This window comes from Lissotriton vulgaris, chromosome 5 (assembly GCF_964263255.1).
Source record: "Lissotriton vulgaris chromosome 5, aLisVul1.2, whole genome shotgun sequence".
Taxonomy (NCBI): domain Eukaryota; kingdom Metazoa; phylum Chordata; class Amphibia; order Caudata; family Salamandridae; genus Lissotriton; species Lissotriton vulgaris.
The window spans coordinates 472,112,063-472,184,151 of record NC_141693.1 but is presented as its reverse complement, the minus strand read 5'-3'; positions in this window follow the sequence as shown (position 1 = coordinate 472,184,151).

Genomic DNA, 72,089 nt, shown 5'->3' with positions numbered 1-72,089 from the left:
TCCCCGAGCAATGATAACAACATAGGAGTGGTTCAGTGGATGGGAAAAATAAGCTTTCTTCTTGAATTGTTTACAAACATTTACATTTTGGTAAGATTGTTAAGGCTGCTGGAAGAAGGACATGCAGTGAGAGTAGGTGTATACATTTTGGGATAGTGTAGTAAGGGCTCACAGAAGGTTTTTGGTTTTGTTAGTGTACACACAGTCTTTATCTTCGGTAAAAATCACAGAAACAGTAGATTGCCAAGCACTCCCTTATCAAATCACACAATAGGTTTAGAAATGTATATCAAAGTGAAATTTGGAAGGGGTGGGTACAGCATCCCTATTAAAATGCATTTCAAAATGCTGTGTTACAATTGTCTGCAACCACAATTTTGGTTGCAAACCATTCTTAGGTTACCAACTCCTCAAAGGTGATTGTAAACCATTCACAATGGTGAAGGGGTCATCTTAAGGCACGTTCCTTGCTGTGAATGTAAGACAAAAGTTTGGAGTGGGATGTGGTCCGGTGGAACTGCAGCACTGTTTCTTTCAAGACAAAAGGGTTGCATTTAAAACAAAAACATATTGGAAACGAGATCACAGACATCGTAATCTGCTTACAGCAGGCCACCATTCCTCTAATGGTCATCTATTGGAGTAAGTCACAATTTGCTACCTAATTCATGAAGAGTAATACCAATTTTCATTATTATTGTTCTTCTTTTTGTCATTGGTTCGGAGAGATAGGGAAACTGTTCATTCCCCCCTTAGATCTTAACACAACATAAGAAAGAACATAAGCAGAGTACTTTACAATATTCACTGTTGTTCTTTGGGGGGGTCTCTCTTCCTGGAATACAATGACTATGTTTCCAGAAGCAGAAAACAAATAGGCCTGATGCAATGGCCTAATGTCTGCAGCTCAGTGAAGAGTTGGTCAGGACTACCAACGGATCCCAAAATTTGGGTCTGACTTCATTCAGTTGTGTCTTTTTAGCCAACACCTTTTTGGTATTCTGGGATTTGCTCTCATTTTTCCAAACAATGTACGAGTTGCAGATTTCAAACTGTTGTTGGCTATAAGGTGGTCTGGCTAAAGATGTCAGGAATACTCCCCATTCATTCCTATGGGCCTTTTGGCCCATGGGAATGAATGGGGAGTTATTCCTTATTTGCGATTAGCATTTTGCTAATCGCAAATAAGGAATTAGTAGGAATCGCATTTTTTTTGCATATTCCTACATGAATCCCGTTTTGCGAGTCCTTAATAGCGATTCGCTATGAATCGCTAATAGGGGCTCGCAAAACGGGAGTATGATGAATCAGGCTGATAGTGCTCAAATCTCTGTTTAACATTGTGAGGGTATGTAAATAGAGAATATTGTCCTCTAAATTGAGGGAGGTGCTTCACATACACTCTTTAGTGTCTGTAAGGTTTTGGTGTTTCCCTTTTTTGTACATGTACTTTTTGTGTCCCGTGTTATAGAGCATTCGTCGCCATTTTTTAAGGCCTCTATTTATTAAATACAACATACATTCTGCCTTGGAGGCTCGTACATTTTTTATGTTTCTGTAATAATGCAAGAAAGAGGGTAGGGAGAGATGATGGTGAATCAAAAAGGTAGTTTATTCTTTAGATTAAAATCGGCATCTTAGGTTACAGGAAAAGTAGGTTTAGGATAGTTGTAGCAGTATCAGTGCCACCGGGAGCAGCATCCCAGGCCACACACACCAACTGATATTTCACTCTCCCAGACACACAGGCACATTCCATGACATCACTCATACAATGGCTGAGCAGCAGGGCACAGAATACAAAGGAAGGACTAAACATCAAAAGGAGCAGGATACCACACACCTTCCTCCCTTAAGGAGACAATAACAAACAATGTAGCACACAGGATGGAAATCAGAACAAATAAGTAAAGAGAGAGGAACTACAGAACGAAATAACACACACAAACACACACACACCACTCCTTTCACAAAAAGAAATACATGTGTTCCAAAGGATGCAACACATATTCCCAAGTAAAAGATGATCCAGAACTAAGGTGCCAAAGATGCACCTAATAAAAAGTAAACAAACTTCAAATACGGGGACAAATGCCCAACACCAGTACATGCAAAGAGGCAGAAACATAACCCCTGCAAATGAGTTTGAGCCCACAAAAATGAACCATCACCAAGAACAACAAGAAAGTATGGCGCAACAAGCTGCACATCACAAAATGCAATTTGGGAACCAAAGTGCTCCCTCAAAATGGTTTGAGCCCACAAAAGTAACTCATCACCAAAAACAAGTACAAATTGTGCAACAGACTTCACATCAACAAAAGACTCACTGTAACATTTGGGTGACAAAGTGCCCCCTCAATATTGTTTGAGCATTCAAGTAAAGTAAAGCCCACCACCATTCAGAAAAGATTTGAACTCAGCAAATATGTCCACCACCTGAAAACACATGCAGAGTTGAGTAGGCAATACACCCCATCATAAATGGTTGGAGCTCAAGCACATGCTCACTACCAGACACCTCAAGTAAAGCTTGGGATCACAACATGGTTTGAGCTAAGCAACCTGCTACCTGCTCTCCACCAGAAAGTTCAAATAGGACTTGGGGTCGAAATGCACCCCACCACTCATGGTTTAGGAACAATAACAACACAACCCACCACCATCAACACAGTAAGTTAGTAATGTATGGGAAATCACCAGAAAATAAAAATGCGCACAGAAATGTACATTATATATGAGTTTAAACAAAAGCCACAAGTAACAAATGCATAAGGCCAAAACTTCAGCATAAAGAAATCCCAAAATGGCCAAAATAAACAACCATGTAAATCATTAAAAACACCATTAAACCATTACATGCAGACTATTACCATGACATAAATGGCATCAAAAACTCGTGTGAACAGATTAAGAATACTAAAAACAGTTAAAGGTAGGCAGCAAATCTTGCACGAAACATACATAAATGCACCGCACGTTTAAAATTCAGATTGGCTTAAAAGTATTGGATACATTATTGCATTTCTCACCATCAAATTATTGTTATTCACAAATATAGAAAGAAATCATTAATGGCATGTTAACAAAACTGGGGAGAAATGACACCGGTACACAAACCTAGAACCCGAATATCCACTGTTAAGTAAAAATGTGTTACATATTAAGTACTTAACCGTTGCAGAATATGGCCGTTAGATGGCACTGTAACACCAATATAAGTGATGTTAACATTCATATCAGAAATATTCTCACTCCATACAGGTGAGAAGAAACGCTGAAGAAATACTCCTGGATGACTAAAACGATGCAGCTCAAGGGAGCCGTGAGGCCAAATTAAGGTTCACCAGTACCAATATGAATTCACAGCACATGATGATCGTCAGCGCAGTAGGAGAGTAGGATCTGCTTCTTATAGTGACCCCCCGCTTTTTGTTGGCATTTCACTGTTTTCGACTTAGTCTGGCTGGGATCCTGCTATTCAGGACCCCAGCCTAGCTGCTTTCTCTTATAAGCTGAATGCACCTACTTTAGGTACACTCCAGAGTGGATTCTGGGGTACCCATATAAGTCCCTAGTGTATGGTATACTATATACCCAGGGCATAGGTACCCCAGAGGCCTCCCAGGGGCTGCAGCATGTATTATGCCATTCCTTAGAGGCCACTCAAATTTACACAACAGGTCTGCGACTGCAGCCTGTGTAAGGTGGTGCATGCACCCCTTACTTAGATATAGGTTCACTCTATCTACCTTATCACTGCACATATATACCTATCAGTCAACCCTATGGCATGCCTTATCAATCCTAAAGGCAGGGTGCTTGGTTTTATGTGAGAGGGTGCCCATGCATGAGCAGGGCCCCTCTGCAGCCTTCGGAATCTATTCTCAGGGGTTGTTCTGTGATGCCGCCATACCATATAATCTTAAGTGCATTATAACCTTGCGGAAAATGCTAACTTTAAAACCACTGCACAGAAAACTGTTGTGTTTGGTGTCATACACCTTAGAATCATACCTCCACACCAGTAACTGGTATGGGAGGTATGACAAATATGACAGCACCGGTACACCCGGTACCAGCTTTCTCGATCCTGGCATCACAAGATGGATGCTGACAGCCACAGACGTGAGTCTGCCCTCCTGCTGCTGGACGAAACTCCGGCAGGGGATGGCTGGACAATAGGTTTCCTGTCACAGGGAGGTGTAACCACCTCCCAGACAGGCTTTAGTGTATTGGGGCTGGGTGGGTGCACTCCAAGAGTGCTTTGTTGTCTGCACTGGGGACACATTTCGTGTCCCTGCGCATAGTCCAACTCAAACCGGTTGCAGGGGCTATCAGCCCCTGTTCTGGCACGAAACTGGACAAAGGACATGGGTGTAGCCATCCCTCTGTCCTGACCCTCCCATAGGTGGGTCCCCAGAGTTTGTCCCACCCCTTCCTTGGGTATAATGTAGGAACCCCTGGCTACAGGACTTTAGATTTACCTGGACAAAACTCTGCTATAGAAACCAAGTACTTTGGCGATCTACACTGCGCTAGATGACTGAAGAATCTCCCTTGGAGTAAAGGAGTTACTCCCCTGCTAAGCAGGCACTAAAGATGCATCTGACCGGTTTGCAACTCTGAAGCTCCTGAGGACTCCGAAGACTTTTGCAACACAGGAGGTGGGTTTCCAAGCGTCCCCGAGGTTGACTAGTGTGCTCAGGAAACCTGAGACCCGTATCCCTTGTGGGGACCGTGCAACCCGAACCCCAGGGCACTGTGTCCACTTGCAGAAGCATCTGCTTTCTGGCAAACCTTGAAGCTGTGCTTTGGGCTACATGTCACAATTGCCAGTTCCGATTCCCCATTAAAGATGGCCGCCATTCACAGCGCATGTGCGAGGAGGTCAGGCAACCTTAAAAAACTATAACTCTTCAGGGCTCAATGGCTGGATCCTTATCTGTAAGGGCCCTAGTCCGGTGATAATTCCAACCCGGCAAGGTAACCTATTAGTAGGAGAATGACGGCGTAGTGGCTCAGATAAAGTAGTTCAATTCAATCTGTAATGAGGTGACGCCAAACTTCAATAAGTATGTCATAAAAACCAATCCATGGTCCAAGTCGTGAAGTAAAGGAAATTATTCACAGTGCAACACACGGGTACGTGTGATGTCCAGGTTCTGGGTAGAATCACCCTCGATACTGTTCGCGTCCCCGACCCGGAAGTAGCCTCTTCCGGGTATCGATTCTACCCCGATTCTACCCAGAACCTGGACATCACACGTACCACGAGGAGCATAGAGATAAGGCCTAGGGCCTGTAGAACCGCTGGGGCAACCAGGGATCAACCAAGGTAGGGACGCAGGAGACCCACGTGGGATGCGTGCAGTGTCTAAACACAGCCGCGAATCACCATTGATTTCTATGTAGAAAGTTGTGGTTAGATTTTTAAGGATTAAGGACACTTAGGAGTGGACTAGGAACAAACCCCTTCAGTACTGGACAGTTCGAGAGTCAAGACCCACGGGAGCAATGAAGTACTCGTGTTACCTCACCCAGGGAAGCCGGGTGCGTAGGTGTCTTTTCGTGTCGGGTTTGGTCGTCGTTTCCCAGGGAGAGCTGCAAAGAAGTGCTGCAGGCGACCAGAGGAAGAGTGTCCGGATGGATCCAAGGGTGGATCGAAGATCTGAAGAACCTGAAAGCAGAGGGGACAGAGTCTGGGTCACTTGCCAGTGACCAGGGAGGCAACAAGAAGATGCCAGCTGATGTCGGGTGATTTCAGGTGATGTGGGTGAAGCTTGACTCTTCACCCACGAGGACAGGAGGAGTCGACGACAACCAGAAACTGGATTCAAGCTGTCCCAAGTCGGATATCGAGTGCTGCAGTGTCGGTAACTGAATTGAACCCAACAAGCCTTGGCAACAGCAACCCACGCAGAATGGAAAGATTGGCTTTGGTGAAGACCAGCAAGGTCTGAGGGACTCACCCTTTAGAGGGGAGTCAGGGCACGTCTGGAGCAACCAGAAAAGCCCAAGAAACAAAGGATATTCCTTCGTGGGAACCCACTAGTCGACGGACCAGGGATCGCGAAGGGGCCTCAAGCAGAAATGCAGGAAGCGGGCCCACGGAACACTTGTGGAGTGTAGGCCCACAAGCTTTGGTGCAAAAGGTGCTCAGGGCTTGGTCTACACAAGTAGCCCAATGCACAACTTCGGGAAAGCTCGGGAAGTTGATGCACTAGCAAATGTGCTGGATGTCCAGGAGTTCCGGTCCCACGTCTCTCGTGATGACTACTGGTCTCAGCTTTGCTGGGAACTTGTGTTGGCCTCGGAGATGTCTTGATGTCCATGTCCTGTGTCACAGATTCTTCAGGATCCTGTGGGAGCCTTGAAATTGCAGACTGTCAAGATTCTTCTTTGACGCCTGTTTGAACAGTGGAGTCACACCTTGACCCAAGGGAGATTTCTTCAGTCTTCAAGTCGAAATGGAATGTCGAAGGTCCAAGATATATGTTGCAGAGTTTTGTCCAGGGTAATTTAAAGTCCTAGGGACTGGGAGGCATATTACCAAGCAATAGCGATAATTATCGCTATTGCTTGGTTAGAGACAATAAATTACCACTGAGCTGCGGCGATTTTTATTGCAGATAAACCTTGGTATTAAAAATCAACCGCAATGCATGAATATCACTGAAAAGTCAGCGATATTCATGCATTACCGAGCTAATGCTCTTAGCCATGTTATCTACCTCCCATTGGATAACATGGCTAAGAACTGCTCAGGGCAGGTGTTAGCTTTTGGAGATATTCGCGCCTGTCTGGGGAGGGGGTTACACCTCCCTGGACAGGAAACCTACTGTCCAGGCCTCCCCTGCTGGGGTTTCGTCCAGCAGCAGGAGGTCAGACTTGTGTCTGTGGCAGCAGCATCCATTTTGTGATGCTGGGGTTCTGTTTAACTTTTACCAGTTAGACCAGTGTGTACATGTCTTCTCCCTCTAGAAGAGTGGAATGCTACCCCCGCCGCCAGGACTGACAAGGGGTGGTAGTGTTCCAAAGTGTTTGTTTTGATGCAGCCATTCCAAAGTTGGCATTAACCGCGAGGTTATAATGCACTTAAGAGTATATGGTATGGCTGTATCACAGAACAGCTATAAGGAAGGGATCCCGAAAGCTGCAGAGGGGTTCAGCTCACGCTAGGGCACCATCTCACACAAAACCAAGCACTCTGCCTCCAGGATTGTCAAGGCCTGCCATAGGAGTGACTTATAGGATTATATGTGTCTGTTTTAAAAGGTAGATATAGGTATACTATATCTAAGTGAGGGGTGCAAGCACCACCTTGCCCAGGCTGTAGTAGCAGACCTGTGGTGTCATTTTGGAAGGCTTCATAGGGGTGGCATAATACATGCTTCAGCCCCTGGTAGGTCTTTGGGGTACCTATGCCCTTATACTAGGGACTCACAAAGGTAACCCAGTAACCAATTTGGAGTATACCTAATATACATGCAATCAGTTTAGAGAGGTAAAACCATCAAAACACCAGGAAAAAAGTGGGTGTAATCATGTAGTCAGATTCCACCTTCCTACACAACCCCCTCCCCCCCCCCAACGGGAGGAGATAAGGCTAACCTTGCTCAGGTGAGCCTATATTGAGTAAGTGGCCACATAAGGAAGTACCTGCACTAGCATGGTTACCCCCTGTCCTATGGTCCACTAAGCAATCCCTCACCCTAAGGTTATCAGAGGGTCTCCACCATGGGGAATCACTACCTGTGGGGTGTTTTGGTAAAGTAAAAGACTGGTGTTGGGACTGAGTTGCACTGTGCTCTCAGGGTCAACCCTTGGCTGCCTGCAGCTGGGGGTTCGATCCCTTTGGGGGGGAACACTGGAGGGACAGGGCAGGTTTGGAACCACTGGGTCCCAGGTTTGCCTTTGCCCAACAGAGTCCATCTGGGGGAGGTCCCTACACAAGGGTAAGGGTGATCCCTCAGAGGTTTGAGGAATTTTCACCTGGCTAGGGCTACTAGACTGGGTGCCCCTAATCTGCTTATGGGGGGTTTCCTCTGGACAGTGAGCCCTGTGAGTTCTACTGACCTCTGCAGCCCTGTGCTGACTGAGGAGGGATAGAGAGGGGCAGGTTACCTGCTCCAGACTGGGTACCACATTGGAAGGGTCTACTGTCATCAGGGATTCTTCAGGCCAGGCCTGACTACCTCTGGGGCAGTTCCTTCACAAGGGGTAGGGTCAGTTCCCTGAGGAGGCTGACCCTCACCTATAGTCTGGTGGGAGGGAGACTTTTCTTCCTCCCCAATGCGCTCTGTCTGAGTGGAGTGATCCATAGTTTCAGGCTTCATCACACTAAAATGTGTCTGTGTTTGGGTTGTGGTCCTCACAGCCCCCTTAACCTTTTCAGGAAGGCCTAAAATTTTGGAATGGGCCTCTTTTTCTAACTCAGCCCAGGCTGACATTTCTAGATTATTGCCTAGTAAACAATCTACAGTCAAGTTTGGGGACACTACCACTCTCTTTGGACCAGTGACTCCTCCCCAGCCGAGATTTATTACAGCCATGGCATTCTCTGTCCTTACTCCATCAATATTGGTCACCTGGTATGTGAACCCAGGTGAAAACTGTTCTAAGGGTACTAGTCTCTCTGTCACCATGGTGACACTAGCCCCTGTGTCCCTATAGGCCACAGCTGTCTGACCGTTGATGTGGGGCTCTTGTCTCTTGTCTGTACTTACCCAAGGTATTGGGACAAGCAGTAAAATTGGCAAACCCCATGCCACCATCACAGACTAGAGTTGCTGCAGTAGGGGATCTGGTTAGGCCAGAGTCCACCTTAGTTCCCCAAGAAAACCCAACCAAATTTTTAGGGGCACCCCCATCACCTGGGGGGTTACTACTAGTAGTAACAGGAGGTGTTGGATACTTGGAGGAATATATTTCTTATTGCTGGCTTTTGGGCAACTGCTGTCAGTTTTCTAGTGGTCAGGTTTCTTACACACACGGTAATAAGGTTTCTTGGTAGGGCAGGAAGGCGTTTGGAACCCACCCCCTTCATAGGATATTTGGGGCCCTGTTGTGGAATTATCTTTAGATTTATCCCCACCTTTCTCCTGGGACTTGGTAGAATCTTTCTTCTGGTCACCACCCTGATTCTTAGGCCTTACCCTGGTTCTGACCCATTTGTCTGCCTTCTTTCCCAATTCTTGGGGAGAGGTCAGATCAGAGTCCATCAGGTACTGGTGTAAAAGCTGGTTTTGACAATTATTAAGGCTCTGCTCCCTCATAATCTAATTGTACAATCCTGTAAAGTCATGCACTTTGCTGCCCAGTAACCAACCTTCCAGAGCCTTAGTAGCACAATCAACAAAATCAACCCAGTCTTGAGTCTGAGCCTTTTGGGTGTCTCTGAACTTCAACCTATACTGTTCAGTGGTTAGGCCAAAACCATCGATCAGAGCACTCTTCAAGACCTTGTAATTGTCAGCATCCTCTTCTCTTACAGTGAGGAGCTTGTGCTTGTTTCTACCTTTGTCTGCAAAGGAGAGCCACAAGATTGCTGCCCACTGCTCCCAGGGGACCCTCTGAACTTTGCAGGCCCTTTCCAGTGCAGGTATCCATTTGGGGATGTCATCCCCACTCTGATAGGGAGGGACAAAGTTGTTAAGGTTTCTATGGTCATAAGACGTTTCCCTACCACTAGGGAAGCTGCTGCCACCGTGGGGCTCTAGCCCCATCTTTTTTCTTGCTCTTTCAAGCTCTAGGGTCTCCTTTTCTAAGGCTACTTGCTGTCTCCTTATCCTCAGCTGAGCTTCTTTCATTATCACCTGATGATCTCTGTGCTCCTGGCAGGTACCCCTCCTATGAGCAGAGGCAGAGGATCCTATAGAAGTACCAGAATGATCTGATTCCACGGAAGGTGATCTGGGTCTTCTGGGCCCCCCACCAACTCTTCCTGGGGGGACAAAGAGAGGGCCACTTTGGTCTTTCCCATCTCCAGGGGGAGCTGGGTTCACCAGGTCTTGGTCATTGTCACCTGCCTGGTCAGCATCAGAGTCTGAGTCCTGGTGGGGTTCCTCCTCCTCTGCTGTACCCACCCCACTGCCTACCCTTACAGGCTCTGTAGCCTGCCTAAAGTCATCAAGCAGTAATGCCTCTATGAGGCGTTGGGTATTGGGATTCTGTCCTGTCTTTAATTTTCTCATGGCACACAGAGCCCTTAACTCTTGGAAAGGGAATGTGTCATATTTAGATGTCTGTAGTTGACTGACATCTGGCAGGGACCCACTAGGCCCTGCTCTAAAATACATAACTAGTGAGGTGTGGTGTATGCACTACCTACACTATTTTTTTACCTACTAAACCTCTCTTGAGTTGTAGAAAGGGTGTGCTAAGTCCTTGACACACAACTTCAGTAGAACTTACTGTATTTTAAGCTTGTATTATATGTACCTATGGTACCTTTAGTGGTTTTTCAAATGATCAACACTCAAGATTATCTGGTAAAACAATGCAAACTGGAATTCCACACGCTGCACACCAATCTGAGAAGTTGGCCTGGCATATGCTGTCCACCATTCTAGTGGGCACCTTGCACCAGTCCAAACAACCCTTATTGATGGTAGGTTAAAGACAACCTTTATAGAAAGCTATCCCAGTAGTAGCTGTGGAGAGCAGCCTTCAGGCTAAGTCTTGAAGGAATGTAAAGCAGCTTGTTTTACCAGTCTATAATCTCATGAGTGATCAAATGAAAGGAGAACCACACCAGGTATATATATAAAATATATGTATTTATTCTAAACACACCCCTCTAGTCTCTTTATGAGCCTAGAGGTAAAAGTACAATACAATTACTTAATTAGCACACAGTAGATTAGCACAGTATACGTTTTGCCCTAGGGGCCTCACAAACCATATACTAAGAAAGTGGTATAAGAACCACAAGGAGCATAGGGACAAGGCCTAGGGCCTGTAGAACCGCTGGGGCAACCAGGAACCACCTACGGTAGGGACGCAGGAGACCCACGGGGGACGCTTGCAGTATCTAAACACAGCCGCGAATCACCATTTACTTCTATGTAGAACGTTGCGGTTCGATTTTTAGGGATTAAGGGCACTTAGGAGTGGACTAGGAACAAACCCTTTCAGTACTGGACAGTTCGAGAGTCAAGACCAGGGGAGCACTGAAGTACTTGTGTTACCTCACCCAGGGAAGCCAGGTGCATAGGTGTCTTTTCGTGTGGGGTTTCATCGTCATTTCCTATGGAGAGCTGCAAAGAAGTGCTGCATGCGACCAGAGGAAGAGTGTCTGGATGGATCGAAGGGTGGAGCGAAGATCTGAAGATCTGAAGAACCTGAAAGCAGAGGGGACAGAGTCTGGGTCACTTGCCAGTGACCAGGAAGGCAACAAGAAGATGCCAGACGATGTCGGGTGATTTCAGGTGATGTAGCTGAAGCTTGACTTTTCAGCCACGAGGACCAGGAAGCGTTGACGACAACCAGGAGCTGGATTTGAGCTGTCCCAATAGGCTACTGACCTTAGTGTGACTACACTCTTGGTGTGCTCACCCCATGTGGGGGAGTGGGCACAATCCCTAATCCTGATTGGAGAGTGCCTGCCATCTGCAAGATGGCGGGCACTGAAGAGTGGGCTTCAACTCCCCCACCTGAGGGGTGGGGTTGGCAGAGGTGGGCACATCTTCTGGGCTGTTCTTAATTTGCTCATCTGTCTTCCCACCTAAAAGGAGGGGAGACAGGAAGGGGGCATGCTCCTCATAGCAGGAGAGGCTGGGGTTCGCTTCAAGACCTTTGAAGCTACCCTGCCACAGATGGCTCTTCCTGACCTGGGGGAGGTGTTAACACCTCCGCTCAGGAAAGGCTTTGTTTCTGGGCTCTGGGATTGAAGGCTCCTACCCCAGGGGTCCATAAACATGTCTTGTGGTAGCAGGCTGGTGTTTTCCGGTCAAGGAACCCACCAGAAGCTGGTAGTTTTTCAGGGGGCATCTCCTAGATGCCCTCTAAGTTCAATGTATAACAAACCCCACCCTGGCATCAGTGGGGGTTTATTATGCTGAGAAGTTTGATACCAAACTTCCCAGAATTCAGTAAAGCCATTATGGTGCTATGGTGTTTATAATGACAAACTACCAGACCATATACTCTTTTATGGCTTTACTGCACTTACAATGTCTAAGAATGGACCATCGTCGGGGCCCAGTAGAGGGTGATGCAGGTACACTGAGGGTGCCGAGCGTCGAGGGCGGTGCGCCAATTACGTTCCCACCCCCCTCCTGTGACCCATGGTGTCCATCTGAAACACCGAAAAGTGCAGAAACCGTAAAGTCGAAGCCTCCAAAACCTGGAGTAATGTAGAAGACTGACCTGTCTTTCTACTTTTTTGCACTTTTTCACGTTTTATTCTTTCACTTTCATGCCCCTAGGTAAGGATGGGCCTTAGCGCGCCCATGCCACTAGGGTTTAAATACACCTTTCTAGTCCTGAAGAATTGCCCGGTAAATTTACACCAGTTACATGGCAAGAAACATGTCGACTGATACCTAGGAAACTACCACTCAACTAAATGTGGACTGCTTCCATACACATTGTTTTTAAATACTGTCTTTAGTGATCATAGAATAAAGTTCCGGTTGATACACTACAGACTTTTTTATTCCCTCATCACTCACTAGCTTAGTTTTGCACCAAAACACGCCTGAACTCCCGCCTACCAGCTCCGCAGTAGACCTGGCGTTGTAGCACACCAAAGAGACATTCGGTCTCTTGGGTGGAGCCCAATGATGAAGCATGTCATCACCAGGTGGTGAGTGAGGGCTTTCTTCAAAAACACCCTAAATCAGGCTGTTTGTTATACTTTATCTTTTGCTCCATAAATGTGGTCAAAAAATAAACCATAGGGCACTCTTTTCTTGTTGACTAAGAATGGACTTAGACACTGTAGGAGTACAGTGTTCATGCAACTGTACCCTCACCAGTATTATAGTGCACCCAGCTAGTGGGGTGTCAGAGGATTGCAGGCATGGCACACAGGTATGTGTGCCATGTTGACTCTTCACTTTTCTCTGGACCAAAACACACAGCCTGCAATGGCAGAGTGTGTTTGTAAAGGTACAGGGCCTCTAAGAGTGGCATAATAAGTGCAGCAGCCCTTAGAGGCCTTCCCTGGTCACAGTGCCCTTGTCAGGGAGTTGCCAATTGGGCTTTGCAAGATACAGTTTTAGGAAAGAACACAGGTCCTGGGAACCTGATTGGCAGGGACCCAGGGCACATCAAGTCAAAGTGCATCAGAAATCTGGCAAAAAGTGGGTGCGGATACTGCAACAGAATCCCAGCTTCCTACACAGCCCAGCCATTCAGCAGCTTGAAAATGTGAGGTCAAAGTCATGTTCATGGTAGAATCCTATGCAAAGTCTCCCATATGACTGAAATGGCTGCTGGAGCACTGCGTTGCGTAATTCTCTTTAGGAGGTGGAAGTAGTTGCTAAAGCCCTTCCCTGACACCATCCTCCTCGCGTTTACAAATCCTCGAGACTCAAAGGATGAACGCGCTCCACAGACATCAATGGGAGACAACCATGCAAGCGCTCTAGAAAGGAATCCAAACAAACATTAAATGCTGCACTCTGAAGACAACAGGTGAGGCTTGCACTTATGAACAGGTGCTGCAGCAGATTATGACACCGTGCATACACATGTGCACAGTTGAGCAGGGTTTCCTCTAGGACTGCAGACAGCAAACAGGTTGAAGGTCCTAGTAGCACACCACTCACATGTGTTCAAGTTCAATAGACAGCTCACTGCTTCTACTGGACACTACGCTTGTAGTATCACGCTCATCAATCCCCTGTATGACATGTACCAAACTGCAGGATGAAACACACTTGGTCCAAAGTACTCGCAGCAAGCTTGCTGAAAAACGTGTAATGTGAGTAAAAGGTGATAGAAGGAACTGTAGGCTCATTTAGAAACACTACTGCCAGTGCAAGTTCTTGTTGGTTCCAGAGTAATATTACATCAGCAGTGCCTGATACCATGCCCTGGGCTGAGGCTGTCTGATGGAAACAGACACTTGTGAGGCTCCCAGGCGCATATACTGTAGACAGGCATAAACAAGTATTCTTAAGAGTACTCTTATAGTCTCTCCTCCCTTGTTGCAGAAATCTTGACTCCCCTTGAGTTACAGTAGTGACCTCTTATGTAGGTCCTTTCGCGCTCGTCGCCAGTGTAATAATGCAAGCAATAGGGTAGGCAGAGATGAAGGTGAATCCAAAAGATAGTTCATTTTTCAGATTAAAATAGGCGTCTTATGTTTCAGAAATAGTAGGCTTAGGATAGTTGATCTCCTGGAGGCTGCTCTGTGAGTGGCAACTTCAAGTGCTTACCCAAGACAGTGGGTCTGGAAGTGATATTGTCCTGAGTCCCAGATTAGAAAATAATGGTAACAATGGTTTTTGGGGGGTAAAATAACTAATGACCTAGCAAAGTTATTCTTTCTTAAAGTCAGTCCATTTGTATTTTCCATCTCCCAAACCTCTGCACCATATAGAGTGGCTGAAAGAACCTTAGCACTGTAACTCTATTGTGGGAGACACAGGATTAGTGAAGGGTTCTCTATTCAACTTGAAAATTGTTGCACCTCGATGAAACATTATAACACTGCTTTTTTTTAACTGTGGATTTCAAGATAGGCTATTAGCTACCCTAATGCCTAAATACTCAAATGTGGAAACCTTATCCATAAAAAGGACCCTCCCTTTCCCCGGATTAAAATTCCCCCAGTAGGTTTTATGCAGGTTTATTACTATATATTTCCCTTTAGTATGTACATTTCTAATGCCTTGACCTCACAAAAAGTTTGGAAACTATTCAACAGATGCTGAAGGCCCATTGGGCTTTGTGAGATTAAAACAGTGTTGTTGGCAAAAAGTAAAAATGGGATTGACACACCATCATTTAATTTGGCCAAATTGTGTGTGAAACTCATAAGATCACTGTTTACATCATTAATAAGGCTCCCAGTTTTCCTTTTTTACTGATTTTTACAGCTAAATACAGACAGAAAACATTGTGGGCCTCATTTATGAGACTCCTTGCTCCTCCGGAACTTCACTTTTTGTGCCGTTGTGTGGCGCAGAAGCCTGCGTGATATCTATCAGGCAGCACTAAGCCACTTTTTAGGTCTCGGCTAGCGTAGGCTGCGCTTGCACAGTCTTGCTGGCGAGATTTTATGTTTTCTAGTAGTGGGGCTTAAACCTGCCCCTCTTCTCCATTGGCTGGCTTCTTAAACGGCGGCCAGCCATTGGAGAAGAGGTTTGTCTTTCAATTTAAGCCCCGTCTTTTTCGGATTGGGGGGGCGTGTTTTTTCGGTTCTTTCTCTCTGTGACATCATCAGTCCAAAACACGCCCCCCCCAGTCTGAAAAGGACGGGGCTTAGTTCCTTGTGTCCTCGCCGCCGTTTTTCTTGCCTTGTTTGTTGGCTTGAATGGCTATAATGGCCCATTGTTATCATGTTAACATTCTTATACACTTATTAGCATTACACTAGCTAAGATGACAGGTTGCTTTACTCACAGATTTAATCATTAACACTGTTCAATTTTTTTTATATCGAACCAGTTAACATTTTATGTTTATGATGTACATCATTGACATGTTCAGACATCGGGTCAGATGCATTTCAGTATGTTCTGAATTTTTGTTTTTATGATAGTCTTCAATTTACGTGTAGTGTATTTTTTTCAGCATTGTCACCTTAAACCCAATTACGCTTTTGGCTGTGTCTAAACTTAACATGAGTCAGCACTCGGTTAATGTCAGCACTGGTTTTCACGTGTATTCACACTACTAATATGGCCGCCACAGTCAGTCCTATTTACATGTCTCATCACATGAACACGCACAGTACACTATATCGTCGGGTACTTGATTTTGCGTTTGAACGCCTTATGAGCTTCAGAGCAGGTTTCTGATTTACTTCGACCTCCGTGAGAAAATCTCAGGTTAGTAGCGTGATCTTTAGTGTATGGCAGCGGTTCATCTGCACGTATTATGTAAATCCAAAGGCCATTTACCCATTTACCAATTTAACTCATTGACTCTTAATTTACTTGCAGATTCATCGTTGGGTACTCCTATCAGCGTTTGAACGCCCTATCAGCTTCAGAGCAGGCTTTTGATTAACTTCGACCTCCGCGCTTTATTTCAGGTTAGTGACATATTAACCAAAATGCAAGGCAGACGTTCTTCGCCAAGTATTATTTAAAACCAAAGGTCATTTAATCATTGATTCTTTATGCATCCGCAGATCATCTGTTCAAGAACGCGCAAGTTCCCTAACATTACTAGGTATTTCTTAACTTTTTACTAACCTGATAGCATTTTTAATTATTTTCATCACTCGGAATGCTAACCCTCAGTTTTGTATTGTAGAACCACTATATGTTATGGTAATTGGACCTTCAAGGGTTTTAATTGTCTTAATGTTTCAAATATTATTTTAAATATCTACAATTGTACGACCTGATATATTTGATGCCGTTAATGCACAACAACTGTGACAAATGTCTTTTTAAGTCAATTTCTGTTTGTCACTAAACAGTGATCTTTTTGAGACAAAAGAGAGCAAAAGAAAGGGTGTATATGAAAAAGTATTCAGATTTACTATTTGTTACAAGGGTACATGATAGATATACAACGTTGTAAGAGAACATACAAATAAATTGATCTACAAAAATTCTCTACACAACAATTGCAGGAGCTTTTCTACCTATTTACAATCTAATTTATTATCCGGTAGAAAAAGCAATCGTCGACATTTCGGTCTCTGTTCTTGCGTTTCAGAGACCATCCTCAGGACATAAAAAATCATCTTGGGAGACCCTAAAAATAACAAAGATGCCATTAAAAAACCATCTAAGTATCCCATGCTTAGGAAATAAAAAGTTATCAAAATATAACACCCTAAGCTCTCAATATTTTATAAAACAAAATACATTGTATATCTATTTACATATCATTCTAGAATTTGATTCAGAATTATCTAAGTTATACATCCCAAATGGTTACTTCCATCAAATGCAATCATTGTATAGATGTCTATTTCACAATTAAATTGTTTTCTGATTCAACACAAAATGATATAGTGCCTTGAATGATTTAAAAATGACCTTTCAAAAAAAGCGGTTTGCATGATTGTCAAAGCAGAAGGATAAAGAGTCACTCATGCTTGAGCTGTGGTTACATTTACAAGAAAACATTGGTTTGTAATAATACCTCAATTTCAGTTATTAAATAATGTCTATATCTTTTGGAACAATGTAATCCATTATTTATTGCATTTACTTGAAACTAGAGCTTCAAAAATGATGTCTTGGCCTTAAAGAGTGTCATGTATATATATAGAAATCATTACCTCAATCACGAAAATTCTGAATATACTGGTAATGTGCGACACGGCATAAATCAAAATGATTGTATCTCTCTTAGTAGAATAACCTGCATCACAACCAAAAGAAATGTCTGTTTGAGAACATTGGCCTTAGAGACAATATTTTGACTGACATCGACATCCGCAAGTTAAATATGTCTTCCATGAAATCGGTCTATGATACTGCTCTATGTCCTTTGCTAGTTTTTCAGATAACTTAAAAACAACCGGGACTGAACATTAGTCTCTAAAGAATTGAAGACATAACACTCAGTGTAATTACTAGATGCTGGTTTATACTAATTTTTCTAAAAAAACGGGGAGAGTGGGGGGGGGGGGCTCTATTTCTTTATATCGAGCAACTAAATTTAAGAATAGAAATTTATTTATAAGAAATATCACTACATGGATCGCATTATCGTACAAGCGACAAAGAACAAACTGTCTCAGCATGGTCAATAAATACCTGTTTGAAGTCCTTATTCGCCTGACTTCATAGATGTACAGAGAAGGAATTGATTCAGAAAAGGGGGTGGTGATGAACAGAGTGTCTGAATTAAGCAGACCACTCTTACCCAGTCCAAAGATCAGGGCTTGATCCATCACCGTTTTTTAGCTCACTGCACCATCCCAGCTCAGAACCTGGCTACATGCAAATTAGTCTGTTCCTGTCCCAGTGCATGATGGGAACAGGGCAAACCAAACTACCAAGCCAATTCTTACACTGGGAAGGAAACAAGCTTCCGGGGACCGGTTTCTGGCATTTCAGCCGTCGTCGGCCCGGCTTGCTTGAATCCTGATGGTGCAATGAGCAAGGGACTCACATCTGAGTATACCCTTCCACGCTTATGGTGGACAAAATGATTCAGTAAAGGGGGTGGTGATGAACAGAGTGTCTGAATTAAGCAGACCACTCTTACCCAGTCCAAAGATCAGGGCTTGATCCATCACCGTTTTTTAGCTCACTGCACCATCCCAGCTCAGTACCTGGCTACATGCAAATTAGTCTGTTCCTGTCCCAGTGCATGATGGGAACAGGGCAAACCAAACTACCAAGCCAATTCTTATACTGGGAAGGAAACAAGCTTCCGGGGACCGGTTTCTGGCATTTCAGCCGTCGTCGGCCCGGCTTGCTTGAATCCTGATGGTGCAATGAGCAAGGGACTCACATCTGAGTATACCCTTCCACGCTTATGGTGGACAAAATGATTCAGAAAAGGGGGTGGTGATGAACAGAGTGTCTGAATTAAGCAGACCACTCTTACCCAGTCCAAAGATCAGGGCTTGATCCATCACCGTTTTTTAGCTCACTGCACCGGAAGCTTGTCTCCTTTCTGGTGAAGAATTGGCTTGGTAGTTTGGTCTGCCCTGTTCCCATGATGCTCTGGGCCAGGGACAGACTAATTTGCATATAGCCAGGTTCTGAGCTGGGATGGTGCAGTGAGCTAAATAACGGTGATGGATCAAGTCCGGATCTTTGGACTGGGTAAGAGTGGTCTGCTTAATTCAGACACTCTGTTCATCACCACTCTCTTTTCTGAATCAGAAAAGGAATTGGGCAGATAAAATATCTGTGGACAGGTGAAGAGAAGCGATTAATTCCTATGCTTGTGTTACGTTTAAACAAATATAGTCTATCTCACTATCATCTTATTTTGTACCTCAATCAGGCCGATCCAATATTAACCGTTAGGATTTAGTTAATCAAACATATAAGTTAATGTTATGGTAGGGGGCCTACAAAACTATGAAATTTAAATTACTAGTGTAGGACCTCCGATATTATGAGGTTTTCAATAGCTTTATTCAGAGAGTAACATACCTAAGAAAATTGTGAAAATCTCCTATCGTATTATTCTGGCGTTTGTAGTTACAACGTTGAGTCTATCGCACTCAGCTCTCAACAACTAAAAGACACCAAAAATGTGTATTAGTTAAAGGTTCAGTATAGAATTTTAGCCAAGCAAGTAGGGGGGAATTAGGGGGGAATTATCTAAATTGCCTACTCTGTCAAATACCTGAAATTAGTTTGCTGCAGCCCGTCACTTCCAAGTTAGTTCAGGAGCAAGAATGAATGCATGTAACCCAAAGCTTTTTAAAGGGCTTCGTTTGGAGATCAAAAGAGGACTTTCATTTAGAAATCAAAAAAGGATTATAGTTTGTCAATGTGGCATCATTTGCGAGTTCGAGCCTCGGGGTCGCGTCCACATCGGGTGATTCTGGGTAAATCACTTAGTCTCCCTGTGCCTGAACGTGTGAGTGACCAGTGCTCATTTTAAGCTTCGGGTCAAGTTCATGCTATATAAGTCTGCAATTTGCTTTCTTTGCAGGAGCTGGGCATAGTGGTCACCCGGCAGCATCTAGGGGCATTGACTAGGGGATGAGCGCCACGATGTCGATGCTTGTGCTCATGGATTTAGTTTTCCACCTTTTCGCGTATAGCCAATCCCATGCGTAGCGCATATGCTAGGAGTGAGTCACATTGTGTGAGGGTCGACCAGTATTGGAGGACCTTTTGTTCCTCAGCCTTCCAACTATTTCCCGATGTACCCAATGGCTGTGGTGTCTGCACGTGGTTCTTCCGTTCTAGCCAGCATCTGCGATACGGGTCAGCAGCAGTTGCCCAGCGCTGGATGCAGCACGCAGAACGGGAGTGCTGGTAGCCGGAGGTGAGACCGTCTTTGACCTAGGAGTACAGTCCAGTCAGGTGGAGGCAGTTGGTCACATCTTTTAACTTGGAATGGTTCGGGAGGTGCATTGCAGCTAAGAAGGCCACAAGGTGGTGTGATTACTGTAGTGTTATGAAACCACAATTACGGGAGAGGTCTTCTCCCGGGTTGCGCTGCGACGTGACAGCAGTGACCTCATCATGCTGTTGGCTCATCCAGGGCGCTGCATGTTGTGTGGAAGGCGCCAAACACCTTGTTTCTGGCCCCGCTTGCACGGGCGCTGCATTGTGGGGCTCAGGCGGGACCAGAGAGTTGTTTTCGTTCGCGCCCTCTTTGCTGCTGTGGGAGCACGTGCTGTGGGGCAGTTCACCAGTTGCATGTTGGGCATTGTGCGGTTGGTCTAGCTTGTCGGCCCCTTGGCGCGTGGGGGTTTCCGGTATGGTGTATGCGGCCCGGAACGCTTTGTTGTCTTATCAGGTTTACACTGGAGTTGTGGGTGCAGTTGTGATGACCAGGGGCGTGCCCCTCCCACACCCTACTGACATCATTCACTTTTGCTCTGGGGTTTCTCTGCTCATCCAGCTTGCCGCGACGGAGGTCTGAACGGGATGCTGGTCTCAGGGTCAGCTTCTGGGGATACCTGCTCGTATTCCGGCCCTCGTATATGCTGGCTGGAGTCTGGATTGCGGCCAAGCTCCAATCCTGCTTATTTGCAGTGCAACTATTTTCATTGCGAAGCCATCCTTCCTGACTTGCACAGGTATGATGTATCGGGTTTTAGCATATTCAGATGATATTAGGGAACAGCCTAGACCAGTCGGGCGGCACTCTAGTTCAAGCAACTTTTCAGTGTGTGTTTTCGACATGCTCGTACCCACATTGACCACATTCCTCTGAGACCCCACAATTTTCAGCCTAATGATGTGGTACACCAGCCAGAGCTGCTGTCTTTGCTCGTGTTTCAGCAGAGGCTCTCAGACCTGTAATGCTGGGCAGATACCTTGTTCCCCCGGGTCAACGATAATTGACCGTGCCCAGGTCGTGGATGTTATAAGGTTGTTCCTTTCTTTACACTGTTCCTGCTGGCCTAGTAAGGAGACTCTGGCCAGGGTCTGCTAAGAGTATTAAAACTAGGTATAGAAGATCAGCACTTCACTTCAAATACTTTAGAGCTAGCGTGTGTGTGTGTGTGGCTCTGCGTGTGTGTGTGGCTCTGCGTGTGTGTGGGGGGGCTCTGTGTGTTTGTGTGGGGTGCTCTGTGTGTTTTAGGAGGCAAGATGGCGGCCGCTGCTGTGGCTGGGGAAGTGTTCTGAGTGCTGCGCTTCATATGGCTCTCCGGTAAACTCCCCCCTCACTAAGTCGTTTTCCGTACCTCCGTACCTCCTGTCTACTGGATGGCAGCGCTGGTGCTGGCGTGTTGAAGACGCCGATGTTGCCGCCTCTTTTTGTTTCCACATGGTTGCACGGAGCTGCGCGGAGTCTGTAGGGCGCGGAGTGTGAGGTGCTTGGTGCTGTCGGCGGAGCGGGGAGACTTTCGGCGGCTGGAGCTTCTGAAGAGGCAGTCCTTCGGAGAGGCTGGGAGAGCTCGCCCGGCAACTCGCAAACATGCTGCAGCTGAGTCGAGAGTTGTGCAGAGTGGAGGACTTGGTTTACGCAAGATCGGGTCAGTGCTCAAGTAGAGTGGTATCATTGTGAAAATTGCTGGTGGTGATTAAACTACACAATACGGTGAGCTAATCTGGAAGGGTAAAAGTGACTTGTTGCTTCTGTGGTTTTATACCTGCTACCTGCTAGATACGTCTAAATCATAAGACGTTTTGGAAAATTACAAGTAGTGGAAAAACGCCCAACTGCACTGAGGCTTGAGGAAAGTGCCTCTGTAGTGACATCTGCAGTTTCCCCTTCTGAAAGACTGAATACAATGGCGAGGGTTAGAGGGGGGCACGAGGAATTGAGGAGCAGCTGCTGCCTTAGCCTCTACGAATACTCCAATGGTGGGGAACGTTACAGGGAATACCTCAGGGAATATTACTGATGGTTTCATACAGTCCCTCGTCGGAGATGAAACGGTGGGGTCAGCATCTAATAGTGGACAATCGAAGGGGGTAATTAACATGCGACAGGATGTTTTACCCATAGCGACAACCCCCAGTGCTCAACCTCCTCAGAAAAATGCCGCAGCACCCTCAAGTAAAGGCCCACAAGACGGGGCAGTGAGACAGCGAGTTGTACCAGCAATCTTTAATAAAAAAAACAATAAATCCAAGTGAGATGCATCTAATGTGGAATCTAACAATGCTCAAATGATGCCTGGACTCCAGAATGATCCGCAACAAACCCCGCTGCCTGATAATGATTTACTTATAATTTCCCAGCTTGAAACAACACAGGAAATTGAAATTGAAATAGAAACAGTTAATGATGAAGATGAAGTTGTCAACATTACAGGGCCAAATATTAATTTGGAGGTTGAGGGTTGCAATGGGTCAGAATATGCTGGCTCGGATGGTAAATTCTATTCAATGTCAGACTTGACTTCTCCATCAGACAAGGAAAATGAAGGAAATGATGAGTACAGCCTAAGCAATCTTGGAGATTGGGGGACAACGCCAGATGAAGAAGAACAGGATGGCTACGAGCATGGTATCTCATGTGAGACAGTCAGGAAGTTGCCAGAAGAGGTGGGAACTAATAGCCAGAATCAAGGCTCTCCATGTGCCCAGTTCAATTTGGAGAAAGAGGAGATAAATGAAGATGCAGTCACCTTGGGGCTGATATATAAAAGTGTAATGGCACATCGGAATGAGACTAGGGCTGAAGGGCTGCGGACACAAGGAGCGGTGAAAAGCTGCAGAATACTGTAAGGCTTCTAGTGAAAACGTGTACTGAGGTAACCGCCAGGGTGACCGAGGTAGAACAGTGAGTCTCCTCAACTGAAGATAGCCTGGGAAAACAGCAGTCGGCTATTGAAATATTACAAAAATCAAACTCGGACATAGACTGGAAACTTACTGACCTCGAGAATCGCGCTAGGCGCAATAATCTTCGCGTCCTGGGTATTGCGGAAGGTAAAGAGGGATCGGATCCCCGAAGGTTCATTATACAGCTGTTCAATGAGGCCTTTCCGGAATTGAAATCTTGGAACTTTAAAACTGAAATCATTCGCGCACACAGGTTTCCTTTTGCAAATCGTCGACGGGACAATGGACAGAAAGCATATCCAAGGGCCATCTTGATCTGTCTAAATAACTTTCTCCTGAGAGATGCTTTATACGATCTTGCACGTCCAGTGAAAAGGAGGAAGGCGGCTGGGTGTGAGTTTTTCGTTCGTCCAGATTTCTGCCCAGCAACCGTTAATGAGAGATGGCAGATGCGGAAGTTAATTGCATTATTTCAAGAAAAAGGCGCTCAATGCTTTCTACTCAACCCAGCCAAGCTGAAGACTATCTTTAGAGAGCAAATGAGATATTTTACTTCTGGGTCAGAGGCTCAGGCATATTTGAACCAAATGGATAAACAAGCGAAAACTTAATCTCAAAAAGAGAACTTTCTGAAATAAGAACTTAAATTGAGTTAAAATTTAAGATGGTGAAAATGGGTGATCAGGGGGTAGGAGATATAATTTAGTATTGATCCGCTCCTAAACTATAGGCTATAGTGCATTAGGAGTTGTGTCCTTTTTTCTTTTTCTTTTTTTTCTTTCCTTAGGAGTCAACATTCGAAATTCGAAATTGGAGTATTAAGCACGTAATTGGCGCCCTGGTTTAAGGGGCCGTGATATTACTGAATACTATAAAGAATAGTTTAAAGATAAACGGAATGAGCAGATAGAGGTCGAGGATTTTTTTGATTATACATGTATGAGAGTAATACACTTATCTATGATGAGCTATAGATTTTGTTGGTTCTAGAATGGTTACTTATGGAGGACATCCTAATGTGGTTACAATCAGCTTGAAGTAGGCTGGACTATGAGTTCGGGAGGGGAAAGGGGGATGAGGAGAAAAAAAAGAAGGGGGGAGAAGGGGAGTCATGACACGCAGCAAAGGCACTTCTGCATCACAGAGGACATGGTCCTTAAGCCTCATGAAGGGTGGTGGCTAGGGTGGGAGGGTGGACTTGGGTGGGGAGGGGGTAAGTGGGGGAGTGGGGAGAAAAAAGAAAATAACACAGTTAGGATTGAGAAGAAACTTGTATTTTGGTGATGTTGGGGAGCAATTGGTGAAAATAATTTGGAGCGAAGATGCAAAATCTGAAGTGGCAAAATGGCAGGTAGGGGTCTAAGGGTTGGTACATTGAATGTCAGGGGGTTGAATGCATTGGAAAAAAGACGCATAGTTACACAAGAGATACGGGCTTTGCAATGTGACATCATATGCTTACAAGAGACCTATGTGGCTTGGTCAAAAAGACACCTGTTAACAGAACTTGGGTTCAATTTAATAGCTTGCACTAAATATTCAGGAACGGCCAGAGGGGTCGCAATCCTTGCTAAGACTCATATAGTTAACACAGGGAGGGTGCAATCTGATAGATTGGGACGTTGGGTGATAGCAGAATGTGTGGTGGGTAATACTAAAGTTACACTATGTGTCGTATATGGAGCAAACTTAGACGAAGCAGAAACTCTTAATGTTTTAAATGTAGAATTGGCAGCTTGGCCCACACCTCTGATTATGTGCGGTGATCTTAATATTAATTTAGCACCTAATATGCTAAATAACGAGAAGGCGAGATATACAGGTATGAAACCGAAAGTATTCAAAGCATTGCAGTGACTTCTTGAAGCACATGGATTAGTGGATGCTTGGTCGGTTCTAAGAAGTGGGCAGCCGGGGTATACTTTCTTTTCTTTTCCACACCGCACATTGGTCCGATTAGATTATTTTTTTGTTTCTATCTTGATGTTGAGTCAGGCTGCAACCCAAGTATATCCTAGAGTGACATCAGACCATGGGCCAGTCGTATTGACGCTCTCTAGTATCATCTCTAGTGAACGCCCACAACAGTTTTCTTTTGATCGTAAACTATTGTTCGAACAACTCTTCATTGAACATATGAAGGAGTGGATTGCATCATTTTTTAACATTAATCGAGGGAGTAGTAATATAGGGTGTGTGTGGGATTGCTTTAAGGCTGCTTTTCGTGGGGAGGTATTGAGCTGGGGTCTCTACAATAAAAAAAAACAAGCGGCAGAAGTAAAGGCATTATATCAAGAGTTGATCACGGCCGAAGAGGCGCTTATGGTAGGGATACAGGCAGTGAGTAATATCGAAGTAGAGATTAATGAAGTAGCGCGTCTGAAGGCAAGAATAAATCTGAAGTGGTCACAGGAAGCTGCTAAAAAATTTCTTTCTAAAAGACAAAGTCATTATGAATATGGTGAGACAAGTGGAAGATGCCTCGCCCAAAGATTAAGAGCAAAAGCAGCAGCCCAACGGATCGATGAGATATTAGATCACAAAGGCGACTCTGTTAAAGATGAACAGGGCATCTTGGAGATATTCAGACAGTTTTATAAGTTACTTTATCAGGGGGATATGTATGATAGTGGCAATTCTGCATCATTGATTAGGCAATATTGTACGAAAGACCTTCTGGAAGATGATAGTGTAAGGTTAGATGCGCCTGTCACTCTGGAGGAATTGGAAGCAGCGATAAATGGATTGGCATTGGGCAAGGCTGCTGGCCCAGATAAATTACCCTTAGAAATATATAAAATCTTTTTTGCATTTCTAAAAAACGACCTTTTGACAACGATGCTCGCAGCACAGAAAGGATTTGCCCCTAAAACTTGGCAAGAAGCGACTATAGTGGTGTTTCACAAAAAGGGCAAGCCACCTAACTTACCGGGGTCATATCGCCCTATATCGCTATAAATGTAGACGGTAAAATTTATTCGAAGATTTTAGCAAACAGGCTTTCTGGGGTTATTTCAGGTCTTGTTTCCAAAATACAACATGGATTTATTCCACAACGTGGTACAACTAATCATGTTAGAAGAGTAATAACACTACTTGATTATGCTATGGTAACTAGGGAACCCTTTTGCTTAATTTTATTGGATGCCGAAAAGGCTTTCGACTGTGTGGCTTGGATTTTCTGTGGGATAACTTGAAGAGTCGTGGTTTTGGTCCTGAATTCATCAAATCAAACACATAAGTTAATGTTATGGTAGGGGGCCTACAAAACTATGAAATTTAAATTACTAGTGTAGGACCTCCGATATTATGAGGTTTTCAATAGCTTTATTCAGAGAGTAACATACCTAAGAAAATTGTGAAAATCTCCTATCGTATTATTCTGGCGTTTGTAGTTACAACGTTGAGTCTATCGCAGTCAGCTCTTAACAACTAAAAGACACCAAAAATGTGTATTAGTTAAAGGTTCAGTATAGAATTTTAGCCAAGCAAGTAGGGGGGAATTAGCGGGGAATTATCTAAATTGCCTACTCTGTCAAATACCTGAAATTAGTTTGCTGCAGCCCTTCACTTCCAAGTCAGTTCAGGAGCAAGAATGAATGCATGTAACCCGAAGCTTTTTAAAGGGCTTCGTTTGGATATCAAAAGAGGACTTTCATTTAGAAATCAAAAAAGGACTATCATTTGTCAATGGGCCCCATCTGTCTGATAGCAAACTGGCGGCTATCTTAGAAGGTGATATTTTACATATAATTCATATAATTCACATATAATTCGAGCTTGCTAGTTAAAGTATAGGTTTTACTTCATCTTATAACATAAAAAGCATAAATAACACAATATGGCAAAATTACTGTTCTTCAAAGCAAAGTATTACATTTTTATCGATTCACTGTAATTTTCGTTGCATAATTACACAGGCTCTTATTAAAAATACAAAGTTCACCAAAGGTTGCCAAACAGTCGCAAACCCTACTAATAACTGCAAAGAAATTAACAACTTTATCTGGCATCAGTGCATAAATCATTAGGATGTTCTTAAACGGGCAAATAGTATCCGTAGAGGTTTTCTGACTACAAAGACTACTAACAATGCTCCATATGTATCTAATAGAAAAAAAGCAGTCTATATTCATATTGGCAAATTATAACTTCCACAGTAAGCATGGTTTATAGGTTTGACAACTCAGTAGTATTGATTGCTTCAATAGATTGTTGTACATTATCAAAAAAATAATATATGTTAGATGTTCAAAGTAGACAATTAGCTGTGCCACAACAATACGGATCAATCCAAAGAAAAGAGAAAAAATCCCTCCTGGATCCATACCAGTTTACAACTACTGTTGTTGAAAACAATTGTTTGAGATTTGGACACTAGCATAATTAAGAAAAACCTGAAACAACATTTCATGTATCAAAATAAGTCATCAGGATTCACAGACAAGCCAAGGAGTGCCATTCTGTAGCACTGTTTAGACCTTTTTCTATCGTGTTGGTATTGCAGATATATTTTCCTTCTCTTAAGGTCAAAATCCGGTCAACATTCTGTTGCCTCTTCGTGGGTTTGACTACATCAATGCCCCACCAGGTCATTTGATTAAAGGCGTGTCCTGTCCTCAAATAATGTTCAACCAAGGGGGCATTTTCAACCTTGCATCTAATGCGGGATTGATGTTGCAGAATCCTCTTTTTTATGGGCTGAATTGTCTTCCCAATATAGTGCAAATTGCACGGGCATTTTATGCAATACACCACATTAGTGGTGTTGCAGTTTGAAAATGACCTTAATGTAAAATTTACACCATTGATGTTACATGTTTTCACAGTTTGTGTGGTGCGGCAGGCCTGACAGTGCTGCATTTATGATGGCCAACAATAGATACCAGTTGTTTCATATTATCAACCACATTATTGTCTTTCGTATTGTCATAGGCTCTCACGAGACGGTCTTGTAAATTTGTACCTCTTTTGAAGGCAAAGAGTGGTTTCTGAGCCAGCTCAGGAATCGATGCCAGCAAGTTCCAGTGTTTTAGGATAACGCTCTTGATAGCATTTGCATGCGTACCAAAAGTAGAAACACAGATTAGATTCTTTTTTTTGGGACGATCTTTCACTCTTAGCAACTCTTCTCTGGGATTGTACCAGGCTCTTTTTAAGGATTGTTTTAGGAGTTTGGACGGATAGCCTCTCGCCTTAAGTTTGTCTTTCAACTTCTTGGCCTCAGCGAAATAGTCTGATCGTAGAGTGCAGTTTCTGCGAAGGCGAAGAAACTGGCCAAATGGTAACCCATCCTTAAGGTCCTGAGGGTGATGACTTTGATATTTAAGGAGGGTGTTGCGAGATGTAGGTTTGGTGTACAAACTTGTATATAGGCGATTAGAGAGATCATGTCTTATGTTTTTTTTTTTTTTTTAAAACCTTTTTGACATTTAAACCAAATACAAATATGGGCCTACAACCCCGGCGGCCGGCCGCTAAGCAGTTAGATTAACAGAGAGCAATTTTAATTACACGCAGCACCTCGGGAAGCAGAATCTCCATGCTAGCGTACTCTTGGCCACTGAACAGCACAATTAGAAAAACAGGATATAAAAGGTTTTCATTTTATAATATAAGATGGGAGGATCAGGTGCCGAACAATTTCCTAGCAGCGAAGATGGCAGGCAGAATAGTAGACGTATCGACAATAAACAGAAAGCTATCAAATCAATGGCGCTGAAACAAGAGGTCAGGATGTGAAGGAATATTGCGGTCAATTCGCGCCTGCAGTTACCTGCCCTAAGACCCAAAAAACACCACGAAAATTGAGGCACAGATGAAAAAAGCAGGGATTGATACCAAAGGAAACCCACTGCACTGACCCAGAAAAGAAAAAGACAAAGAAAGATAAGAGAAGAGAAAAAAGGCCATAGAAACAAAAATAAAAAACGAAAGATCTCCTCCCCCAACCCCCCACCCTGCACCCCTGCAGATGACTACGGCCCCCCCCCCCCCAGCAGTGTGCCTGTCGCCCGAGAACCAAACCCGAAATATAGAAGAAGAAGAGAAAAAAGAGAAAGAAAGGAAACCCCACCTAACGGGGAAGCGGAGGAGGGCGATAGTCTATGCACTCCCGGTCTCTCCCCCCCCGCCCTATCAAAGGGGCCCCCCTAAGCCGACACAAGTAAAGTTGTCCACCATACAAAAATACCCCGGGGGGAACCACAAACCCCCCACCCCGGAATCCGTCTGTTGATGAAGCAGTCCCGTTACCAATAGATCCATCGTAAACGATTCAACCCACAATCTCAGCCTTGGCCCCGTCTAACAAAGTTGCCGTGTCGCTCGGAAAAGAGAAGCCACATCCCCGGAAAGTCAAAGTTCACACAGGAGCAGCCGGAGCTTGAGTCAGCAATTAGGAGAGGAATAGCAGGTCCCAACGCACACAGCTTGCACCAACGATGTCCCTCCCCGTCCCCGAAGCCAAGCATCGTTCCATCCGCCATATTGGGAGACCGATTGGGGAGGGGGTGCGACTCGTTCCGACACACATCAAAGTGTGGGCCAGCAGTGTCCAGGATGGGGGAAGCAGTGAAATGCTCCGATAACTGTAGGACCAATGTTTCCGAGAACTTAAGAGAGTCACCAATCTCAGCACACACGATGAAGTCCGTTTCTTCGGGGGCAGGCACAGCTTCCAGCACCGGGTCCAAACACACCAGTGGGGCTTCCAACAGGGGGCAAGTCGGCTGCCGGGTCTCAAGGAGCAAGTCAGGGCTCGTTCCCGGTCCTATGATGGTTGCCGACAGCCAATGATTGACCTGGGCCCTCACCATCGCGTGAAGCGCCGCAACTTCCGCCATTACCCTCCGCAAGGAAGGGCCACATTGAGTCCGCTCCGCCGGGTTCCATTCGGCCGCACGCATAACGATCCCCACGGAGAGGCTCTCTCTCCGGGGCAGGATACACTGGAGCAGAAACAGGCCATGAGGGACGGGTCAGCAACATGCAGCAACGCGCGGCACCAGCGGTGCTAGTGCCGGGCCTCCGGGCCGGGGCCCCCGTGACGCAGCACTGCGCACCACCCGTCGCCTCACCTCAGGTACAGTACCAGGCAGCAGATGGTTGCAAAGTAATTCAGAGAAATTTTCGAAAGTTCCAGGGACCGGACCCAACCAACCTCGGCAGTCCGTTGTTTTTCACTTTGGACCCGGGTAGACCAGAAATCAAGACCCCGGCTTCCAGTCTGAGTTAGGCCTCAAAACATTTTCGATGTTACTTCACACCAGAACATCAGGAAAATTCCGCGATCACACCATCGGGATGCAGACTGGTTCACCCACACGAATCCGGGGCATGAGATCAGGATATTCGACAGGCTAAGCGAGCGGAGGACGTGGGTCAGCGGAGCCGGGAGACTATGCGGCCATCTTGGTTGGTGTCATAGCTCCTCCTGAGATCATGCCTTATGTAAATATTCAAGAAGTTCATTTCATGGGTATTGTATTAGAGGGAACTTAAGATGTGGACTCTGGTTATTTAGCCAAACGTGAAAGTTCTGTAATTCCAAATCAGTGCCTTTCCAAACCATAAATACATCATCGATGTATCGCAACCACTTCCGGATATTCCCCAGGAAGGGGATGGATACATCGTGGATATACTGGGATTCAAAATGGGATACAAAGATGTTAGCTATGTCGGGGGCATAAACGGCCCCCATGGCCACTCCATTTAATTGCTGATAGAAAGTATTGTCATAGATGAAAAAGTTTTCACACAATGAAATGCGTACACATTCCACTATGAAATTTGTGGGGACCTCATGTGGCCTTGGTCTCCCATCTAGAAGCTCTCCAAGTATAGTAAGTACTTCTTGCTGGGGGATGTTTGTATACAAACTTTCTATATCCATGGTGACAAGTATGTCAACCATGGGATCAAAGTCAAAGTTTTCAACTTCATTGATGACTGCCATTGTATCTCTGATATATGATGGTGAATCTGTTGCAAATGGTCTTATAAAGTGATCTGCATATTGTGCCAGAGGTTTTAATATAGAGTTACAACCGGACACAATAGGTCGTCCAGGGGGGTTGTTAAGGTCCTTGTGGACTTTAGGCAATAGATATATGGCAGGCACCGTAGGTGTCTGGTTAATCAAAAAGGATGCCTCCTTTTCATTTAGCCAACCACCGTCAAAACCCTCTTTACTTAGGGTACTGATTCTTGTGACAATCGTGGTTTGGGGTTGGTTGTTAACACTCTGTATTTCGTCTGATTTGAAAGTTGTTTTATCATTTCAATGTGATATTTAGAGCGATCCCACAGAACTATACCACCCCATTTGTCAGCTGGTTTAATTAACGTACCCTTTAATGACGGGAGATTACGTAGGGCCTTTTGATGTTCTTTAGAAAAATTGGACTTGTACTGAATCTTTTTCTTGAAAAGATTGTCTATTTCAATCAGTACTGTATTTTCGAAAGCTATGACTTCTTCTTTCACCATGGAATTAAGCGGATAGAAAGTTGACGGGTTACGTAGACCCGTAGTTCCCTTGTTGTTTGTGCTGATGTTATCTGCAAAGAAGTTTTTAAGTCTTATGGATCAAAAAAATGTGAACATCTCAAGTCTGGTTTCAAAGAGGTCATTTTTGTACATAGGAACAAAACTCAGTCCTGCTGATAGGACCTCTGTTTCCTGTTCTGATAAGACATGCTTTGAGAGCTTGAAAATACGGATGTTCTGGTTAGATGTTACCATTCGTAATACTGATTGCGAGTTTTCCTGAACCCAGGTGTATAAGGGTTCCGGTTCCATCCTCTCCTCTGAGATTGCTGTTGCGGTCTGTGTTGTTGACCGTTGTTCCTCCGGTCCTGTCCTAAAAAACCTGTTGGCGAGAGGTGGACGCCTGTTGGTCCTGTTGGTGGAGGTTGCTATCTATAGATTTTTCACTGCCTGACTCAGAGATAGTGTCAGAGAAGTTGATTCTTTTCCTACTCCTGTTTTGTTGGTTGGTGTTTTGTGGGGCATAAAAATCCTTTTGTAAATAGAGATATGTGCGTTCTTTATTGTATCTCCTGATGTCATTCTGAAGCTTTTCAGTTTTTTTGTGGGAATTAAATGCCTCAAAATCTTTTATTGTTTGTTGGACCTTGTCCAGAAGGAATTTGCTATTGGTGATAGTAGAATCACCTAAAAAAATGTCTCTAGAGCTTCTATCTCTGTTGTTAGTAATTTAATTTGTCTAGCAGCTGTTTCAATACTAAGCACCATCCAGGTGCGAGAGCACCGGTTGGCTGAGTAGCTGAAACCTGTCTTGAATTCCTCGTCGTCAGTGAAAATTATTGGTATGTTACGTATTTGCAAACCTGTTGGTATTATGTCTGCACTTAAGCACTCTGTGAGAAATTTTGCATGAAGTTCTGTTCTCACAAGTTTCTTTTTCAATCTCTCAAGTTGATTAAGATCTGACTCATGAGCTGGTTGGATTGATGTTGTTTTATTGCCTAATAGTGAAGGACCTCCAGCTATTTTGGCAATATACTCTTCAGAGTAGGCTAAAATCTCTGCCTCAGACATATAGTTCTAGTTACATACCTAGAAAAAACCACTTGTGACAGTGGCCCACACCAGACCAGTGTCTGTGCTTGATACGGTACACAAAAGTGAGCAACCCAATATACCCTTGAGGGTTTGGGCAATAGATATGTTATGGTAATTGGACCTTCAAGGGTCTTAATGTTTCAAATATTATTTTAAATATCTACAATTGTACGACCTGATATATTTGATGCCGTTAATGCACAATAACTGTGACAAATGTCTTTTTAAGTCAATTTCTGTTTGTCACTAAACAGTGATCTTTTTGAGACAAAAGAGAGCAAAAGAAAGGGTGTATATGAAAAAGTAGTCGGATTTAATATTTGTTACAAGGGTACATGATAGATATACAACGTTGTAAGAGAACATACAAATAAATTGATCTACAAAAATTCTCTATACAACAATTGCAGGAGCTTTTCTACCTATTTACAATCTAATTTATTATCCGGTAGAAAAAGCAATCGTCGACGTTTCGGTCTCTATTCTTACGTTTCCGAGACCATCCTCAGGACATAAAAAATCATCTTGGGAGACCCTAAAAATAACAAAGATGCCATTAAAAAACCATCTAAGTATCCTATGCTTAGGAAATAAACAGTTATCAAAATATAACTTCCTAAGCTCTCAATATTTTATAAAACAAAATACATTGTATATCTATTTACATATCATTCTAGAATTTGATTCAGAATTATCTAAGTTATACATCCCAAATGGTTACTTCCATCAAATGCAATCATTGTATAGATGTCTATTTCACAATTAAATTGTTTTCTGATTCAACACAAAATGATATAGTGCCTTGAATGATTTAAAAATGACATTTCAAAAAAAGCTGTTTGCATGATTGTCAAAGCAGAAGGATAAAGAGTCACTCATGCTTGAGCTATGGTTACATTTACAAGAAAACTTTGGTTTGTAATAATACCTCAATTTCAGTTATTAAATAATGTCTATATCTTTTGGAACAATGTAATCCATTATTTATTGCATTTACTTGAAACTAGAGCTTCAAAAATGATGTCTTGGCCTTAAGGAGTGTCATGTATATATATAAAAATCATTACCTCAATCACGAAAATTCTGAATATAGTGGTAATGTGCGACACGGCATAAATCAAAATGATTGTATCTCTCTTAGTAGAATATCCTGCATCACAACCAAAAGAAATGTCTGTTTGAGAACATTGGCCTAAGAGACAATATTTTGACTGAAATCGACATCCGCAAGTTAAATATGTCTTTCATGAAATCGGTCTATGAAACTGCTCTATGTCCTTTGCTAGTTTTTCAGATAACTTAAAAACAACCGGGACTGAACATTAGTCTCTAAAGAATTGAAGACATAACACTCAGTGTAATTACTAGATGCTGGTTTATACTAATTTTTCTAAAAAACCGGGGAGAGTGGGGGAGGGGGGGAGCCTCTATTTCTTTATATCGAGCAACTAAATTTAAGAATAGAAATTTATTTATAAGAAATATCACTACATGGATCGCATTATCGTACAAGCGACAAAGAACAAACTGTCTCAGCATGGTCAATAAATACCTGTTTGAAGTCCTTATTCGCCAGACTTCATAGATGTACAGAAAAGGAATTGGGCAGATAAAATATCTGTGGACAGGTGAAGAGTAGCGATTAATTCCTATGCTTGTGTTACGCTTAAACAAATATAGTCTATCTCACTATCATCTTATTTTGTACCTCAATCAGGCCGATCTAATATTAACCGTTAGGATTTAGTTAATCAAACACATAAGTTAATGTTATGGTAGGGGGCCTACAAAACTATGAAATTTAAATTACTAGTGTAGGACCTCCAATATTATGAGGTTTTCAATAGCTTTATTCAGAGAGTAACATACCTAAGAAAATTGTGAAAATCTCCTATTGTATTATTCTGGCGTTTGTAGTTACAATGTTGAGTCTATCACACTCAGCTCTCAACAACTAAAAGACACCAAAAATGTGTATTAGTTAAAGGTTCAGTATAGAATTTAAGCCAAGCAAGTAGGGGGGGGATTAGGGGGGAATTATCTAAATTGCCTACTCTGTCAAATACCTGAAATTAGTTTGCTGCAGCCCGTCACTTCCAAGTCAGTTCAGGAACAAGAATGAATGCATGTAACCCGAAGCTTTTTAAAGGGCTTCGTTTGGAGATCAAAAGAGGACTTTCATTTAGAAATCAAACAAGCATTGGAAATGCAATAGGTCTCGCAGCATTAGAGTTAGTGCTTTTAGAATTGTTTATGGTTTTTTTTTGTAAATCTTTAGCATTTTTGTTTCCTGTAGCCAATGCTAAAGTATTACAAATAAAAAAAGCCATAAACATTTCTAAAAGCTCTAACTGAAATGGTCTGAGAACTATTGCACTGTGTGAGGGTGAGGGTGAGTGAGGGTGAGTGAGGGTGAGTGAGGGTGAGTGAGGGGTTGAGGGTGAGTGAGGGTGAGTGAGGGTGAGTGAGGGTGAGTGAGGGTGAGTGAGGGGTTGAGGGTGAGGTGTTGAGGGTGAGTGAGGGTGAGTGAGGGTGAGGGTGAGTGAGGGTGAGGGGTTTTGGGTGAGTGAGGGTGAGGGGGAGTAGTTGAGGCTGAGTGAGGATGAGTGAGAGTGAGGGTGAGTGAGGGGTTGAGGGTGAGGGGTTGAGGGTGAGTGAGTGAGGGTGAGGGGTTGAGGGTGAGTGAGGGTGAGGGTGAGTGAGGGTGAGGGGTTGAGGGTGAGTGAGGGGTTGAGGGTGAGGGGTTGAGGGTGAGTGAGGGTTTGAGGGTGAGGGAGGGTGAGTGAGGGTTAGGGTGAGGGGTTGAGGGGGAGGGGTCGAGGGTGAGTGAGTGAGGGTGAGGGGTTGAGGGTGAGTGAGGGTGAGGGGTTGAGGGTGGGTGGGTGAGGGGTTGAGGGTGGGTGAGTGAGGGTGAGGGGTTGAGGGTGAGTGAGTGAGGGTGAGGGGTTGAGGGTGAGTGAGGGTGAGGGGTTGAGGGTGAGTGAGGGTGAGGGGTTGAGGGTGAGTGAGTTTGAGGGTGGTTGAGTGAGGATGAGTGAGAGTGAGGGTGAGTGAGGGGTTGAGGGTGAGGGGTTGAGGGTGAGTGAGTGAGGGTGAGGGGTTGAGGGTGAGTGAGGGTGAGGGATTGAGGGTGAGTGAGGATGAGTGAGGATGAGTGAGAGTGAGGGTGAGTGAGGGGTTGAGGGTGAGGGGTTGAGGGTGAGTGAGGGTGAGGGTGAGTGAGGGTGAGGGGTTGAGGGTGAGTGAGGGTGAGTGAGGGTGAGTGAGGGTGAGGGGTTGAGGGTGAGTGAGGATGAGTGAGAGTGAGGGTGAGTGAGGGGTTGAGGGTGAGTGAGGGGTTGAGGGTGAGTGATGGTCAGGGTGAGTGAGGCTGAGGGTGGGTGAGGGGTTGAGGGTGAGTGAGGGTGAGTGAGGGTGAGTTTGAGGGGTTGAGGGTGAGGGTGAGTGAGGGTGAGGGGGGGTTGAGGGTGAGGGGGGGTTGAGGGTGAGTGAGGGTGAGGGTGAGGGGTTGAGGGTGAGTGAGGGTGAGGGGTTGAGGGTGAGTGAGGGTGAGGGGTTGAGGGGGAGGGGTTGAGGGTGAGTGAGGGTGAGGGGTTGAGGGTGAGGGGTTGAGGGTGAGTGAGGGTGAGGGCGAGTGAGGGTGAGGGGTTGAGGGTGAGGGTGAGGGGTTGAGGGTGAGTGAGTGAGGGTGAGTGAGGGTGAGTGAGGGTGAGGGGTTGAGGGGGAGGGGTTGAGGGTGAGTGATTCACGACAAGGTGCAACTTCAAGTTTGGGGAGCATTCACCTATCCTCTGTCAAGTTTTGAGCAAAATTAGCACCCGGGAGCACCCCCCAAAATAGTAAATTCGCAAACTTTGTGCTCTGTTTATGTATCTTACTGGCGGGATGGTTGGTGAGACTGGCGTTTTTGCGTTCCTTGTCTAGTGCTTTCCTGCTGTCCGGGCTGCGCAGCCGGGACTGCAAGTGCAGCACGGAAAGCAGCCAAACTGAGCAGGCGGCAGTGCAAGCGCAGCGACGTGTGCAGCCAACTGAGAAGCGCCAGTTGGAGTGCAGCTCCGCGTGCAGCCGGCAGTGCAAGTGCAGCTGAGGGAGCTAGAGTGCCGCAGACATTCTGGTTCCCAGAAGGATTGAGTCGGCGTGGTGGGTCTCCAACGTGTGTGTGGGGGGGTGCTGGGGGTGAGGTAGTGATATCTGTGTTGCGTAAATCTGGGATTAATTTAAAGTGAAGAAGGGCTGTGTGGGAGTACTCTGCATATATAAAGTGTGTATGTTGTGTTTGTGACAGTAACTAAAGTGTGGCGCTTAAAATGTGTGTGGGGTGGGTTCTGCAAAGCCAGGTGTGACATACAGAATTGGTGTAAAGTGCGTGTCTGCAAAGTGGGGTAAATTATATTCTAGGGAAATATCAAGAATGAAGCTCCTCTTCCCTTACTGTTAATTAATACATTTGGATCGTGAAAAGTGCGAGACAACCGATGGCAGTCACGTAATCCTCAGCTTGCAGCAGAGTTCAAACAAACAAAACAAGATCAAGCCACAATTCCCCACACCAAACCAAAAAGGGGGGAAGTGGGGTTTTAAAAAAAAATGCGACACGGCGGGCAGGGGAGGGGGCGGAGCGGCATTCAGATTACATTTTGTACCAACAGGATGTCAGCATTTTACTTTGCGAGAGCACGCTAGAGAACAGAAACAGCAACAACATTGGCGGTTCAAAGGCTAGACTCCTTAATCCGAAATATGTTCCACTGGCTATGGGTTCCAGCAACAGAAAGGCAGCGCCATTTCTCGCGCCAGTAGTGGCACGCAGCCGCTGGGGTGACCGCAGCTCACACAAAGTAGGGGCTGGCATTCCTGGGATGCCAAAGATCTGAGGTGGGGGAGGGAGAGGTGAAAGGCTTCACAGATTTGTTCAACAAGGAAGTAATAAACAATGCGCGACGTCGGGAACTGCGGGCGAGCTCTTTTTGTGTGCATATAAAGTGTCAAATAAAGCGACTGCTAAGGTAGCTGTAGCCAAGGCGTGGAACGGCCGCCATTGTCCCGGGCTGATTGGAATGGAAAGTGAAATAAAGCGACTGCCAAGGTAGCTGTAGCCAAGGCGTGGAACGGCCGCCATTGTCCCGGGCTGATTGGAATGGAAAGTGAAATGTTTCAGGAAAGCATGTCGTGCCTGCATAGAAGAAGCTCATTAAAGACAAGACGGAGGGAAGAGAGGGGAGGGGGGAGGAGAAATGCGACACGGCGGGAAGGGGAGGGGGCGGAGCGGGTAAAATAAACAAACAAGACGGAGGGAAGAGAGGGGAGGGGGGAGGAGAAATGCGACACGGCAGGAAGGGGAGGGGGCGGAGCGGGTAAAACAAGACGGACGTGCACGCGCTTTTAAGCTCAATGCGCATGCGCATTGAGCTTAAAAGTCACGGGCACTGCAAGGAATCGCCACGATTCCTTGCAGTGTGGATAAAGAGTGGATAAGTCCCAATACTCTCGCTTGCTCGATGCGCATGCGCATCGACAGGCGAGACCTAAAAAGGACTATCGTTTGTCAATGTGGCATCATTTGTGAGTTCGAGCCTCGGGGTCGCGTCCACATCGGGTGATTCTGGGTAAATCACTTAGTCTCCCTGTGCCTGAACGTGTGAGTGACCAGTGCTCATTTTAAGCTTCGGGTCAAGTTCATGCTATATAAGTCTGCAATTTGCTTTCTTTGCAGGAGCTGGGCATAGTGGTCACCCGGCAGCATCTAGGGGCATTGACTAGGGGATGAGCGCCACGATGTTGATGCTTGTGCTCATGGATTTAGTTTTCCACCTTTTCGCGTACAGCCAATCCCATGCGTAGCGCATATGCTAGGAGTGAGTCACATTGTGTGAGGGTCGACCAGTATTGGAGGACCTTTTGTTCCTCAGCCTTCCAACTTTTTCCCGATGTACCCAATGACTGTGGTGTTTGCACGTGGTTCTTCGTTCTAGCCAGCATCTGCGATACGGGTCAGCAGCAGTTGCCCAGCGCTGGATGCAGCACGCAGAATGGGAGTGCTGGTAGCCGGAGGCGAGACCGTCTTTGACCTAGGAGTACAGTCCAGTCAGGTGGAGGCAGTTGGTCACAGCTTTTAACTTGGAATGGTTTGGGAGATGATTGCAGCTAAGAAGGCCACAAGGTGGTGTGATTACTGTAGTGTTATGAAACCACAATTACGGGAGCGGTCTTCTCCCGGGTTGCGCTGCGACGTGACAGCAGTGACCTCATCGTGCTGTTGGCTCATCCAGGGCGCTGCATGTTGTGTGGAAGGATCCAAACACCTTGTTTCTGGCCCCGCTTGCACGGGCGCTGCATTGTGGGGCTCAGGCGGGACCAGAACGTAGTTTTCGTTCGCGCCCTCTTTGCTGCTGTGGGAGCACGTGCTGTGGAGCAGTTCACCAGTTGCATGTTGGGCATTGCGCGGTCGGTCTAGCTGGTCGGCCCCTTGGCGCGTGGGGGTTTCCGGTATGGTATATGCGGCCCGGAATGCTTTGTTGTCTTATCAGGTTTACACTGGAGTTGTGGGTGCAGTTGTGATGACCAGGGGCGTGCCCCTCCCACACCCTACTGACATCTTTCACTTTTGCTCTGGGGTTTCTCTGCTCATCCAGCTTGCCGCGACGGAGGTCTGAACGGGATGCTGGTCTCAGGGTCAGCTTCTGGGGGTACCTGCTCGTATTCCGGCCCTCGTATGTGCTGGCTGGAGTCTGGATTGCAGCCAAGCTCCAATGCTGCTTATTTGCAGTGCAACTATTTTCATTCCAAAGCCATCCTTCCTGAATTGCACAGGTATGATGTATCGGGTTTTAGCATATTCAGATGATATTAGGAAACAGCCTGGACCAGTCGGGCGGCACCCTAGTTCAAGCAACTTTTCAGTGTGTGTTTTCGACATGCTCGTACCCACATTGACCACGTTCCTCTGAGACCCCACAATTTTCAGCCTAATGATGTGGTACACCAGCCAGAGCTGCTGTCTTTGCTCGTGTTTCAGCAGAGGCTCCCAGACCTGTAATGCTGGGCAGATACCTTATTCCACCGGGTCAACGATAATTGACCGTGCCCAGGTAGTGGATGTTATAAGGTTGCTCCTTTCTTTACACCGTTCCTGCTGGCCTAGTAAGGAGACTCTGGCCAGGGTCTGCTAAGAGTATTAAAACTAGGTATAGAAGATCAGCACTTCACTTCAATTACTTTAGAGCTAGCGTGTGTGTGTGTGTGGCTCTGCTTGTGTGTGTGGGGGGCTCTGTGTGTTTGTGTGGGGTGCTCTGTGTGTGTGTGTGTGGGCTGTGTGTGTGTGTGTGTGTGTGTGTGGGCTCTGTGTGTGTGTGTGTGGGCTCTGTGTGTGTGTGACGCTGTGTGTGGGGTTCTGTGTGTGTGTGGCTCTGTGTGTGTGTGTGTGGCTCTGTGTGTGTGTGTGTGTGTGGCTCTGTGTGTGTGTGTGGCTGTGTGTGTGTGTTGTGTGAGTGGAAATGCAATAGGTCTCGCATTTGCGATAGATTAAGCTATTACTCTCTACTACTCTCTAATGCTTACCTATTGCCATTGTAAATGACAATACCATATATTTATCAGTTTTAAAAAAAACTATAAATGAAAAAATGACATTTGCAATGCCAATAGCTCTAACTTTAACAAAGACGAGACCATTGCATTGTAAATGCTTGTTTGGGCTTAATGCTGCCTGATAAATATCAATCCCTTTAACGCAGTGTTCTGCGTTAAAGGGGAGTGCAATGGGTGTTGCTAGGGGCGTTCCCAGCAACATCCATGGACTTTTGACACTCCCCACCAGATTTACGAGAAATTGTAAATCTGAGGCAGCACCAAAAGCTTACGCCTCCCCAGGGGAGGCTTAAGGGAGGCACAGCGAGGAGAAATTTCTCATTGTCTTTCCTTTTTCTTTTTTTTTTTTTTCTTTTTCTTTTTTTTGTCCTCATCTGCCTTCCCCTCCAACGGAAAATACCAACCACCTTGGACGACATTGCTGACGTGATATGTACTATTGGTGGGAGATATATGTCGAGAAAAATCAGTTAGGGGTGCGTTCTTTTGACTCCATCTAGGTATATTTCAACCTGCCGGACCTTGATCGGAACTGTCCTAGCCCTTGGTCCAAAAGAGTAAAGATGGCATAATCATCAGACCCGGGGAAAGAAAAAAAAAAACCCCTGGATCATCTCCAGTTGGTCAGGAGATCCCAGAATGCCAACTTTCTCTTATTTACAGATCTCTTTAGGTCTCTTTTGGAAATCTCGTATAATGATGTAAGCCATGAACAGTGTAAAGGAGGTGTCTTCTCTACCCATTGTATACAAATCTGTCTTCTCGCCAACAAAATTGCATAGAAAAGAAATGACTTTTCCTTGCCTGTGATATTGCCTTCTGTCCCAAAGATGACAAGTGGGAGAGTTATTGACAAGGAAGTGTTTAGTATGGAATTTAAAGTGTTTTTCACGTCTTCCCAAAATTTTGTTAAATTAGGACATTCTAGGAACATATGTATATCACATGCATCTGCTAAGTTGCATTTATTACATTTTTTGTCTGTTTGATATTTAGAGAGTTTCCGTGGTGTTAAATATGCCCTATGTACAGAGAAAATGTGATTTCGTACAAGCCACGAAGGCTTTACGATATTGCGTAATATCTCAAAAGAGTTTACCCACCTCTCCTCGCATGGAGTCTCAATTTCTGTCCCCCATAACTCATCCGGGAGTTTAAACTCCCCTTCGCTTTCCTCCAACAGAAGCCAGTACCATCTAGCTACTTCTTTTCCTCCAGTTGGTCGTTCTACCAATTGTTGTTCCGTTTCGCAAATTTTTCCAATGTTGCTGTCTTTACGGGTTTCAGATCTTGCCCAACTATCCAATTGAATATATTTAAATCTGGAAAGCCCAGGGCCTACTTGCTCATGTAGCTCGTCCCAAGTTATGAGTTTTTTTTCTTTAAATAGTTGGCCCCATTTACTGATGCCTGCTTGTTCTATTATAGTGGACAAATTATCTTTCAGGCATAGGGGTAGCCCTGGAGAGTCCCATATTGGGGCATAGTTTGAGTAGTAAGATAATCCCAGTTTTTTCCTGATGTTAAACCAGTTTTTGGCCCACGAGTGTAATATTTTCAATTTTATATTTTTGAAGAATGTCTGACTTCCAAACTTAAACATAAAGCCATCTGCTGCAAGATTTGTCCCCTTTAGCATGGCTCCGTACATGGATGTATTAGGTAGATTAGATGGCATTTTAAGAAGCATTCTAGAATAGGACATCTGAAAGGCCCATGAATAGAACATTAGGTCCGGTAGTGCAAGGCCCCCTTTTTCTCTTCTTCTTCTGAGCTTTTTCCATGATATTCTTGTGGTCTTGTAATTCCATATAAATGAGTTGATTTCTCTTTGACATTTTTCCATCATTTTTGTGTTCATAGTTATTGGGATAGTGTTAAAAAGAAAGGTGAATTTTGGGAGGATACACATTTTGACTAAGTTTACTCTTCCTGTTATAGAGAGAGGCAAATGTGTCCAAGATTTCATAAGTCTTTTGCTTTCACTATGTATTCTTTCCAAATTAGTTTGTGCAAGGGTGCCCACATCTTGAGTTATTTTGATTCCCAGATACCTCATTGAGGATGAGATGTTAATCCCAAGATCTAAATTGGGTAGGTTCCATGCCATGATCTCACTCTTACTCGAATTTATGTCGTAACCCGAGACCTGGCCAAATTCTACAGCGCGTTGTATAACCACTGGGTATGCCTTAACAGGGTCAGCTGTAAACACTAATATGTCGTCTGCATATAGTGCTACCCGTCTTTCCCACTCTCCGAAACAGAAGGATGATATATTCGCCTCTTCCCTTAACACCTGGGCAAAGGGTTCGATGTATAGATCAAATAGGAGAGGGGAAAGCGGGCATCCCTGCCTTGTTCCTCTTGTGATATTAAATGCTTCAGTCAAGGACCCATTAACCAGCAGCCTAGCTGACAGTGAGTTGTATAGCTGATTAATCGTTCTGCAGAACACTTCACCACAGTTGAATTTTTTTAGGACGTCATTAAGGTAGAGCCAGTTAACTCTGTCAAACGCCTTAGTTGCGTCTAGAGTCAGGGTGGCCAAGGGGAGAGAGAAAGCGGTGGCAATGTCTATAGCCCCTATTAGCTCACGCGTTAGCTCAGCTAATTGTCGCCCCTTAATAAATCCTTTCTGATCTTGATGGATTATAGTCCCAATAACGCTAGCCAATCTTGTGGCAATTATAGATGTGAAAATTTTATAGTCGTTATTGAGTAACGATATTGGTCTGTATGACCCGCACTCTAATGGGGATTTCCCTGGTTTTGGGATGAGAACAATTGTGGCCTCACCCCAAGATTTAGGCATAGGTTGTTCTTCCAATAGAATGCCATTAAAGAGTTCGATTAGTACTGGTATAATGGCGTTCTCAAGAGCTGCATTGTGGGACTCAGGCGGGACCAGAACGTAGTTTTCGTTCGCGCCCTCTTTGCTGCTGTGGGAGCACGTGCTGTGGGGCAGTTCACCAGTTGCATGTTGGGCATTGCGCGGTCGGTCTAGCTGGTCGGCCCCTTGGCGCGTGGGGGTTTCCGGTATGGTGTATGCGGCCCTGCACGCTTTGTTGTCTTATCAGGTTTACACTGGAGTTGTGGGTGCAGTTGTGATGACCAGGGGCGTGCCCCTCCCACACCCTACTGACATCTTTCACTTTTGCTCTGGGGTTTCTCTGCTCATCCAGCTTGCCGCGACGGAGGTCTGAACGGGATGCTGGTCTCAGGGTCAGCTTCTGGGGGTACCTGCTCGTATTCCGGCCCTCGTATGTGCTGGCTGGAGTCTGGATTGCAGCCGAGCTCCAATGCTGCTTATTTGCAGTGCAACTATTTTCATTGCAAAGCCATCCTTCCTGACTTGCACAGGTATGATGTATCGGGTTTTAGCATATTCAGATGATATTAGGGAACAGCCTGGACCAGTCGGGCGGCACCCTAGTTCAAGCAACTTTTCAGTGTGTGTTTTCGACATGCTCGTACCCACATTGACCACGTTCCTCTGAGACCCCACAATTTTCAGCCTAATGATGTGGTACACCAGCCAGAGCTGCTGTCTTTGCTCGTGTTTCAGCAGAGGCTCTCAGACCTGTAATGCTGGGCAGATACCTTATTCCACCGGGTCAACGATAATTGACCGTGCCCAGGTAGTGGATGTTATAAGGTTGCTCCTTTCTTTACACCGTTCCTGCTGGCCTAGTAAGGAGACTCTTGCCAGGGTCTGCTAAGAGTATTAAAACTAGGTATAGAAGATCAGCACTTCACTTCAATTACTTTAGAGCTAGCGTGTGTGGCTCTGCTTGTGTGTGTGGCTCTGCGTGTGTGTGGGGGGCTCTGTGTGTTTGTATGGGGTGCTCTGTGTGTGTGTGGGCTGTGTGTGTGTGTGTGTGTGTGTGGGCTCTGTGTGTGTGTGTGTGTGGCGCTGTGTGTGGGGTTCTGTGTGTGTGTGGCTCTGTGTGTGTGTTTGTGTGTGTGGCTCTGTGTGTGTGTGTGTGGCTCTGTGTGTGTGTGTGGCTGTGTGTGTGTGTTGTGTGAGTGGAAATGCAATAGGTCTCGCATTTGCGATAGATTAAGCTATTACTCTCTACTACTCTCTAATGCTTACCTATTGCCATTGTAAATGACAATACCATATATTTATCAGTTTAAAAAAAACAATAAATGAAAAAATGACATTTGCAATGCCAATAGCTCTAACTTTAACAAAGAAGAGACCATTGCATTGTAAATGCTTGTTTGGGCTTAATGCTGCCTGATAAATATCAGTCCCTTTAACGCAGTGTTCTGCGTTAAAGGGGAGTGCAATGGGTGTTGCTAGGGGCGTTCCCAGCAACATCCATGGACGTTTGACACTCCCCACCAGATTTACGAGAAATTGTAAATCTGAGGCAGCACCAAAAGCTTACGCCTCCCCAGGGGAGGCTTAAGGGAGGCACAGCGAGGATAAATTTCTCCTTGTCTTTCCTTTTTCTATGTGTGCCGCATTCTGTGATTATTTTTGTACAGGAAGGTTTCCCTTCCTGTACAAAAATAATCTTCCCCGCAACGCAGGCACCCTTGCACCCTGGTGCAAAGGTGCCTGCGTTGGCGCACGGTAGCCCATTGTGCACTGACGCAGGGTAAAAGGACAGTAATGCGACGGAATGCGCTGTATCTTATAGATACAGCGAATTCCTGCCCTTTTCTTTTGCCGTAGAGAAGTGCAGCAGGAAGGCCTGCTGCGCTTTCCTACGGCAAAACCTCATAAATGAGGCCCTGTATTTCCTGTCAGTATTTATTCATAAAAGAGGAAAAATACAGAATATTGTGCTTCTTGTCAGTAACTTTCAATGCTGTCCTTTCTGAACTCGAGGCCAATAATTCAGCAGATAAACATCATAGAAATTAAAAAAACAACATTAAATTTCCTTGAATAAAGGCATATGTTAATAACCATTTGTATGTAATGCAAATATTTACCTGTGGATGAAGTGTTTTGATATATTTGGATGGGTAATTAGCTAAAACGTAACAGGATCAAAGTATCAGTGCATGTTTATCAGTTAAATATATACCATTTTACTTCTCCATTTACTCTCAATACACAAAAGAAATATGGAAAGTACCAATGAGATGGCCAAAAATTAAATATGGATAAATACAGACGGAAATGTTTAAAAAATAAATACCATAAAGCCGGGAGCCCTAACAATGCTAAGAGAAATGAAAATTTCAAACCCCTCTGCGTATCTGAATGCATTCTGTTAACTCTCCCTCCTGTCCCCCTCTGACATGGGCAAAGTTGTCATTATGAAGCCTAATTAATATACAAAGTAAAGGCACCAGCACTCCGATAGACCTGAGAGACACCCACAATTTTGTCCTAGGAACGAGCTCAAATTCGCCCTTCAGGTCCACAAAAGCAATGTATAGATGTTCATTCTTGATCTTAATATACTCCAAGAAAATTAACGATAACCTACAAAACTTGATCAATGGTGCTGACCTTAACTCTAAAGCCAGCCAGTGTGTGTGATTGAATCTGAGTTTCTTCCAGCTTAATCAAGACTTGCCTTCAAAAATCCTTGTGCAAGTTATCCAATACACTGAATAGCCTATAGTTGCCAGGGACAGCCTATTACCCTTTTTAAAGGTAGGCATAATAATGGCCCACGCCAATAGTCTGAAATGGCCTCTTACGCACAAATGGCATTCAACAGTAGATTAATATATTGCGTCCAAACCTCTACCTGCTTTAAGGTCGCTAGTAAAGTGATCCTTTAATCTACAATGGTATCATCATTAGTCTGTCCCAGCTGTATAAGCCACCAAAAGGAGCTAAACTGGAGGTTGTTCCCTGTAATGGGCTCCTGGTCATATCTTTCACCCTGATCTGGGGAGTCATATGTGAGGGCGGTCCTTAGTATCAGATGCATTGCATTATGTTCACTATCATTTCTTCATTCGATAGCAAAGTCTGCCATGACAGTCCAATATCTAGCATCCAACAAAACACAATCAATGCTGCTGCGTAACGACCCTTCTCATAGGTACAGACTTCTTCCTTATCCAACAGCGAATGACAATTGCAGGCTCTCAAACCATGTGTACAAGGCAGAGAGGCCAAATGAATGGCTGCTACAGTGCATGGTTGGAATGAGTCTGCAGCCAAGCCAGGGATGCCCCTCGCCTCATCCTCTGTAACTACTTGTGAACAATTAATAGGTTCAAGAGTAATGTTGAAATCACCTGCAAATAGCAAAAGAGGCTTATCACACAAATCAGTTAAATGTTGGTCCATCAAGGATATTATAGGGGACTCTCTGTTGTGGGGCAAAGAGTGGTTATTGATGTGACACACATTCCAAGTGGAACCTTTAAGTCCTCCCAGGCTCAGACCTGAACTATCTGGTGAATCAATATCCAACCTATCCACCATACAACCAAGTGCTATTTTAACCCAGGTAATTAATCCGTCAGAGGGCTTTCCTGCCTTAGACAGAAGTCCTGGGGTAAAGAATGTTTAATAAACCAATTTGTGCACCAGGTCCATTGCCCAAGCTTCCTGTAACATGCAGAGGTCGTACTGTTCAATAAATGTATGCCAATCGGGATCTAGCAATGAAATTACTCATTTACGTTACTTTATTAACAGTTGATATAGACCTCTACTGAGGTCAACAACAAAATACATAATAATATAACAATGCAACTATGCAAATCAACACTTAACGTCGCAACATCATTGTGAAAAACAGCAATACACAGATTTGAAAACACATGTAAACATCCCTTACAAAATGTAAATATCCTATACCATATCTGTGGGGGAGTAGGAAGAGAGTTAAAGTGCAACAATTCATCATGAGTTGATATATTAAACTTCACTTTTAAAGGGTATATACAATGATTTCTAAAATCACTTAAAACCAGACAGAGATGCAATACATGGAATAAATCTTGGGAATCCGAATGACATATATCACATCTCCCAGACATTGGTGGGTCACCTTTGAATTTTTCTTTCAAAGTATTAAGGGGATGATTACAACTCCGTAAAAGCAGGTTTACTCACTTCACATTATAAGACATTTGATAAAGAGGGTAAGATTGTGCATACCCAAAAACTGTTCCCAGCAATATATTTCCAAACAATTTCAAATTGGTGCGGTGTCTTCTGTCAAGATTTAGATATATTTTCTTGCTTTGGATCTTGAGAAAATGGCTTAGCTGAGTTGGGGGCAGTTTTTTAACAAATCCTTCCTACAAGTTAAAAAGTCCAATGCAATTTCAAAATTCATATATAAAGTAATTCCCTTAGCCAGATCTATATCAAAATAGGAGGCCATCAGAGCCCTTAATGAAGCACCAAGCACCTGAAGAAATGTGTAAGCCCATCGGATTACGTTTGCCAGAGCACCCACAAAAGCATTCAATATACCAAACCCTAATCATATAAATCTAAAAATGACCAACAGGATCTTGGAAATGTGTTCTAGTGCATAGGAAAGTGTTACAGGACGATTTCATTTATAAGTACCAAACAAATGATAAAAATGTATTTTCCCTAAAGAGCTATACAGGTTTTGCAGGGTCTTCATGGCTTTTTTCTCTAAACTGGTACAATGCAATTTGTGGGAAAGGTTGGAAGAGAAAGTTCTGCCCAAATAAACACATCTATCTACAATCTCTATTTGTTTTATGACTCCTGTGCCAGTTGAATATTCTCCTTCGTTTACAACCCCAAAATGCTACCACCTTCGTTTTTCCAACACTTATTTTCAGGAAGCTGCATAAATCGTCAATTCTCACAGATTTCTTTGCAGCCTTAGTGGTGTCAAGTCAAACAAAATAATGTAATCTGCGCACATAAGAGCATTCAATGGAAAATACCCCAATCGAGGAGGAAAGGTGTTAATATGAGAAAATTGTTGTGGAAAATCAGGCCTGTAGATGGAAAACAGCACAGGAGCAACTAAGCCTCCCTGATTGAGCCCATTTCGAGTAGAAATCAGAGGAAACTGAACTTTGGTACTCCCTAATAGAACTTTACACCATTTTGACGAATGAAGGGCAATAATTAGCCTAAACAAGTTAGAAGGTAACCCCAAGGACACACATTTTGCCATAGAGCTGGCTGGTCTGTGCACTAGCTCAAGTGCCAATTAAAAGTTAATGAATGTGGTATAATGTGTCAGTGTTTTATTTCCCACATATATGTCCAGTACAGACTATAGTACCACAATGTTGTAATTGATTGGTTCTGAAGCCAGGCTGAACCAGTGGGAATAAACTAGCTTCCTCTGCCCAGGTATCCAGATGTTCCAGTACACCTCAAGTCAAAATCTTCCCTACTGCATCTAAAAGAGCATTTTGCCTATAAGTCCCTGGTGAAGATGTGCTGCCCTTTTTGTGTAGCGGCACGATGAGGCTACCGTTCCATGAGTTCGGAATCTGACCCGAGGAGTAGCCGTAGGCAAATTGGGGCCTCAGAATTTTAGCCCATACTTATAGGTTCAGTTTAAAAACACCCATCAGGATCTCATCCACGTCCATGGCAGCCGATGAGCTTGCTTTTCCTACATGGCCCAAAATGTGCTCATAACTGGGACAAAGCCATTAGAAAAATTGGCGTTTAGAGAACTAACATCGGTATTCACTTTATAGAGATTTGATTTAATTTTTTCTTTAAATGCTTGGAGACCAATATCATGTACTTACTTAGTTGGTGCCAAATAAAGAAGCCCCTGCCTAGAATCCTGGTGGATTAGTACAGTACTGCCTGCTGTGTTCTGAAAAGAAGAGTGTGGATAACAAAATAAAAAATAATGAGTAACGCTGAGGCTGTTCTCTATCTCTTTTAACTGAGGAACACAGAACCATTTATTTTTAGGTGGAGCCTGGGCAGCGCATGGACTGCTCTGTGAGGCATGCTGTATTCAGGTAGGGACTTGAAGCTCCGCCCCACTCTCCTCCCATATTTTTCATTGGCTTGTGTCATTGTCCACTGTAAAATGAGGATGTTTATTGGTCAATAGACTTAGTAGTCCCTCCTTAGTCCCGCCTTGTCTCATTTTGTAACTTACCATGGCGACACCCCCTGTTACGTGGGTTGTTACTCAGTAGGCTTTGATTATAGCCTCCGAGCACTATTTTCTCAATTACCTTTGTCGGGCCTGCTGTTTCAGGCAGGACATGCTCTCTTCTAACACTTTTCTTAAATTTATATAGCACGAACACATTTGCAATGCAGTAAGTCTCGAATTTTCGAGAGTTTAAGCTATTGGCATTGTAAATAACAATGCCTTTTATTTATCTGTTTTAAAAACACCCCATAAATAAAAGGCATTGTCATTTACAATGACAATAGCCCAAACTGTCGTAAATGAGAGACCTATTGTATTGCAAATGCTTGTTTAACACACTTCACGGATCATACCACGCTCAAATCTGCTAAACCTACCAGTACTGCGCATGGGAGACTCTACACCCTTCTCACCAAAAAATCATAACCTGCCTGACAGCAAACTCTACAAAGATATTCAGTGATTTGTCAACATAAACTTCCTTCGAGATCTTAAAAGGCATTCAGATATGATGGGAGGTGAAGAAGAGCGCTGCCCGGGTCTCCACAAATGCTGAAGGTATATTAAGGTTGTGTAGTGGGGGTAACTGAGCCAGGTCAAACCGAGGACTGCTCAAGTTTCGAGTTATTTTGGGTGTGTGGAACATTCCAGGCATGTAACAAGCTGTTGCGGATCCTGTGACAGCTAAAACTGGTAGGGTGAAGATCTGTTTCAAAGTTTAAAACATAAGTTCTGCAATGATAGATAAAAATGTGTCATATCGATCATCTGGCGCCATCTATTGGTATTAGGGATGTTAGCTGCCTTTATTATTATTAAACATGCCAGGCCCAGGTTAAAACTAGGGCTCCCGCTTCTCAGCAATATTTTTTTGCCGTTTTCAGAGACGCTGCACTCGAGGTGGAGAGCTCTGCACAGAAAAAGACTGGTGAGGCGGAAGTGTAACCTCTGCAAGTAGGTTTGTGAATAACATTTTGCGATCCGATTTGTAGTAGTACAAAACATACTACAAAAGGCAGTTTGAGAATAGCCCCTTTCGGATTTTTGATAGGTTTTTTCAACTACCTGAGCAGAAGATTCAGCAATGTAACAATGGCACAAACGCCTTTGTAGTCACAAAGTGGGGCCCTTAAGATGGCGGTAATTCAATGGTCAGGATAAAAAGTTGCCTAAAACTTTATTTTCTAAGAACACAGAAGTGGTATGCATTTTTAGTTTGGGATCAAAACCCAAAAGAAAAGCTAAACTATGGAAGGCATTAGGTGTTTCAGAATCACCTCTACTATAAATGTAATTGATATAACAGGCAAAAGTAAAAACAACTTTAATTGAAGAAAAGCAGCATTGGAAAAAAAATAACTCCAGAATATCTGTTCTAAGCCACAAAGCTCACACAGAAGGTAATGTACATGGGACTACCAATTTCCTGGCTAATATGTGAGGCAGGCTGCCAACTTTAAGATTTTATGTATTCAAATGAGTGCCACAGTTTCTGTTGATGTCACTTTGGGTTTATGCCGACTTGCGCCATCACACTCCTTCGGATAGGAGTAAATGTAACAATGGACATATATATTTCCAACTGCCCAGATCACACACGTGTGGACTGGTCCACATCAGAGAGCGGACAGCAGCGTTTCACTCACAGTTACCCCCTTCCTTCATCTTGCTTTGTCATCATTATGTTGAACCCCACTCCCACAGTTCAGATCGGTAGCATAACACTCTTGGACAACATGAATCCTCATGCGTCACTCCATAGTACATGTGATAGGAAGGACGTAGACACATTACATCACAATACGTGTATCCTGATTCACAATGCTAAGCGCTGCACAGGCTTATTAGAACCCGGTTTGTATTGTGATTTGAATTGGAGCATGTCATTGTAATGTATACATTGGCATTGTCCTATGTTGTTGAGTGAATATGGAAAGTGTTAAACGTTAATAAACAGATTTAACAAAAACAAAAAAATTGACATATATATTTCCAAGCTTAAATCGGGCTGTTTCATTCATGTTGATATTGTCACATAGTATTTACATGGCTATAGAAAGTCTCAGTACTTGCACAAATGTCTGTTAGTTGCAGTAGGCATATTCTGTTTTTTGTAAACATGTAAAAGATTAACAAGACACCTGTCTTTGTTTCTAGTAGCCCAATAAATGTATCAACACCTGGAGTATTTAGATTATTAGATAGTTTTTACACAACCTTTAACCTTTCTCCGCTGTCCCAAAGCAGACACATATTCAGTAACATTTTAAATGGAAATAAGGGTCAGTAATGGAACGAGGTGGCTTTAAAGGCGGCTTTTTCAAAATACACGACAAAGTTAAAGTAGGTGGCACATAAGAAGGGAAATGCAGACACTTTCCAAAAGAAAAAGCGGACTAAAGCAAACTGGCTACTACAAATCTCCCAAAAGGACAATATTCATCCAGACCAACAATGCGGAGAAAGAAAACTCAGTTGACTGGAGTTGGCCAGGTAGGACGAGCCTGGGATCGGCCAGCACCAACCACTGTCAGGGAGAGCCTGGGAGAGGCCAGCACCAACCACTCTCAGGCTCCTAGCTCAAATCTCTAATACCTTAAAATGCTGCTTCACTTGTTGTGGAACAGTGTGGTGCTTGAGCTGCTCAATAGTTAGACTGAACTGTCCTAATGGACATAAGAATACTGAATATTTCTTTGTTGATAGACTCATTGATGTGACAGGCGCACAAGATGGCTGGCCGAATGGACAATATTCTTCCAAGCCAGAAGTAATCCAGTGTCCCTCTCACCCACAGGAATGCCAAGAGCAACTGGGAGGGAGACACAGGATTTAATGAGGACTATGATGTGCTGCCAGCACGATTTAGTTAATGTTAATGTAGGCCTTGACATATATCCACATGATCTTGGCGTGGGTCTGAGTGCATACACTCAACACCAAGTTTGCCTTAGGCCCTAAAAGTGTGGTTGTTTAACAGCAGCTCTTGCTTTGCTGGTGCAGTCTACAGAATAACACCCAAGCTTTGATCCAGTCAAGACTTGATTATGGGAACCCTGTTTATGTGGCCATCCCAGACACCCTTTTGCATCAAAGTCAGCTAGTCCGAAATGCGACAGCTAGGTTGATCACCTTGTCCAGTGTCGGCTCCAACAGCTGACTGTGAAAAGTCGGAGTCTGTGGAAGACCATGATCATTGCCCACAGGGTAGTTTTCCAAAGCACTCATGGGGCCCGATTCACAGAACTAACTTAAGACAAAATCCTAAATTTACTACTTTTGGTATTCACCGAAGTTAGGATTTTGTCTTAAGTTTGTCTTAAGACAGACTTAAGACCGACTTAAGACAAAATCCTAACTTCTGTGAATACCAAAAGTAGTAAGTTTAGGATTTTGTCTTAAGTTAGTTCTGTGAATCGGGCCCAAGATTTCTTCGCAAATAATCTTTTTTTCTATACCCCGGCACGAGCCAACAGCTCCTTCTTTTTATCTCACTGTCTGCAAGGCGCGTCTCTGCAAATTTGGAGAGTTACCCGTCTCCATTGCTAAAGCAAAGTACTCTTTTCCATAATCCTTTTATTCTGAGTCTAATTTACTTAGATTCAGTAAAGCCTCGAACACGTATATATTCTAATGTTGCTCTTGCTTTAGATATAGCTTCCAGTATGTCTTAACACCTTCCGTGCTCATGACGAGCTCAGCTCGTCATGAGGCACGGTGGCGCTGTGCTCATGATGAGCTGACCTTGTCATGACCCATGCGGCGCTCGCACTTGGGGATAATTCCCCTGCTGTGCTGAACGTTCCACGAAAACGGGTTTGGTCATGATGAGCTCAGCTCATCATGAGCACAGCGCCACCATGCAGCGTGACGAGCCGAGCTCGTCACAAGCACCGTGGCGCTGCGCGTGCCCCCCCTCCCACCACGCCGCGAGGGAATTAGCCCCGCTGCGTAGGGGTTAAGCACCATGATGCCTTGGCGAATGTGCCCTTTGAAATGTTATCTACCAGAGACCATATTCTCTTTTTTGTGAGTGTCTGTGCAAATTGCCACATGCCTTCTGTTTGTGCCGCTCAACTTGAAGGAGAACGTCCTACTTCTACATTGCTCATTCTTAAAAGCAGTTAAAAAGTAAAGCTACCCCTGGAGAATGACCTTGTCAGGTCACTGGGTTCCATATTAATGTTTTTTTAAGTGCAACATGCACTAGTACCTTGGATTCTTCTAGTGAAAACATGGTGTTCGGCTAAATGTTGCTGCTTGCTCAACACTGTGTTCACAGCAGTAGGCTCCCCCACCGGTACCCTAGAGAAGCAATGAACTTTAGGCAATGTGTGTTCCCCCTCAAATAATGAGGGACGGGGAGGGAGAGCCAGGAGTCTAGAGGACTTGTTGACTGAGACCATCACATACCAGCAGACATGCAGGTGCTATTACATGGCTCGATGAAAAGGCAGTCTAATATTATGCTTCAAGGCAAATAGGGAGAGCTAGAATAATTCATTAGGGATGTGTGATAAACAACATTTGGGGTGGGTATTCCATTCAGTCTAATATATTCTTGAATACTGAGTTATCCATTATTATGTTATGGTAATAATGCTATCATACATACAATATATTAGATTAGAAATGAAATGAATGAATGAATGAAATGAAAAGACCATTTATATAGCGCAGTAGCTACCCTCAGGTGTCCTAGCGCTCGAGACGTCACACTTGGTTAGCAGCAGTCATGAGCTAATCAGATTTATTAAACATCCAGGTTTTCAGAAGTTTACGGAAGACAAGCAATTTGGGTTCCGATCTAAGTTGGAGGGGAAGGGAGTTCCAGAGCCCGTCCGCGTTGTAAGAAAAGGTGCGACCTCCACATCTGGCCATCTTAGGTATTAGGGCCAGAAAGGCCGAACTTGATCTGAGCCGTCTAGTTGGGTGGTAGGCGGTCATCAGGGGTTGGTTGATGGTGGCACCAGTCCCCCAAAAGGATCGATGCGCAATGCACAATGCTTTAAACTGGATCCTTTCCCTGATTGGGAGCCAGTGTAGGTCCCTGAGTCTAGTTTTGACAGAGGAACAGCGGGGGATTTGAAGGAGGGTTCTTGCGGCACAGTTTTGAATGATTTGCAATTTATTTAGGGTAGTCTGGGGTGCACCCAGAAACAGGGCGTTTCCAAAATCCAGGCGGGACTGGATTAGGCCCTGGACCATAATCCGTCTTGCGTGAAAAGGTAGAAGGGGGAGGATTTTACACAAGAGCCTTAAAAGGCCGAAACAGGTGGCGGAAAGCTTGGCCACCTGACAGTTAAAATTATGGGGCTTGTCAAGCCAAATTCCTAGGCTTTTGATTTTATCCTTCGGTACGGGGCTGCTCCTAGGCATGGGGGCCAGAGTGAGTCGATGATGTTATTCGTGTGATTGCCCAGGAGCATCAGCTCTGTTTTTTCCCCGTTCAGTTTGAGGCAAGAGGAGGTCATCCAACTATGGACTGCTTCCAGACATTCCTTGAGTTTATTGTGTGCATCTTGAGGGGGGTTGAGAGCCACCACTAGCTGAGTATCATCTGCGTAAGTAATGATTTTTACACCAAAAGGGCGGACGATCTCAGCTGGGGGCTCATGTAAATATTAAATAACGTAGGGCTCAAAGAAGAGCCCTGCGGTACGCCGCAACCAAGGGGTTTACTGGATGATGTATTGTTACCCTCAAAAACCCGGAAAGAGCGATTGGACAGGAAAGATTTAATCCAGGTTAGTGCCAGACCCGTAATTCCCCTGCTGCTGAGTCTGTGCAATAAGATGTTATGATTCACTGTGTCGAAGGCGGCACTTAAGTCAAGGAGGATAATGGCGGCGGAGCCTCCATTATCCACGATCTTCCTAGCCTCCTCTGTTACGGCAACCAAGGCAGTCTCAGTCCCATGAAGGGGACGGAAAACGGTCTGGGTGGGGTCTAGAATATTATTAGTCTCCAGGTAGTTCGTTATCACAGTGTTTATGTATTTTTCAAGAATTTTGCTCATCCACAGCAGCAGGGAAATTGGTCGGTAGTTGGCTGGGTTAGCTTTGTCCAAATTTGATGTTTTTTTTAAGTGGGCTTTCACCATGGCTTGCTTCCATGGGAGAGGGACAATGCCAGAGGAGAGGGAATTATTCAGTAATTCCAAAATGGTGGGTATGATGTGGGTATCAACTGAAAGTAAGACATGAGGAGGTGCTGGGTCATTAGGAGAGCCCAATTTCACCTGGTGCATAATAAGTTCTAGAGTACTCACATCCAAGGAAGGTAAGTGATCAAGTGTGGTGTGGGGTTGGGGCTCTGATTGTAAAGGAGTTTTAATATCATTCTGAGGTTGGTAGAAAGATGTGTAGATTTTTTTCTATTTTTGGATCGAAAAAGTCAGCAAGGTTGTCACAGTGAGTTTGAACATCTGGGACGTCCTGCTGTTTTTCTGGTAGATGTAGTAGCGGTTTTGCAATGCAGTATATTTCTTTTGGTTTTCACGCGGCTTCAGCGATTTTGCCCTCGAAGAAGGATGCCTGTGCGCATTTAATGCTGGCTTTATAGGCTTTGATTGCTGCTCTATATTCAGTTTTTCTGGAGGGGGAATAGTCGAGGCGCCTTTCCTTTCTAATTTTCTACAGGTGCGTTTCAGGTCTCTGAGTTCAGGGGAGTACCAGGACGCTGTCTTGTAACTGCGTTTAGGTATGATGGGTTCAATGGGGAGCACAGAGTCGAGTGATGCAGAAATCCAATTATTGAATCTCTCATTGGCCAGAGAGGGGTCAGAGGAACTAGGGGGTCTGGTGGTTTCAAGGCCTGTCCTCCACTCGACTAGAGAGAGTTTTGACCAATTACGCCCTCTGCGGGCTGCTGGAGGAGTGAGGAGGTGTGGTTCGGGAGTGCACCAGGATATTGGAATGAGGAAGTGGTCTGTCCATGGTAAGGGGGAGGGTGCATCTATCTGCAAGTCTGGACAATTGGAAAATATGGGTACAAGGAGATGGCCCTTATTATGGGTTGGGTAGAGCACTCGTTGTTTTAGCTGCAAGGCCGCGAGACTACTAATCCTTTCTCGGGCAGTGACATCTGTAGGGTCGTCAAAATGAATATTGAGGTCCCCTAGTAGAGTGAAGTTAGATGGGATAAAGGCCTGGTTAGCGATAATTGATAGAAGGGCACTGGGGAACTGTCCTGGCGGGCTGTAGATAAGGATCCCCTAAAAAGTGCGGATGTATGAAAGCTCTATGGTGAAAGCCAGGTTCTCGCAATCCGGGATGGAGAGAGGGGAGCTCCGGCATCTAATACCGTTTTTATAGATGACTGCTAGTCCCCCTCCCCTTCCCCCTTTGCGGTCGCTACGGAGAATTTGAAAGCCTTGGGGAAGGGTTTGAACAAGGTCAGGTTCCGACTGATCATGCAGCCTTGTCTCAGTTAAAAACAGAATGCTGGGCTTAAGCTCTTCCAACAACATTGACATTTCTAAGGAATGTTTAGGGAGGGACCTGCAGTTCAGCAGGTACATGTTGTGTTGTACAGCCTTAGATGGAGCCGTGGGACGAAGACAGAAGCCACATTTGGGGCAGCTGGTGGTGTCTTGAGCTGCTGGATCCCAAAAACAATGGCAGGAGGCAAGGATACTTCTTCTTAGTTGGTGTAAATGCCTTGGGCTATATCTCCTCGTGATGGAGGGTGAGCTGACAGGGGGCGGTGCAAGTGGGGTCAGCCAATAGCGCTGCGCCCTCCTCCCCTCTAGCCTGGAGATCTAATTACGATTCCGTGTCTCCCTCCACAACAATCGGGAAAAATCCTGTGGTGGACCGGGGAGGTGCGGGTAGCCGAGCGTCAGAGGGTGCAGGAGTGTAGGTAAGTGCTAGCAGGCTTGTGGATTTAAAATGCGGCGACAAATTATACAATTTTCAAACAAACAGAGTTTTTAAAATGCTTCTGAGGAGCGGAGACTGCTGTGCTCCGGCGCGCGTCAGTTTGTAATAAAAGCAAACTTTTATAAAATGCAGGGTTATGTGTCATAGTCCTGGCAGCCCCAAGAATTCAATATATCCCGCTGGAAGGAGAGGGGGTGAGAAGTTTCCTTTTCTACGCAGAGACCTAGGGTGTATGTTTGACTCACACGGCTCAGGATGTCACCTGGGTGTGACTCCTAAAATATGGGGTTCACAACAAAAAGATAAGAATTTTCTACAGTTGGAGTTAAAGACCCTCTCCTCCATCTGGGCCAGTGAATCCTAGCATGCTGTTGAACTCACAGTTGCCCAGTGTACCACTGTGATGATTAAACCAGCTAAAAAACGTACCTAAAAACCTGTAAGCTTCTGTAAGCAGGTCTGTACACTTCCCTTTCTCGTGCTTGTGGCAGCATCCACCTTGCGGGAGCGAGCAGCGGCGCGCGTGCTAATTGGCCGCTGCTCGCTCCCGCAAGAAAGATGCCACCACATGCACAAGTGTGCTTTAAAACAGCTGCTGCTTGTTTGAGTTTCAGCATTATTCATTCACAATCATTAAACACAGCGCGGGCCGCGTTTTTTTTTTCATTGTTTGAGTTTCAGCATTAGTCATTCACAGTCATTAAACACAACGCGGGTCGCGTTTTTTTTTTCATTGTTTGAGTTTCAGTATTAGTCATTCACAGTCATTATAACTCTGTCTCTCGCTCTTTCTTGTTCTAAAAGGCTGCAGGTAGCACTGCCTCGTGCTGAAAGCATCAAAGGCACCAATAGGAAATTAGTTAGCTGGCTCCTTCTCTAGGGGGTCTTTTAGAAATATTTGTTTTTGTTTATTCGGTACGTGAGAACGCTTATTTCGTTCCTGTGACACTTAGCCACATGGAGGAGCGTTACCGATGATCACTTCACTCAGCACACCAAAACTATATTTTAAGCATACGCAACCATTTTTTCACATACAATGTGGACCAGTACCGGTCACTCATTTACACTTGCATTTGGTTTACAATACAAATATTTTTACATGAAACCAGTGAACTTTTTGTTGTTCCCTGGTTTTGATAAGCCGGAATTAGAAACATATATGTCATGCATAGCAATCAAAATTTTAACAAAGGAGGGAGGTAGAGTAATGATGTAGGATTCTTACTCCACGGGCTTAGTTACATAAACAAGGGGAATCCTACTGACAGTGACTGAGGGAAGTGTTACCCACAGGAGTGTGGGAGCACTTAGTGTTTTGTAAAATACCCCTCACACACCAAAAGGCCCCTTGGTGTCATGCTTCATCATAGGGGTCTTCGCACCCCTCTAGCGGGATGCGGCGTGCTGCGACCTGCGACTACGCGGGAGCACTGATAGTAATGACTATGTGTGGTGCGTGTGGTGCAAGTGATAGGGATATTTATGTGAGTGGTGGGATTTAGTGAAGAGTTAAAAAGTACCTGGCTCGTGGGTGTATAAAAATATATAGGCTATAATGTGCCTACAGCGGTTTTTGCTCAAGTTACATGCAATTGCATGACCTGAAAAAGAAAAAAGAAAGAAGATGGTCACCCAAGTCATGGGTAGCTCAAACAGGTGCAGTCACCTGAAACAAACCATTTGCGCAATTGGCCCTGTAAAAGAAAAACTAACAAGACATACAACATAGAAAACACACATTTTTGTCTCTGAAATGAATAGAAAGGAAGTGTTGGTCATACTTAATAGATATAGCTTGCTTGCTTCATGAGCACTCCAGAACGTCTGGCGGTGATTGCTATTTGTGCAATCTAAGTAGAGAAACAATCTGGGTTTTAAAATCATTTCTTACTTACTTTGTCATAAGGAATGCTTTGTGTTGCCAACTCTATACTCACAAACTCGGGATGAGTTGTCCTCCGGCTTACCCCACACGTTACTCCGCCGGAATGAATCAGAGAGTCTGACGTATGTGGTATTTACAGGCAAAGAGGATTGCTAACAATAGACAGCATATGCCGGGCAAAGATGTCGAGTTGAAATTCCCAGTTTTTGGATAGTTAATCTAAATATTTGTCCTCATAAAGAGCTGCACTTGGACCACTCCATTTCTCAAGGACACAGACTTTGCTAGTAGGTCCAGTAGGAGAGATGAATGTCCTAACTCGTCCACAAATGCACACCATGCCAAAGAGCAGTGCTTAATTTGAGCTGGTGGTTGCATGTGGGGCCCATCGGCCGTCATCTTTTGGGACAGGCACTGATTTTCATCATCAGACTCTAAGCTAGACCAAGAGAGTAACAACACACAATGAAGAAAGATGAAGGAAGACAAATACATTAAGAAACCCCATGACCAATAGAGAAGGAAGGAAACTGTAAGAATGTGAAAGGGACAGCAGGGATTGTCTAATGATGGATTAAAGAGGCATGAGTTAGTATAAAGACTATGCAGCCTTGTTAATTGACATTTTGGCATTTAATAGGGCCGGTCACAGGCTTCTGATCCAAGTTTTAGGCTTCAGCACTTATTCTATTTCAATTTAAGCACTAGCCATGGGTTTTGGACTGGTGTTAACGTATGCTCATGGGAATGAGCTATGTGAAAAGAAACAGAGCAGTTTATTAATGAGCCCAATATGACACTTTTGCACTGCTGTTGCGTCATATTTGTGATGCAGCAGCGGCGTAAACAATGGGCCACATTGCACCATATTTACAAGGTGAAGCATCTAGGCAGATGCGTCCTTTTGTAAACCCCTGTACCACATTATACCTGCATCAGGTATAATGTATGCAGGGTGGGCGTTCCGCCGTAATAATGCCTAGTAGAAGTGGCGCATCTATCAGATTTCACTGCACCACTTATTTCTAGGACACCACTGCGTCAAAACCTCATGCCTCCTTCATAGCAGGCGTGAGGGTGATGCAGTGCAATGTGTATCAATCAATCAGAGTACTTGGCAAAGTCAGAGTATTGGCCTCCCCAGTGCATTGATGGAGTTGCATAGTAAGTGGAATGCCCTTCCCTTCCACTTACAAAAGGAAACAAATTATCTGGTCTTACGCAAATTGTTAAAGACCTGGTTGTTCCCCTAAATTGGACGAACTCTATTCACCTGCTGTTACCAGCGTTGGGATGCCTCCGGGTAGACATGCGATATTTAAATGTATGTTCCATTTCATTTCATGCTTACGACACAACTCCAGCAATGCATGAGTTTTGTACCAACAGATACGTCAGGATTCCCGATGCATCTGTCATTCCTTGCGACATGGAGTGTCATACTGTAAATATGGCGCATGCATGGTGTCGCAAGGAAGGTGCTGTTAAAAGTGTTGCATCACTGTTTTCCTGCATCGGTTCAACACTTTTCTTAAATGAGGCCCAGAGTCTCTTGTTCTAAGATAATTTTTGTTTACTGCAACGTTCTAATCCCAACTCTTGCTTCAATATTCAGAGATACTTGAAGAATGAGGAAATGCCACTTAATGTCACTCAGTTTTTAATGTGTTACATACACTGTATACCATAACAAGAATCTGTTTACTGTCTGTCTGAGATCCAAATTCGCATTTCACTCTTTTGACTTTAGATTCAGGACTCCAGTCAGTTGCTTTGGATTTACAATACAGTTAAAACAATATTTTACTCTGCCGAAATAGTGCAGAATTTCTCGCTGGTATTTTTCTTTCTAATTGCCAAACACAAACCTTGGATTTGTTACTTTTCACATCTTTCTAGTTCTTGAGTGCAATGGAAAAACTACATGTGGGTTTAGGTCTGTTTTGACTGCACAACTGTCCCAAAGACCTAATGCTACCAATTCTGAAAAATATACATAAAGTGTATTTTGGCTCTCCCTAAGAAGCATCTCTCTCCTACCTCATGCCACTTGCCGATTGGTGTATCATTCACTCCACATCCTATGGAAATCTTGCCTAGCAAATTTTACATCTCAGGTTTACACCAAATAAAGATATTACATTCTTTAATAGCTCTGTATTATACAGAAAGCAATATTTGTTATTTGTTTCCACTGCATCAGGCATTTTTATATTCTGGTCAGGACTCAGACTGCAAGTCTGGCCTATTGGCTTTCGCACTGCTTATTTCCTTCTGTTAAGAGGACAGAATATTGAACATGACTTTTCGATTTTCCTGTTAAGAAGCATAGGCTTCTAAGGAAATGGTTCTCCTTTTATTTCTAGAAGGACTCTATAAATTTACTGACTCCCACATATTGCATTCAATATGTTGCATCTGTTTATGCATTGCTTCTACGCAAGAATTCACAAATATTTTTCTAATGTCTGGAAAGGAAGATTTAATATATTTTGCCTGTCATCACGTTAATACTCTTGCTCTTCCTTATTTTTTTCAGGTTGCCGTAGACTTATTTATTCCGCTGGATTTGAAGATTCTGGTGTGGAGAAACACTGATGCACAAACAGATAAGGATTCCTCACTGGAAACTGCCATCGTTTCTTGGTTGCCCAACAAGGCAATAGAGAAAAGGCTGTGGTTTACATAGAGGTGTGCAAGATGTTCACTGAGATTTCAGTGTTCTCGCAAGAGTTCCTAAATGACCAATTCCCATGAAAACACTCAAACCTCCATCCAGTGTGACTTAGGCCTTAAAAGCCCACATCCTAAATTGTAATCAGCTTGCTTTCTAGGACAAAGCCAACCAAACAGCACAACTGTCTGGTTTGTGGAAGACATCTTGAGGACATTCAGAAAGCTTCCCTGGAAATGCATTCCACCCGTTGCTTACCATTGGCTTTGTAACTCACATTTACTAGCTTTATATTTGCTGGCTTTATTTGTTTTTGGCTGCCAAGCTTCAGTTCCCCCTCGTATGGAGCAAAGCTGTTTCACATTGCCTCGCCTTGTATTCTTTCATGAGTGCTCCTTTCTGTAAACAGACCTCTAAATCTTGTTCTTATCTTGTCACATTTGCTGTGCATTCAGAGACAGAGGTCAAAGGCAGGCTCTGTCTTCCAAGAGAGCTTGGTGTTTACTTTTCTTTTTTCTGACTTCAAAGTAAGAAGATTTATGTGACAATGTTTCTGGAAGATGTGGGTAGGAAAGTGTTTTTTCTAGCACACAAGAACATTTAAATGAGCTGTGCAAGTTTTTCAGAATATATCAGAATTAGGAAAGCACAAATGAAGCACATTTTCGTTAATTCTGAAGTGTGTTGGAAACAAATACTTTAATATGATCAAAACAAATCAATACACTAGGTGATGCCATTTCCACATATTATAACTTGTGCACGGTTTAGTTTTATTAGCAAAAACGTACGTCTATGGAAATGTACCGGTCATTTCACTTGAAAATGTGTTGTCTGTAATGGCAGTGTGCTACCACACCATGCATACTCCACTTTATGCCATTCCACTCTACATTGCACCAATACATGCCACTGCTATCTATTATGCAGCACTCCACTTTACACCACTACACTTTGTGCCACTGAACTCTACTCAGCACCACTCCACTGTACTTCACTGTATTTTACGCCACTTCGCTTTATGCGTCTCAACTCTAATATACACCACTCTACTCTATGCCACTGCACTCTACTATACACCACTGTACTCTTCTCCACTGCACTCTATACCACTCCAGTCTAGGGCATTCCACTCTACTCTGCACAACTCCAACTCTACACCACCCTGCAACACTCTTTGCCAATACACTCTACGTGAAGGCACACTGTACCACTCCAGTCTACACAACTGCACCCTGCGCAAAGGCACGCTACTCCGCACCACTGTAGTATATGCCACTGCTATTTAAGCATCTCTACTCTACACCAGTGCACTCTACATCACTGCACTCTACACCACTGCATTCTACAGCACTCTACTCTAGAACACTGTACTCTTTGTCACTGAACTCAAAGCAACCTTACTCTGCACTACAGCATTCTATGCAAAGGCACTCTACACCATTCTGCTCTGCATCACTGTACTCTACGCCACCGAGGCACTCCACGCTTTGCCACTGCACTCTACGCCACTATGCTCTAACCTGCACCACTCTAAGCCACTCAGCTCTGTTACTCCATATTGCCCTCCTCTGCACCACTGCACGCTATGCTGCTGCACTTTATTAAGCACCACTCTAATCTATGTCACTGCATTGTAAGATGCTGAATTCTATGCCGCTGCACTCTGTAACACTCTACACCAATACAGTCTACACCAGTCTACTCTATGCCAATGCACTCCCCTGTACACCACTCTGCGCCACTGTTACTACTCTGTTCTAGGCTACTGCACTCTATGTCACTGTACTCTACGCCACTACAGTCTACTCTGCACCACTGTACTCAGTGCCACTGCACTCTACACCATTTTACTCTACACCATCCTACTCTATGCTGCTGAACACTATGCCAATGCACCCTACAACACTGCACTTAATGCCACTGTACTCTGCGCCACTCTACTCTGTAGTACTGCATTCTATGCCAATGGACTCTACCCGACGCTACTCTGCATCACTCCACTCTAAGCCACTGCACTCTGCAGCATTCCACACTACGCCTCTACATTATATGGCATTACACTCTACCCTCTACTGTGCTACTCCACTGTAGCCTGCACCACTCTACACCACTGCACTCCATTCCAATCTATTCTACTCTGCACTACTACACTGTATGCCATTGTACTATACAACACTCTAATCTATGCCACTGCACTCTACGATGCTGCATTGTAGGCCGCCAAATTCTATGCCGCTTCACTCTATCCCACTATACTCTGCAGCACTCTATGCCAATGCAGTTTTCACCAGTCCTCTGTAATCTACGACACTCACTGTGCACCATTCTGTGCGACTCCACTCTATGCCACCCCAATACACAACACTCTATGCCACTCAACTCTAGGACACTCCAATCCACTCTTCGCCATTCCATTCTACAGCACTCCAAGCCCCCCTCCTCTACGCCACTAAGGGATAGCCATGCTGAACAGCATCCACACTGGTGTACAACATGTCTAAAACACATTGGCAAAGTCAATAGCTCTTGCATAGGCAAGAACTATTGGCTTTGTCAATGCTTGTTCCACTCTGCCACTGCTGCACACCAAATCCTGTCTTGCCACCGCTCCACTAGTGTGAAAGTAACTTAGCATGGCAAGGACACAACACCCCTGAGTAATGCTGTATGCCAGATTCATAGGTGATCAGCGCATAAACTTGAGCAAGCGCTGCCTAGGCAAGACCTAAAATGGTGGGGCGTGAAAGCACTACTCACCATAAACTTGGAGCTGGAGCACAACCCCTGCACCAAAAAGGACTTCCTTCCTGCTTGTGGAATGGAACTCCAACCAATCCTGGAGCTGCTTTCATGCTGTGAAAGCAACTCCAGGATTCATGGGAGAAGACTCACCCAGCGCTCATTTTGACGTTAGGGGCCTATGCCAGCAATAACCAGGTTGTTTCACAGTCTTTGGATTGCTGGGTCTACACTGCACATGTCAGATAGGACGGCTGTAGACAGCCGGCCAATCCGTCATGCGCACTGTAGACCAGTGCTGTCATCCTACAATTGCAGGATTCAGGCCCACCCACACCCTCGCGCAGCACACAGCGCGAGCCGGTGCAGTGGTAGCTAAATAACATTGCATTGAAATGGTATTTTATCTATTTGTGCTTTCCTGCTGCGCTCGCAGCAGGCAGGGCGATGCTCCTCGGCTCCTGAGGAGGAGCCGCCGCTGATCATAATATCGCGGATGGGATATGTCACGTTTGTGATGGAGTATTACCCTCCGCCAAGATCTAAATCAGGCCGTCAGTCTTTGGTGTAGAGCTGTTGGATGAACATTGCACTGCCAGCCTGCACAAACAGTATTTACACACATTTTTGTTTTGAGGCAGGTTGGAGGATGACTGCGTTAAACAAATGAGAGGGGCTCTGTAACCACCCAAAAGGGAATAGAGCACCAAATTACTGTTAAGTAAAAAAAGATTTTTCCCTTAGGGTAAACCATATATCATCAACCTCAGACACATCCACTCAAACCCCCCTCACTGGACTCACTCGCTTCAGAGAGTTAAATACACATGATTGTGTGAAACACTTACAAAGAAAAATCTAGTACATTAATTATATCAAAAAACAGACTGTTTATTTTCATATTAAAAAACATTCAATCGAATGTGACAATAAATATAAAACTCAAAATTTTGTTTAAAAAAGGGACAAAAAAATCAGTCATAAAACATTTCATAAAATTAAACAGGAAAAAAGAAAAGACAATCCACTAAGTCTTCTCACTGTTAATTCAGATACTAATATGGAAAACAAAGGGTTGGGGGACCCTTCCCTATGCCCTTCTGTTAGTTGACCAATCCAAATTTAACAATTAGAAAGTGAGTCAACGCATTTCGGAGGCTTTTCGCTGTTTATAGCCACCTTCTTCAGGACAATAGGTAATTATTTCTCCATATCACTCGTATCACCTGTGTAATCACACAAAGGTAAGATATCCAAATTGTTTGTCCACTCTTCAATAGGGTTGTCTTTACGTAATCACGCTCAAAGCTCTTTGGTTTATAGGTGGTGTGGGAAAATGTTGCTTCGTTTTAACGTTATTCCTTATTCAATTCTTATTACACAGTAACCCACACGATGGTTCCTTATCGATGGGCGTCTTTATTGCGCCCTAATAATTTGCAGAAGGACCGGTAGTTTAAATTCTTGTGTTTTACACCATACCTCATTCGTAGGTAGCCGGTTTGTGATTATTCCTATTTTTGACCCCGGGTATTCTACGCTCGTGGCTTTTGATTCCAACGGATAAACGTCCCCTGCGTGTCCTCTCTCTTCCGTGTCTGTCCGATCGCAAGAAAGCATTAAAGGCCATTGTGTGGGTTACTGTGTAATAAGAAAAAGGACCCAAGTAAGTTTACTCCAGCTCAGAGCTGAAGTAAGTCCAGCACCAAAAGCGGTACAAAAGGGGGTGGTGATAGACGGAGCATCTGAATCCATCAAACACTCACACCCAGTCAAAAGATCTGGGTTTAATCCATCACCGTTCTTTAGCCCACTCTGCCACCCCAGTTCAGACATGGCTATATGCAAATCAGTCTGACCCTGTGCCTCATGGGAACAGTCCAGCCCGAACTGCCAAGCCATGTCTTCCCTGGACCGGAAACAAGCTTCCGAGGACCGGTTTCTGGCCTTCCAGCCGTCTTCAGCCCGGCTTGCTTGAATCCAGTGGCAAAGTGAGCAAGGGACTCACGTCTGAGCATACCCTGCCACACTTATGGCGGCCAAAAGTCCAGCACCAGACATGGAGAGCGAGTGGTACTGCAACACCCTCTCGAAGAAAATATTGGAGGTAGAGACTAAAAATAAAACCCCATAGGAAATACTGTTAAATTTAATTATTTAAGCAAGTTAAAAAATATAAATATATTCAATTTAATGTTAAAAACTGATCTAAAAATATATATTTTTATTTTAATGTAACATATTTTACTAACGTTAAATAAAAAATTAATATACCATTATGAGTTTGGCAACAAATTAAATCTCAATTATTACTCTCTCCAAATGCAACCCAGATCTCTACTCCTTAATTCCTCAAATTTACATGAATCCACACAATTTTGATTCCATATTATAAATAATTTTAGGTTCCAGCTATTTACTGTGCAATTCTTAGATTTAGTTACAACATGACTCTTATATACATGTATAGGTCCTGGTGACACAAATGATGCTAACACGCCGCATGGCTAACTCTTACTAATAAGACGCAGTTAATGTCTGGTTTAAAGCTGGACTACCTTTTTACTGTCCTATTGCGGAAGATAAACACACAAATTTCTCTAGGTAACAACTGTTTAACTCTTTTCATGATAACAATGATTAGAATATGTGTGTAGGTCAAAATGAGAAATTGTTTAGATGCATATGGTTCAGTGAACTAGCAAGATATTCAGAATGCAACAATCGTCTGGGCTCTTACCTTTGTATGAACTTATCCTCTGTCATGCACTCTCTGGGTCTGGTCGACCTGGTTTACCCATTTTAATTATACAGTCTAGTCTTGAATAACTTACTATTTTAGAAATTAAAATACATTTTATAAACCGTAATTTGCTGTATAAACGGTTAATGACACTATGGCAGTCTAGAAAACGTTTGTGATTAATTAATTAATTCTATTTGGACATTACAATTTTTCACTGGGCTGAAAACTATTTTTGTAAATATGGTTTTAATGGAGTGTTATGCACAAATATAATGCTGTAGTCTGTAAATCACATCTCTTAATTAATAATCTATTGATGATGGGGTGTGGCTTGTACGCCAATCAAGATTGCGACAATTTCGTGAGCTCCGTTTTTACGCGGACTGTCTTTATTTTACCAACCATCAAATGTGGCATTTTCAGGACCCCTGCGGTCTTCACCTTCTTCTGAACATGTCCATCGCTTGAGGAGCTATTTACTTTTCACCCGAATACACGTGTTTTGAGGAACGTGCTTTTTTTCTTTCCTCACATAAACTGGCCCTATTTTGTACAGCCCGTCACTCGTCTGTCATCTCCTAATGATGCTTCACAGGTATGTTTGGTTACCCCACCAACATATTTATTAGGACCCATTACTGCCTCTCACTCTGAGGCTGCCTTATATTATGCCTGCATCTAGTTTATGGAACTGTGTTCTATCCCTAGGGATGCCTTTAAAGGTATGCACTCAATGCTTGCAGTAGGTGGTGCTGCCTCATGATATTTTAAGTTCAGTTCTGGCAGATCCCTAATTGGTATTTTTCATAGCTAACTAACTTCATACCAAGACTACTGATGTGCAAACAACTGTGCTGGCATGAACATGGGAGATAGTTGTGAGGTGTGAGTTCTGCACAGGTACCCAGGTTGTTGTGCCTCTTTGTGACATAGCTCCTTCACAACAGTGGTACCAACTTCCGATTACCAGAACAGATGTGGTTGATACTTTGATAGTGGAATTACAAATTATTGTTGACTGCTACATGGGTCACTCATTTGCTGAAGATTGTTGCACTTACTCTCTGGACACATCCTTGATAACGAAATCGCTGCAGCGGTCTCACAAATTATTTTATGTGAAAAAGGAGAGCGACCTACGTATGACAGCTACCAAGAATGATCCTCTCTTATCTATTTTATCCTCTAGTATCTCCATTGTAGACACTATTCTTGATGAAGTAATGGTTCTGAAGCCTTTTATGAGTGCCACTAATGACAAATTGCAGCAGATTGAAGATAGATGGATTATTAAGGAGGGCGGCATGGTTACATTGGAGCAATGTGTTGAATATATTCCCGATACGGCTGTGAAGATTTCCCTGCTTGAACAAGAAATATCACAACCTAAGCTTTACACTGAATACTTGGAAAACAGGAATTGTCTCAATAATCTTTGACTATATGGGTTACCATAGGCTCTTGAAGCTCCTAATCATATCAATTTTCTGAAGAAGTTTCTTTCGGACTTGCTGGGTATCCCTACTGCCCCTCCTCTTAATTTACAGCAAGCCCATCGACTGGGTCAACTAAATCCTCTCTCCTACAAACCTTTTGGCATCATGCTTTTTCTTGAAGTCACCAATCTCCTGCTAAAGCTAAGCGACGGATCGTCTGGTCTGGTCATGATTTCTTCAGAGCCCAATACCCCTCCACACCAATCAATGCCAGACAGAAGGCATTTGTCACCCTAAGACCACAATGAGGCAACTCAGTCAAAAACTTTATTTTGGTCATTGCGACCATAAAAGCTTAAGTGAATACAGTACAGAAATATGATGTTACAGTCATGACGATAATTCATTGTATACATAGCAACAACTGTCAATTTGATTTATGCCGGCTAGTTATAACAATTTAAGACAACAGTTAAAAGGGTGTCAATGGGTTAAGCCCTAGTTAGATTGCACATAAAGACCCACTTTATATTCACAATGTTAAAAGAATGGGCAAAATACTAAAATATGAGACATAAAATTATTGGCTAAAAGGTGATAACAATTTAGGGGGTGCGCCTTATCACTTCTTTGCTGCATACCTTCTAATGATCCACATTTTCCCAAGATACTTAGCAACTGCACAAACAACTAAAGGCCTAGAATCTGATTTTAGAATGTGCAGCGCTCCTTGGTGGCAGCGAGTTCCCAACAGCCTACAGACAGGGGCTAGCCATTTGATTCTTGGGGATTTATACATCGGGCAGGCAAAGAAACTGTGGTTAATACACTCACCAGAACTTGGCAACACTGTGTTGCGGAGGAAGCCCGATGCCATGCTACTGTGAAGGAGTTAACAGGGAGGGAGCCGCATAGAAATTGGATGTAAAGCTTCCTATCTTGTGGAATCGTGATAACGTCCATATATTGTTCATATGCACTTGACACTTGAATTCTATGAATTCTAGTGTAAGATCGCCTCCAGACGAATGGGTGACAGTGGACTGCGCCACCCAGTTCCAATATTGAGTCTTGGCCAGTTCTCTACTAGCCAATAAGCTGGGATCGGTGGCATCCCACAAGTTCCCCAAGATTATAGCTGTAAGTAATGTCTGGACTTTGGTGAAACTCCTGATTTTTTTAAAAACTGTCAAGTATGTAAACTTCATCAAGAGCAACTACGTAGTGAGAGAGCTCTGGGGTTTGTTGTAGGGGCACCAAAAAAAGGAGGGGGCAAAGCCTTGCTTTGTCCACTGTAGATGATCTACCCATATCAAGCCTTAGTGGGTGGAGCAGGGTACTCTGGAGAAGAGAACAAAAGGATCTTAAAATGTTGTTCTCAGTGATTAGGAAGCCCTCCAGATAGTCAAATCCCCAAGTTTAGCCCCATGCAAAGCAGAGTCTACAACCTTGTGGTCATATATCTGGAGTGGAGCTGCAATTGGTCCGGTCTAGGAGGCCCTTTGCTACATAATCAAAGCCCCTGTGGGTTTCATCTGCTGTAGGATTCACTTTGTGATATGGTACTTCCAGGCCATTTCCTCCGAGAGAGTCACGCCCAGATAGTCAAATGTGGCCACTTTCTCCAGTGGTGTCCCCCCAGCAGCATTTTGCCTTTGAACGATTTGTGGGGGTTCATCAACAGGAGCTTGGTTTTCGAAGTATTGACCTCCAAGCTTCTCATTCCACAGAATGCCTCAAAGCGATCAAGGAGTAGTTGGAGACCACTGGGGGTCAACTCAATTTAGGTATGGCATTCTACATTACTGCTCATGCAAGATCACCTAGAGGGCACCACCAAATCTTTTTATGATGCTGATAAACTGAAGATCCCTCCTAAGGGGATGGACACTGTTGCCCAGAAACCTTAAATATATGATGTACCTCTATGTATATTGATTGTTCTTCTCTTTTCTTCTCTAATATATTTCATTGTGCTTGGTTGTCAATCTTTTTATGGTGTTGACACGTCCTATACTAGAATCTCCATACTGCATATGCAGATCTGGATGTTTTTCCATGATCTGCTATTTTCTGTGTTTTCATATGTATTCCCCTTTCTTGCTCTCTCTTCTTTCTTCCTTCCTGTTCTCGGTGAGTTCGGGTATGGAGCTTGACCTCCTTTCTTCCCTTTGAAATATATATCTTTTTTCTTAATGTTATTTTGTCTTTTTATCCTTTTTTGAAGCTTGTCATTCCTGTATGTCACTCCCTGTGTCTCCGAAATGTTTAACGCTGTCTCATGGAATGTTCATGGTTTTGAACATCCAGTTAAGTGGCAAAAGGTACTTTCTCACTTATCTAAATTTGATTCAACGATTGCTTTTATTCAAGATACACATTGTATTGCCTCTGAATCTGTCAAGATAAATAAAGAATAAGTCAGTCAGCTTTTTATTTTCTCCACCGGTTGATCATAAAGGAGGTGTTGCCATCCTTTGTCATAAAACCCACAAATAAGGGTTGTGAACATTGTCAATACCATTAGGAGCAAGACTCTACTCCACAGTCTAGCATCGTAGCTGGGAGTAGAAAGGATGATGAATCTGTTTACTACACTCACAGGGTGGTGGGGAATGTAATATAGATTAATGAGGACAAACTCGGAGGACGCAAGTAACAAAACTTCAAATCCCATGAACCTTGGCGACTGAGCAGACGGCATCGGGGATCTGATCTGCAACAGTGGCGTCAAACCAGAAGTACTTTAAATAATGCTTCCGCTGGCATCACATTGCAGAATATTGTCCTGGGTAACTAGTCCGACTCACTGAAGCTGATTCTGCTCTGCTCCTTGGTGTGGTAAGGATGATTTGCTCCAACACTGTTTGTATTGTCTGTAATTGTAAGGACTGTATGATTTTACCTATATCTTCAAAGTGAATAAGAAAGCGCTTATTGAGGAATTGTGCCAACATTATTTTGTGTTCATTATGTTTATTCTTTTGATCAATCCTAACAGAGGTGTGTTAGAGTCCTTGGACATGGTTCTTCCCCTGTGAGGCAATGCTCATTATTTATTTGGTAGGTTTATTACCATAGCGATTAAGGTGAAACAAGGATGGCAAAAACATTTATAGTTCTTGAGTAACACATTCTTAAATGTTATTGCATTATTTGAAGAGGAATCAGAAGCCTTACACTGATATGGTATCTATATCCCCTTGCTGAAACAAAACATTAAAGAGAATTTTTATTTACAGGTAAGGAAGGGTAATAGGTAGAGTCTTATATCTCCTTTACATTGTGCAGGATGACGGTATCTGTGTTTATACTTTACAGGTCACCTTCCCTGCTGTACCCTCACTTTCCTTTGTTCGCTTGATCACCCTAACCTTCTGTGCTATAACAGCAATCAGAATTGAGGTGCTCAAGAGGTGGACCTATTGAGCTTCAAGCCAACCCTGAGGGATTAGAGTA